Source organism: Colias eurytheme, chromosome 25 (genome assembly GCF_061535395.1).
Source record: "Colias eurytheme isolate Ceu_HAF_F1 chromosome 25, ilColEury1 Martin Lab GWU primary, whole genome shotgun sequence".
In the NCBI taxonomy this organism is placed as follows: Eukaryota; Metazoa; Arthropoda; class Insecta; order Lepidoptera; family Pieridae; genus Colias; species Colias eurytheme.
Window position 1 is genome coordinate 56,512 of NC_143004.1, and position 72,089 is coordinate 128,600.

General features: G+C 36.3%; 5 protein-coding genes across 7 annotated transcripts; 4 read left to right on the plus strand and 1 right to left on the minus strand.

Moving 5' to 3' along the window:
* Positions 1–6,596: 6,596 nt before the first annotated feature.
* LOC149897379 (influenza virus NS1A-binding protein homolog) lies at positions 6,597–19,131 on the plus strand. Of its 3 annotated transcripts, none has more exons than XM_090116449.1 (6): positions 6,597–6,829; positions 6,931–7,012; positions 10,052–10,572; positions 10,643–10,804; positions 11,486–12,112; positions 18,094–19,131. In XM_090116449.1, the coding sequence occupies exons 2-6, from the start codon at positions 6,979–6,981 to the stop codon at positions 18,847–18,849; spliced, it is 2,100 nt and encodes a 699-aa protein (XP_089972575.1). In that variant the 5' UTR covers positions 6,597–6,829; positions 6,931–6,978; the 3' UTR covers positions 18,850–19,131. The 3 variants fall into 3 exon arrangements, with proteins under 3 accessions (XP_089972575.1, XP_089972574.1, XP_089972576.1); XM_090116448.1 differs by having other exon boundaries at positions 6,599–6,752; XM_090116450.1 differs by lacking the exons at positions 6,597–6,829; positions 6,931–7,012 and adding an exon at positions 7,136–9,653.
* Positions 19,132–19,807: 676 nt separating this feature from the next.
* On the plus strand, positions 19,808–20,694 carry LOC149897380 (uncharacterized). Its single transcript, XM_090116499.1, has 2 exons — positions 19,808–19,851; positions 20,136–20,694. The coding sequence occupies exons 1-2, from the start codon at positions 19,808–19,810 to the stop codon at positions 20,473–20,475; spliced, it is 384 nt and encodes a 127-aa protein (XP_089972625.1). The 3' UTR covers positions 20,476–20,694.
* A 3,855-nt stretch (positions 20,695–24,549) lies between these two features.
* Chpf (Chondroitin polymerizing factor) lies at positions 24,550–36,063 on the minus strand. The gene is made up of 9 exons (XM_090116127.1): positions 35,619–36,063; positions 35,100–35,450; positions 31,725–31,876; positions 31,330–31,461; positions 30,971–31,119; positions 30,319–30,424; positions 27,739–28,029; positions 26,535–26,876; positions 24,550–25,066 (listed from the first exon to the last, which is right to left on the minus strand). Exons 1-9 carry the CDS (start codon positions 35,890–35,892, stop codon positions 24,617–24,619), a joined length of 2,247 nt encoding a protein of 748 aa, XP_089972253.1. The 5' UTR covers positions 35,893–36,063; the 3' UTR covers positions 24,550–24,616.
* A 7,391-nt stretch (positions 36,064–43,454) lies between these two features.
* LOC149897382 (solute carrier family 2, facilitated glucose transporter member 8-like) lies at positions 43,455–52,527 on the plus strand. Its single transcript, XM_090116356.1, has 10 exons — positions 43,455–43,770; positions 48,696–48,901; positions 49,391–49,513; positions 49,881–49,987; positions 50,130–50,232; positions 50,440–50,569; positions 50,855–50,995; positions 51,419–51,561; positions 51,640–51,843; positions 52,192–52,527. Exons 1-10 carry the CDS (start codon positions 43,707–43,709, stop codon positions 52,486–52,488), a joined length of 1,518 nt encoding a protein of 505 aa, XP_089972482.1. The 5' UTR covers positions 43,455–43,706; the 3' UTR covers positions 52,489–52,527.
* Positions 52,528–55,077: 2,550 nt separating this feature from the next.
* On the plus strand, positions 55,078–58,986 carry Arl6 (ADP ribosylation factor-like 6). Its single transcript, XM_090116358.1, has 5 exons — positions 55,078–55,248; positions 56,099–56,302; positions 57,409–57,537; positions 57,706–57,834; positions 58,502–58,986. Exons 2-5 carry the CDS (start codon positions 56,113–56,115, stop codon positions 58,624–58,626), a joined length of 573 nt encoding a protein of 190 aa, XP_089972484.1. The 5' UTR covers positions 55,078–55,248; positions 56,099–56,112; the 3' UTR covers positions 58,627–58,986.
* Positions 58,987–72,089: the final 13,103 nt, after the last annotated feature.

A 72,089-nucleotide genomic window follows, 5' to 3' on the forward strand; every position in this document is an offset into this window, starting at 1 on the left:
CAAAAAAAAACACATATAAAACAAGGTACTTGATAGAGTACTATCAGGAAATTGTTCAGTAACTTTTGTTTTAATTTGTTCAGTAACTTTTGTTTTAATGTTTTATATTGTTTTCACAACTGTCATCACATTTTTGCATTTATGCTACGAAATAAAAGAAAGTAAAAAAACTAAAGCCTCTAAGGTATCATTGTCATTTAAAAATTTGATAACGACGCGTGCGGTCCTGGTACATCACTATGCGAGATTGACACGCGGCGCGCTCGCAGTACAGTGCGGCATGAGGTGCTTGTCCATGGCAAAATATTTGACATGCCGCACACAAAAGAAACGGTTTCTTTTCTATGCGTGTGTCCAATATTTTGCCATACGATTTTTAAACGAAATTGAGTCCTACTTCAAACTGTGATCACAAAAATATATTTGTCTCTTTTCTAGTCATTGATTAACATATAAAAAACCTCGCCGCACCACGGTGAAAACTGCGATTTTGGGCGCCGCACTGTGGTGTAGTCGCTGATGGCCCGATACTGGACATGCCGCAGTGAACGTGTTAAGAACTGTATTAACGTAAATTTGACGGCTCATGATAAAATAATATTGTGTATTGGTGAAAATGATCAAAACCCTAATATGGTACTTTCATGTTTGCAGAGTGTTTTACAAAAATTTGATAAAAATTCTATTATTGTATTGAATGTCAAAAATAATAATTACTTGAATCTGTATAAATTAAATGATAGCATTGAGAAAATGTGTAGGTGGTATAAAAATTGTATTTTTATGAATTGTAATTATAACTTTAAAGGTTTTAAATTTTTTAATGTTTGTAAATCCATTAATTTCTATATCGATTCAATTGATTATGATGACGAATATGTTAAGCCGTCTAATCTAAAGAAATTAGTTAAAGACACTAATAACGGTAAACAAAGTAAAATATATTGTGAGCCTAAGAAAGGCACGCTGCCCTACTATTGGTCTAGAAATCGTAATTGCACTCATACCAAAGACATAGTTTCTAATTCCAACAATATTATAGATAAAGAAATAACAAATGTTAGAAATAAGTTTTTTCGCGTATAAAGACACTCCTACAAATTTTAAAATTTTACATCAAAATATTGCTAGCATTTTATCAAAAAAGGAAATTTTAGAATTAACGATAAATGAATTAAAACTTGTTGATTGCTATCCAGATGTTATTTGCCTTACTGAGACATTTTTAAAAAAAGGGTGTGAATGTTTTTTCAAAATAAATAATTATATTATGGCAACATGCTTCTGCCGTGAAAAGAAGCGCGGTGGATCTTGTATTTTACTAAGAAATAACTTACATTTTAAAGATCTATCATTTCTTAATCAATATGCTTCACAGAATGTATTTGAAGTATGTGGGGTAGAGATTCCAAGCATAAAATTAATTATTATTTGTATATATCGAACACCTTTATCAGATCCGTATTCGTTTTTAAATAGACTTGACCGACTGTTACATGACTTAAATTTAAAATATAACTCAAAAACAAAATTTGTTCTTACAGGAGACTTAAATATTAACACCTTAAGGAAAGGGAAAGTTACTGATGACTTTAAGCATTTGATGCGAAACTTTAATTTAAACATTCATATTAATGTTCCAACTAGAAATACTGCCTGTATAGATCACATATTAAGCAATATACCTAATGCCTCTGCATCCGTTTTGCCTCTTTATTTGTCAGATCACGAGACAGCACAATTGATAAGTTTTCCAACAAACATCATAAAACATCTCCCTACACCTCATTACATTTTTAAAAGAGATTATAATCAAACTAATATAAAAAAAATTAGGGAATGTCTGAGTAATCTCTCCTGGGCAAATGTTTGTGAAGAGTTGGATTTTAACGCATCATTTAATTCATTTCACGAACACTTCTGCCTTTTTTATAACCTGTGCTTTCCATATATTAAAATTAAATTGAAAAGTAGCTGCACAATACCTAAAAATTGGATCAGTAAGGGTCTAAGAAAAAGTTGCAAAACAAAGCGTTTACTACGATGCAATTATTATAAAGTAAAAAATGCAGCAAATAAAATTAGATACCTGAAATACTCGAATGTATTGAAAAAATGTATTTATAAATCAAAAAAATTAGCTAATATAAAATTTATACATAACAGTTCTAATACTACTAAAGCAGTTTGGAAAGTAATAAAAAATGAAGTTGCGGATCAAAATAACATAGATTTCATAGATACAATTACATACAACAATACTACAATTACAGACCCTACACATATTGCTAATACATTTAATACACATTATATAGATTCAATTACGACCCTGACAAATCGCAATGTTATGGTATATGAAAGTAATATTAGTTTAAATACAAACACTATGTTTCTTAATCCCATGACGACTAATGAAGTAAAGATGATAGTAAACTCTTTGAAGACGACTAGCTCTGTAGGTTATGATGGATTGACTACTAAAGTGATAAAGTCATGCTTAAAGTCATGTATCGATGAAATTCTAGATGTTCTTACCTATCTTATAAACGTCTCCTTTTCATTGGGGATTTTTCCAGAAGCGTTAAAGAAATCTATAGTAAAGCCGTTATTTAAAAAAGGCAACAAACATGACGTAAATAACTATCGACCTATTACTTTGGTACCCATTCTATCAAAAATCTTTGAAAAGTGTATGCATAAAAGACTAGTTAATTTTTGTGATAAATTTAATATTATTGCTAAAGATCAGTATGCGTTTCAGAAAAATAAATCAACCACATTGGCTATATATTCCCTGATGGATAAAGTTTTAGGCAGCATTAATCAAAACAAATTAACTACAGCTCTTTTCTTTGACCTTTCCAAAGCGTTCGACTTCGTGTCACACTATAAACTATTAAAAAAACTAGAATCGTACGGTATAAGAGGGCAAACGCTTCACTGGATAAGATCTTACCTTCAAAATAGGCAGCAGTGTGTAACAATTTCTGAAGTAAATAAAAACGATGAAATAACGCATTATTTTTCTGACTACGAAATAATAAAATATGGCGTACCGCAAGGCAGTGTACTTGGTCCAATTCTTTTTGTATTATATGTAAATGACATAGTTAATATAACAAATCACAAGTGCATCTTATTTGCTGACGACATTTCTTTAATTGTAACTTCTGACAAAAATAATATACATGACCACATAAATGACATTAATTATAGTATTGACAACATAATAAAATGGCTTGACATTAATGATTTGAAAATAAATTTGGACAAAACAAAATTTTTACAATTTAATAAATTTAACTTTGACATTCCTAAAATACAAGCAAAAAATGAAATAAAGTTTCTAGGTGTGACAATAGATACAAATATAGACTGGAAACTACATATAGAAAATGTGTGTAGTAGATTAAATAAATTTGTTTATGCATTAAGGCAAGTAAGAAGGGTTACAAACTTAAAAACCGCACTTACTTCTTATTACGCTTACGTGGAATCTGTTTTGCGTTATGGACTTGTTATCTGGGGCAATAGTACCTACCGATATAACAAGAGCATTTCTGGCTCAAAAGAGATGTATACGGGCCTTATGTGGTATGAGATCGGATCAGTCCTGTAAGCCGATATTTAAAAAACTTTGTCTGCTGCCATTGCCATCTCTTTACATTTATGATATGTGCGTGTTTGTGACTAAGCATATGTATCTTTATAAAAAGGCAAGTGATTTAAATAGCCGTAGTCGCAGAGATCCAAGTAAACTAATTTTAAAAGATAATCCTAGATTAAAAAAAATATAATAAAAACTGTCTTTGTATGAGTGTAATAATATATAATAAAGTGCCAACTAAATTAAAAAACTTAGATACTAAATTATTTTTTAAAGAACTTCATAAATGGCTTCAACAGAAATGTTTTTATAGTGTTAAAGAATATCTAAACTCGTAATTAACATTGTCTACTTGCGTCTTAATATTGATTTTGTAATAATGTATGTAATTTTTGTAATGAATATGAATGAATTGTGAAATATTAATTATAATAATGTGAATGAATAACAAATGAATTGATTTTAATAAAATAAAATTAAGAAGACATAATATAAAATGTATATCTAATGTAAAATGTATTTGCATGCCGTTGAATAACGGCTAAACATGCTGAAATAATGTATCTTATTCTTAACACCTATGTATACCATGTTTACTTGCAAATAAACGATTTATTTATTTATTTATTTAAAAAAAATATTTCGCCTAAAATAATTGTTCACATTAAATTACATCGTTGCGTTGTTGTAACAGAAGAGTAGTACCTGTGGTAGTACCACACCCCGGACACTCCATACAAAATGATCGTTTTGACAGTCACACTGTAGAGACTGCAAATGTGTGTGTTAACGCTTTATGGTTGGCACATTTGTGACTAGCGTAAAAAAAAATTCGCGTTTTTTCTGATGAAATACATCCGTAAACAGCACAATATCTAACCATTTTCTACGAAAAACGATAATCACAAATCCAAAATAATAAAATTGGGTCATTTTCAAAATATTTGTACATCACGAAATTGTCAGTAAACTGTTTCGTTAGGAAATGTCAGGAAGTTGTAAAAGTAAGGCTGTATTCAGAATAAGGTAATATTACATATAAAAAAGTAAGAAGTCACTAACTAGTTAAAAAAATATATATTTTTAGTTACAAAATAATCAAGAAACAATCAATTTTTATAATTCTCTGTTTGCTTTTCCTTTTCTTTTCTTCTATCATTAGCTTCTTTCCATTTTTGTCTTCGAGCTTCTTTTTCACTGTCATTAAGATCTGATATTTTTCTTTGTCTTTGTTTCACTTTCTCGAGGTGCTTTTTCCTTTTCTTTTCATATTTTTCAGGGTTTTGCTTTTTTAGTTTTTCAATGTATTTTTTTGCCGTTCGGCACCGGTTAGCGGCATTCTGAAACTAAAAAAAGCTGTTGGATATATGTATTTTGAATAAAAATAAAAACAAAAGTAAGCATCACTCGTGTGGGTGGAAAAGCGATCAACACTAAATGCAATAAGGCAAGCGTTATCCCATCAGAAACCACTTGTAAAATTGGAGGTCAAGACTCACTGATCCGCTTTCACTATAAAAAAGTTATCAGATCCCAGGAAAAGTCAAGTCCTAAGCCCGACTTTACTAACCCTACATCATGGTTTAAAAAAGTATGGCCTGTAGTTACAAAAAATAATCTTGAGAGATTTATTGTTTTTCTCCTTTATTTTTATTCGTTACATTAATTTAACACACATTTTAATATCTTATTTTCATACTTTACACATGAGACCACAGCTTTACCGTCTACAATTTACTGACGTCAGTAAATGTCAAGAAATTGTTCGTCAGTAACATGTAAAAAATAACCTAAGAAATACTTTTACACAAAACATAATCACATTTACCATTAGATTGAAAGTGTAATCTATTACTCTAGTCATAATTTAAGTATATTACAATTGCGGTAGGTGAATTCTTCAAAATGTACTTACTTTTGTTGAGAATACGTCGTTAGGAAATTGTAACTAAATTTTTTGCACAGCACACTACAGGACTTCTTCCATGTCTGGACGACGAACAAAATGGCGGCGCGTTAATGTGACCTTACTTTTCGTGACATGACCAGTTTTGCCAATGATTAGAGTTAGATTCCTCTTCTTTGTGATACAAGAAGTTGGTTAATTATGTCAATAAATCAGTGTCACGAAATTGTAACGATTGATAGGGACATTTTATAATATGTCATTCTTCGTTTATTTAAGGTAATTTAAATAGTTTAATCTATCAGATATAACACTTCAAACATTGCTTTTTAATTATGATACAAAAAAATAGGAAGTTTCATACAAAAATTCTGATAAAAATATTGGTTTTCATTGTCGTCCACATAGGGGACACTAAAAAAATGTATGGAGCTTTTTTTGTTACTTTATTTTCACATTAAATTTATGTAAGAATTTGAATCGCAATTCTTTTTATCAGAAATGATATGCAGTATGCTTAAGTTTAGTCTGTAAAACGTTAACAATGATTTATTTCAGTCGTAACCATATTTTTTTCGAAGATTTTTTAGGGGGACAAACATTTTGTAGTAATGTACAATTATTTTGAAAACGACTCAATTACTTTAAGTCAATTTGATTAATGTTGTCAATCTTCGTTGCGTATCGTCCTTGCAGAAAAATATGGCCCATTTTATGTCTGATCGCGCGGGGGTGAGGTAAGTTTAATTTTGGCGGGAGGCGGAGAGTGTCCGTTCTGTAGCGTTTAGCTACTATTATGTATTCTGTGGTAGTACTAAAAATTGATAATATGAATATGTATAGGTATGCGTAGGTATGTGAATAGTTTACACCCCAAAATCCAGAAGGCGCATTGTCGCCTGTCACAGTCAAAAAGATTTGCCATATTACCACATATTACCTATGCTTCAAGAGGGCTCTCTATTCTCTATTATACATTATACTCTTTGACTTGCTCTGCTCGACCATTTTGCTATCCTACAATATTTTATTCTGCCGTTTGCGTAGTCACATTTGACAAGTTGACACTTGACAAATGACACTTGACAGTCCGCTGCACGCTTCAAACAAAAGTCAAAACAAGGCGCGTGGTTGGTTTGCGATCTAGCTCTCCGTAGACCGTATGATCGAAGCTTGTAGTGGGTAGTTGGCACCTCTTGTACACCGAGACGTCAAAAGGCTGGTCTGCAGCATCGTCGTGTAAATAATTTAATCTAATTATGAGATAAGCGGGCGCGTCAGTTGTGTGTGTATGAGTGGAGGTCGCGCTGGGCCATGTGAGTCGCTATTGCGTCGCGGCCTTCAGCAGTGTAATCCGGTTAGCGAGCCCATGCGGCCGGTCGGGAGCCTGTGTTGAGCGCGGTGTGTGTGTGTGCAGGTCGCAGAGAGCGGGCAGCTGGCAGCCGAGCGCCGGCCCGCCGTCGACATGAAGCCTCTCGATGACTACAGGAACGGAGATGGTACGTTTATACTTGCCGAAAACTCACTTCTTGTGCATGCTTAATTGTTTTTTTTAACCAATACATCATTTTTCATTATTTAAAATAGGTAGTTAAAGAAGTCACAAATGTCTTTTATTTTTTTTTTTGTAATTAATGACACACTAAATTATATTAGCCGTAATGAACTTCAACTATTATTTAACAGTCTGAGGTAACTATAATTAAACAAAATACCTTTGTTCATTAGGTTTCTCCAACTGATTTGATTGATAATTAAAAAGCTGTTATTTTATGATAAGATAGTATATCTACTTACTTACATCATGCTCTCAAAAAAGGATTACATAAAAATAAATGAGATTTGTATATGCAAGGTCAGGAACACAGGATGGTGGAGCCAAAAGCTGGTAATTAACACAATATGATCTACCGGCAGTGCTCAGCTGCTAAATATTGAAATGCCTTGAAGATATGTATTTATATTATCTTAATTAGTGTACAGTGATACGATATCAGAGAGGTGTGATTACCGTTGCCAGTTTCATTGGATATTGGTCTTTGAGTACAAGTTGTGCATTAGTGAACAACTCAATACTCATAATGAAAAATTAACTTGTGCCTGTGTTTTTATCTATTTGTTTTAAAAGTCATAATCACCAGCATACTGGTATTTTATAAAGTTCATCTTAAAAATATTTAATCTCTATAACAGGTAAACAAACAGTTGATGATGGTTCTGTTTTCAATTGTGTTATAACCTTGTATTCAGGCTATGATAGTCATTTATGTTTTGTCATTTTTGTTTGAAAGCTATTTATCTAAAATTAAAGGTATGTTAAGTAGGTTGTATGTTCAATAGTTTCAGATAGAATTAACATATAATATATGTATACCACACACCACAGACAAAGCCAGGACCCCTACTAACCTATGAAACACTGATATTTCAAACAGTATTAATAATTATTGTTATTAAAACTGTTGCATACCAAAATTTTCTTTATATACCTTTTCACAGATTAACAATTGAAATATAATTTAAAATAAATATATTGCCATGTGTTACTGTCACATCTATCACTCACATGTTATTAATTGTTATGGATATGGTTACTATTGGTAGGGGCCAAACGCACAGAGAAGAAGAAGATTAATGGTTAATGTGTGATTGTTAATAAGACATACAAATTCCTTATTAATGGTTTGTTTATGTTTTATGAAAATGACATGGAAGTTACAATAACATTGCTTAAACTAAAATTGCTGTAGAGTTCACATATAGGTGACTACACAACACTAAGCTGGCAATTTGGTTCTCACATATCATTATTGTTTTGATAACTAGCTTTTCGCCCGCGGCTTCGCCTGCGTTTTCAAAGAAAAACCCGCATAGTTCCTGTTCCCTATGATTTCCAGGATAAAACCTATCCTATGTGTGAATCCAAGTTACCCTTTATATGTGTGCTTAATTTCATTGAAATCGGTTCAGTAGTATTTGTGTGAAAGAGTAACAAACACGCACACATCCTCACAAACTTTCGCATTTATAATATTATAGTAGGATACACATGAAATTTTGATAAGGATTTGCTATATCATAGACATATCTCTTTCTGTATGTATCCCATGTATATTTAATGCAGTTTTATTTCTTCTTAAAAACAAAGGAATATTTCCTTCCTGCAAAATATGGCATCTGCAGCATTTCAAGTTTCATGTCTTAGATTTTCCGTCAAGGCATATTGAATCTTTTAAAATAAATCCATTTTGTGGTCATACTTAATTTACTCTAAAACTGATCACAGGCTGGTAAAGTTCAATTTTAACATTCACCTCATAGAAAATTGGCACAATATGCACAATTGTTTTATGATAATTCCTATTTTCAATTTGCCAGCTAGAATGATGTGCTATGATATTAGAGTATTCTGTTTATACAAACAAACAGTGAGATGTACAATACAAGTGCAGGGCAGGTGGTACCGACTACCGACCGGGGCCGGGTCGGTGCCTGGCGCCGCGTTACACGCTTGCATTGTACATTAACCAACAGCTGCAATCAATGCCGAAATAAATATTCAAGGTTTTCTCTGAAACACTTATAAAAAGTTATAATTGTTGTAATGTTCTTATTTTAGTTTCCATATTCACAAGTAGTGTTAACACCAGGGTTTTAGAAATAACAGAACATGATACATATCTGACATACTGTAATTATACCTATTTCTTTAATATTATTACTTATTTTCAGTCATTGAAATTGTTTTAGGAGTAAGGAAATGCTTTTATTCATAAAATATTTTACTAAGTACCTAATAATCGAATTATCTAACTAAAAAGTTTTTCACTTTGAACAATGAACATACATTGTGAACATGGGATAAAGTGGGCCCGCACCAATGAGCTTGTAACTAGTGAGTGGCGGATTGCAATTAACTATTAAGGCAATTGGGAATCGTCGAAGTCTATCGCATTACGTAGCTACCTACATTACCTCGTGCGCTCCCCGCGCGACTCCTACGCGGGTGACGCGGGGCCGGCCACTTGTCTCTCACGGCTCACCATAAATTCATTCATATAATTCTAGTGGTGCTAGTGCCTAGTAGCGACTGGCGATACGTGAGCCTGATTCTCGTTAATGATATACGTTCACTTGAAAGTTAATAAGTAACATATTCAACCTGGTTCAACTTAGTATATATTTTAGATTATAGTATTATACATTTACTTTTCGCTAGAGAGGAAACAATGTTTACAAAAAATTATAGAAAAGTTGCTTTTTTCGGTTCGAAAAATCTTATTCGATCGGAGCAGATTAACGTAATAGGAAAATGGAAACTCGAATAAATATCATCGATCTATTGCCATGTTTAACAGTGGTAACCCACTCTTCTTTGCTGCGGCGTTCTACAATTGAAAAAGTTTCACTTCACCTGTATCTCAGGATTTCGCAGCAAAATGGCATAAGTGAGACAGTACGAACATTGACACATGCAGTTTTTGTTTCGGTGGGAAGGTTAATTAGTATCGAGTAGTAAAGTGAGACGTGTGTCGCAGTGGGCAGCGGCGCATCGACGGCGTCTCGGTCCGACGACAGCGAGGGCGAGGAGAGCGGCGCCCTGGAGCAGGAGCTGTCGCTGGAGGAGGCGGGCGCGCCCGCGCGCGTGCTGAGCGCGCTCAACGCGCTGCGCAAGGCGCGCCAGCACTTCGACGTGCTGCTGGCGGCGGGCGGCGACGAGGTGCCCGCGCACCGCGCCGTGCTGGCCGCCGTGGCGCCGCCGCTGCTGGCCGCGCTGCCGGCCGCCGGGCCCGTGCACACGCTGCGCCTGGACGCGCACCCCGACGCGCTGCGCGACCTGGTCGAGTTCGCGTACACGGGCCGGCTGCGCGTGCGCGACCCGCCCGCCGCGCGCCGCCTGTACGCCGCCGCGGCCGCGCTGCGCGTGGAGCCGGCGCGCGCGCACCTCGCCGAGCGGCTGCTGCGCCGCGTGTCGCCCGCCGACTGCCTGGCGCTGCGCGCGCTGCCCGACCTGTCGCCCGCGCACCGCGCGCAGCTGGACGCGTACATCGCGCAGCACGTGAGCACCGCGCCGTACGTTGCGAGTGTCCCCGAGCGCGCCGGCCGCTAACGCCCGTTTCTGTGCGCAGTTCGACGAGGTGTGCGCGTCGGGCGCGCTGGCGGCGCTGCCGCTGATCCGCATCGAGCTGCTGCGCGAGACGAGCGCGGAGGGCTGCGAGGAGACGCCGGCCACGCTCGCGGACGCCGCGCTCGCCTGGCTGCGCACCGTTCCCATCACCAGCGATGATGATGTGAGTCTTTGCCTTCAGCCTTGCCCTTCTTCTTTATGATAGCAGTGAAAAACTAATCTAGTCACTTATACTGATGATTTGTGTGGTATGATTGATAGAGGTCAAGAATTAGATGCAATATATATTTTATTTTTTATGTTTATATATACTTATTTATGTCAACTTTTTTCGGAAATAAAGGCTTTATTATTATTATTATAACTAATGCCAGCAGAAATAGTATCCATTTAAGTTTTTCTTAATTATGGCCTGAAAATAAGTTAGCTTGGATAGCTGTACTGCAACTATCCAAGCTATCGAAAGGAAGAAGTGATGTCGGACATACTCTAAAGTTACAATATTAATTCAAAGAATTCAATTAATTAAATTTATATTTATTAGGCCTATTCGCCCTGTAATTTATAGGAGCGTATTTGAGGCCATGGAATCTTTGTTTTGTTTACAGTTAAAATTCATTTATATTACATCAGATATTGTTAGGGCGCTCATCGAGGGTTACAGAATGATGAATGAAAATATTACATACCCGCATACTCGCAAATCAACAGTTTTCTTTTAATAAGTTTATGGTATGATTTCATAGTGAAGAAAGCGTTAAAAAATTATAACTCGAAAACTAGGAAAAATCGGATACCACACATGGGGTTTATTCTGATTGGAAATAAATAAAGAAATATCCAGGTGGAGGAGCTGTGCGCGCGCGTGCACCTGCTGTACGTGGACGCGGGCGGCGCGCTGCGCGACTGCAGCGAGCTGCCCGCCGCGTGCGGCGACGCGCCCGAGCTCGAGGAGTACAAGCGCGAGGCGCGCGAGCGCGGCGCGCGGCGGCGGGTGGGGGAGGGGGGCGGCGGCGACGACTGCGCCGTGGTGGCGGCGCGCGCGGGCGCGGGCGCGGGCGGCGTGACGCGCGCGCTCGTGGCGCTGCGCGGGCGGCTGGCGGCGGCGCGCGTGGGCTGGCGCGCCGCCAGCGCGTCCGACACGCCGCGCGGCGGGCGCCTGGGCGCGCTGGCGGACGGCGCGCCGCCCGAGCCGGCGGGCGGCGCCGCGTGCGCGCGCATGGCGGCGGGCCGCTGCGCGGTGGGCGCGGCGGCGCTGGGCGCGCGCCTGCTGGTGTGCGGCGGGTACGACCGCGCGCGCGCGCTGCGCTCGGCCGAGGCCTACGCGCCGGCGCTGAACCGCTGGGAGCCGCTGCCGGACATGCGGCGGGCGCGCGCGCGCTTCCCGGCGGCGCGCCTGCACGGCAAGCTGTACGTGCTGGGTGGCTCGGACGGCTACACAGACCTCGACTCCGTGGACGTCTTCGACCCGGTGAGTGCTCTGCGATCGCCTCGCCCTCTACGCCTTACTCTTTTACAATATTTTTGGCCTACGGCAAAGCAAAAGGAGAGTTATGATTTTGACGGGCTATATTATTGTATGTATGTATGTTCATCTGTTCCCTCTTAACTTCTAAACTGCTTATGAAAATTCGACAAATGACATATCATTAGAAGCGTCATAATAGGCATGACGACAGTATCCATAAATGATCGAATTAGTGTTTTTAAGGAAATTCTGCAGTCGGCCAATTTGACTGAAACACGCGTGACGTCACGCCTATGTATATATGTTGAGAATACGTATTTTTGTTTATTTTCTATTGTTTCACGTATGCTTTATCGACTCAGAACAGAAATATAATTGCGAATTCACGAATACGTGGTTCGGGTTTCGCCGCGCCAACTTTATACAATCCATAGAAATCTAAATAACAAGACACATAGAAGTGCTGTAATGTCATAATTCGTATGAAAACCGCTGTCGCCAAAATCAACACATTCAAACCGAAAGCTAAACAGTACACACAAGTAAACTATGCCTTTTATTGGACAGCTTGATTTTAGTGAAAACTAACTTAACTATTAAATTAAGCTTTTGAATATGTATCCTAACGCACGAATTTACGGTTTATTTTAGAATAACATCCCTAAGTATATGAGACTTTTTGCTCCAATACGAACAAACGTGATAATAAGAATGGTCGACTGTGTCATTCATTGTTATTTCGATTACTATGGTGACACTCGTAATACTTGTAAAAATTCTATAATTTTAAGGAAAAACGGCATTATTTCTAAAAAAAAATATTTTCCGATGAAATATTAATTCCTTTATAAGTATAATTACAACTTGTGGAAGAATTTCCGCAATGGGAATTGCTGAAACACACCATGTATACACTCATACGTCTCCAGAGCAACTGAACAGTGACGAATGCACTGGTGATGTGAACATCACCTGAGTGGCGACAAGGTCACGCACGCTTACGACTTCTAGTGTCTTGTTATTTAGATTTCTATGATACAATCATTTCTTATTATTTTCGCGCTTGAAACAATTTACTAACACTTTTTTGGGCATTATTTTTATGTGGATTCACACAGCAATACTGCACACCACTTGTAAACTATGTTATTGAACTTTGCAGATCATTTTTAGCAGATCAAAAAAAAATGTGAGTTCTTATCGCGTGCAGTTGACTTCTACAGTTCCTGATACTTTTTAGAAATAGTTCTGGCGTTTTTAACTTAACAAACGACATTTGAAAAAACCCGACCTGGACCCGGCTTAACGTGATGCTAAGACGTAATGCTACAACGTGATGCTACGACGTGATGCTACGACGTGATGCTACGCTGTGATGCTACGGCGTGATGCTACGGCGTAAAGCTACGGCATGTGTTACGGCGTGATGCTACGGCGTGATGCTACGGTGTGATGCTACGTAGTGATGCTACGGCGTGATGCTAGCGCATGATGCTACGGCGTGATGCTATGGCATGATGCTACGGCATGATGCTACGGAGCGATGCTACGGCATGATGCTACGGCATGATGCTACGGCATGATGCTACGGCATGATGCTACGGCATGATGTTACGGCATGATGCTACGGCATGAGCTACGGCATGACGCTACGGCATGATGCTACGGCATGAAGCTATGGCGTGATGCTACGGCGTGATGCTACGGAGCGTTGCTACGGCATGATGCTACGGCATGATGCTACGGCATGATGCTACGGCATGACGCTACGGCATGATGCTACGGCATGGAGCTACGGCGTGATGCTACGGCGTGATGCTACGGCATGATGCTACGGCATGGTGCTACGGCGTGATGAAATTTGGCATAAATAAATTTTCTAGTGTTTCATTTTACGCGAGTATTTCTAAAAAGTATCAGGAACTGTAGAACTCAACTGCACGCGATAAGAACTCACATTTTTTTTTGATCTGCTAAAAATGATCTGCTACGGGAAGTTGGCAGATTATTTTTTCCAATGTCGTTTTTTAAGGTAAAACGCCAGAACTATTTCTAAAAAGTATCAGGAACTGTAGAACTCAACTGCACGCGATAAGAACTCACATTTTTTTTGATCTGCTAAAAATTATCTACTACGGGAAGCTGGCAGATCATTTTTTCAAATGTCGTTTTTTAAGGTAAAACGCCAGAACTATTTCTAAAAAGTATCAGGAACTGTAGTACTCAACTGCACGCGATAAGAACTCACATTTTTTTTTGGTCTGCCAAAAATGATCTGCTAAGTTCACTAACATTTGTAAACTTTGAAATTTGTTTCATATTAATTAAATTTTTTTTTTATTTTCTTCGCTATGCGTACAGATAATTTTACGTATTTACTATAGAGTGACGTTACGCCTACGCCATGACACCTGTGAGCCGTTTTGGCACAGTTAATAAATATTTTTAAAGTGAAACTTTTATTACATCGTCTCAAACTTTTTGGTCTGTGTAGCGCATGTCGCGTGACGGTCGGCTGCCGAGTAGGTATAAAGCAGTATTCGGAGTTATTATCATACAAATACGATAATTTTGTGCCTAAGTTTCACTTTTACCGTGGTTTCATAAAACCACACAACATTTTTTGAAAAAATGGCTTTTAGCTTCATTAAATTTAACCGAAATATGGGGCTTTTCTTGTATCGTAAATGTATACACACGATTTCAAAATCTTTCGTCATGCCTATTGTCCGCTGGTTATACTTGGGCTATATCGACGCCCCCCGCGAATAATCCGGTAATCGTAAAAGTGTAAATGTTCAGGAAAAATAAAAAAAAAACATTTTTCCTTAATAACTCCATTAAACAACAAGTATCAGAGACTTTTAATATCGCATATGGAAGCTAATTTTTTCAGCTATCTGGTTATTTCAATAAAATTTAAGTAGTCCCAAGGGCTTCGTTATAATTTAGCTGGATGCATTTTACTATACTAGTGTAGGTCAAGCTCTGGTCAGTAAGGTCACTTACGATATTGTTCGTGTAAATTTATATTTTCGACGGCAACAGTAAAATCTTGTTGCGCTAATATTCGTGTTATTTGTTTTGTACATTTTTAAAAAATCTATTATTTGGTTATTCGATTGTTTAACAGTAACGTACATTTTATTGTTATAACTATTACTGTTTATTCGAATAGTACTGTTAGTACTGTTTATTCGAATAGTTTAGTTAAGTATTATTTGATGATTATTATAGTATATTTTATGAAATACAGGACATTTTAGTAAATGAAACAAGTTTGGATTGTTTCACAAAACACGATAGTTATTATTGTCATAAAAATTAGACACTGTACTGAAGACATGACTATTACACATGATTACACAATCATGAAAATTACTATGGTCCTAATTACAGTAAAATTTAAGCAGAATCCTCATTTTACAAACGAAGGCATGTTGGCAGAGTCTACTGTGTCCATTTACTTGCAACTACATTAGCAACTTTGTTCAATTCAGCATTCTGAAAATCTCGTTTTATACTTTTTCAGCGCCGTTTTTTGTCGTAGTTGGGTTTAAGTTTTTTTTACTTTTTATTATCTAGCGTTCGATTTTATGCAAGTATTATACATTTAAAAATCTTTAATTTCTAAACAATTTACCTTTACACGTCCGGTTAGTCTTCTATTCATCGTGATGTTCTATTATTGCACGCCTCATAAGCGAAGCGTTGAGGTGGGTACTACTGTCACTTCGCGCAAAACATCTGATTTTTCAAACTTAAAATGTCTTTATGTATCATACATTGCACTTGTAAGATAATACATACACACACATATTAAGAAAAAGCACTATTTTTAACGTTCATGATATTTTTGATGTCATTTTTGTTATTTAAACTAGTTAAAAAACAGTTTAAAAAAGTTCTGTCTTGGACGTCCGTGTGTCTGTATGTGCGGATCCTTTTTCTTGTTAACACGATAGCGACCGAAATACTTTACTAATCGAATCTTTTTTTTTCTCTTACGCTTGAGTATGCTCAGGAATAGAACCCTTTCATTTTTCAGGGTCTGATTCGATGTGGTTTAATTGTTATTAAATAAACAAAAATAATAATTAATAAATATTTATTAAAAAAAATTATGAGGCGTGCACTTTTGGATTTTCCAAATTATATAATAGTTCGCTCCGTTAATTTATTTATATTAATATAGTGTCTGGGGGTCTTCACCTCGGATTAGAGTTATAGTGAATGAATTAATATGATCGATGTGGGATATTGTTTTTTAAACTATAAATTGCAATGTTTACCCATTTTTTTTTTGTGCACTCCATTGTTTCATTGTTTAAACAAATTATTGTGAAAAATTCATGTTTGACCATAGAGGGTGTCCCAAGAAGTAGTGATATACTGAAGCTGGAAGGTAGAGGACACATCCATGTATGTTCTGCGATTTTTCGTATTTTCGGAGTTATGAAGTTTTTTTTTTTCAAATTTTCACCTATCGCCGAGTACGTAGAGATTTTGATTTATGGTGACGTGAATTATAGCGGTAAATGCATGATTTTTTTTGTGTGCTAAGCTGAAAGATAGGCCAATTCGGTATGGTAAAATTTAAATATCGTTAGATCTTTGAATGGAATAAAAATAAGAATTTAATGCCAAGAAAGATAAAATTACCCAGTATGTTCACAACTTCAAGGGCCCGTAAAAAATAAAATCGCATAAAAAAATATCCGTTTGGCTTTTTAAAAACTTACTCTATCTATGAGGTAGCTACCCTGAATATTTCATTTTATTATTCATAAGGCTTCATTCGAAAAATTGAAATCTAAAAGTGGTAAGAGCAAAATTTTAATGCAAACAAAATAAAACCAATTACAAGGTGTTTAATTACAATAAATTTTCAAAATGGCCCCCCCTGTTGCTCACTGCAAGTGCGACATCACCGGAAAAAGTTGTCTTTTAAACGTCTGAATGCCCTTTTATTATTTTAATGGTTCCTTCTGCAACTCTTAATTTCCGGGTTAATTCGTCCAAATTTCTCCCAGCGGCATTCTCTCGAGTAGATGAGGTCTTTGTAGTATCTCCAATCTCCATACAAAAAAATGCCGGCTGAGTCAGATTTCATACATCAACACTTCAACTTTGAATGAATCCATCACGAATTTATTATCGAGATATCCAGAAAAGGATTTCTGGTATAACCGACTTAAGAGACACTTGCAGCAAAATATCATTCGGATTGTTATAATTTGCTGAAAAATTCAATTCACCTCAGTAATGTTGAAAAGAAAATAAATCTAAGAATGGTAGTTGCAGCAATGGAGCAAATATACAAGTACCTACATAGAAGAGAATGATGATTGCCAATTTACCATGCAAGAGTTGAAAAACGTCATCACTACAGAACATATCCCGGTAGAAAAAACTATTAAAAAACGACTAATAGAACGCTTTCACGATGTTATTATCATTTCAACTAAATATTTTATGTAGACAACAATGTAATTGTAATGTATTTAAATAAACAGATTTTGTACTAATAATTTTTTTCTTTTCATTAGTCGTAAATAATTACCTTATATTTTAAATGCACTCAATGGAGTACCTACGTTTAATTTATAATTAAACTGGCCGAGAAATTCCATCGTACATAGCAGTCGTGGCTCCGCTCTCCCCTCCACGTTTTTCTATCTGTTCGAGATCCCTACTGCTATTTTTATACACGGGTATCTTTGAAAAATATTCCTATAATATGTCTACTCGAATAAAAAAAAGAAATACAGTTTAAAGTGAAAATATATGGTCAAACATTAATTTTTCATAACATTTTTTTTTAAACAACGAAACAATGGAGTGCATAAAAAAAATTTGGGTAAACATTGCAATTTATAGTTTAAAAAACAATATCCCACATCGATCATATCAATTCATTCACTATAACTCTAATCCGAGGATATACAGTTTTATACGTTGACCGGGACGGGCACTCTGTGCAGGAGGCGGCGGGCGGGCGCGGCGCGTGGAGCGGCGCGGCGCGGCTGCCCGTGGCGCGCCAGCACGCGGCCGCGGCGGCGGACGAGGCGCGCGGCCTGCTGTACGTGGCGGGCGGCGCGGCCGACGGGCGCCCGCTGCGCGCCGCGCACCGCTACGCGCCCGCCGCCGACGCGTGGAGCGACGCGCCGCCGCTGCGCGCCGCGCGCTCGCAGGCCGCCGCCGCCGTGTGGCGCGACGCGCTGTGGCTGCTCGGCGGCTGCGACGAGTGGCGCTGCCTGGCCGCCACCGAGACGCTGCCGCTGGCCGAGCCCGCCGCCTGGGCGGCCGGCCCGCCGCTGCCCACGGCGCGCCGCTCGGTGGGCGCGGCCGTGTGGCGCGGCGCGCTCGTGGCGGCCGGCGGGTCGGCGGGCGCCGCGTCGCTGCGCGCCACCGAGCTGCTGGAGCCGGGCGCGGCGGGCTGGCGGGCCGGCCCGCCGCTGCGCCGCGCGCGCGCCGCGCCCGCGCTGGCCGAACTGGGCGGCGCGCTGTACGCGGCGGGCGGCTACTCGGGCAAGGACTTCCTGTCGTGCGTCGAGTGCCTGCTGGAGCCGGACGGCGCGTGGACGCAGCTGGTGCCGGCGCGCGACCCGGCCGACCTGGCGCGCCTGCCCGCGCCCCACGCGCCCGAGCGGAGCGAGCGGAGCGAGCAGAGCGGCGAGCAGAGCGAGCAGAGCGGCGAGCAGAGCGAGCAGAGCGGCGAGCAGAGCGCGCCCGTGTGACGCAGCATTACATTCCATTTTACACGATATCGACCACGCTACGAACATTGACCATTTATCTATATTTTCCTCTGTTCTTTTGAATAGTGATGATTGAAAAATGTATCATCAGATGAGCATTTCTCAAGATTATGACGTATTTATATTTTTTATAAAGTCGTTCACTCCTTTTGTACTAGTTGCTGAGCACCAATTCGCCAGTATGTATTTAGAATAATAATCTATAATCCTTCGCTCGAAATTTGTTTAATCTGGCTCGTCTGTATACTATGTATTATAAAATTGAAAAAAAATTATGAAGAAATAAATATACATGTTTTTCTTAGAAAATATATAAATTATTAATGTTGGAGTCGATGAAGTAGATTATTAAATGTTACGACGCTTGGTTGAGCGCGAGGGCCTGTCCTCTCGCAGCGCGCACTTATAATTATATTCTAAATTAAATTTGTCTACCTCAGCCGCTTGTCGGCGCGCGGTGTGTGACGTCACTGCCGCTAGTGTGACGTCACTGCCGATAGTGTGACGTCACTGCCGCTAGTGTGTCGTCACTGCCGCTAGTGTGACGTCACTGCCGCTAGTGTGACGTCACTGCCGCTAGTGTGACGTCACTGCCGCTAGTGTAAACAGTGACGTCACTGCCGGCACACCGCGCGGCGCGGCGCCATGCACCGTGACGTCACGACACAACAAATAAACGACCCTATAGCGCCCGTATTGCTGGCCCCGAGACACAGAATACATAATAGTAGCTAAATACCCGAGCATAAAATTAATGTGTTTTCAAATTTTTATCGACTTGACATATAACTTAATTTTAAGTTTTACATTATATAATTCTATAATTTTATATACAATATAATTCTATATTAAATACCTACATTTGTATTGTGAAAACGTGCATCGGTTGTGGTATCGTTATTGTTTGTCCTTATTACAAGCGACACTTAGGTATATTATGGCATATCACACCATCGGCGGCGACACGGGCGCTAGAGACGCGTCACGCGACACTTGCCTTAACGAGACACCGACTCGCATACACTAGCGGGTCTCGTGGATATTTTAGAGTATCATTTACTGACGTCCGCCGATCCCGCTCGACGGTATACTTTGTACGTTCCATTTTTAATGCATTTTAACATTTTACATAATATTGTATACTTATTACTTGCGTGTCGAATGCGATCCGGACGTTTCGCCGTTCGGCTTATAGTTCGACACACGGAAAGTTTATAGGGTTTTGTACGGTCGGGGTGTTGAAGTATTGTTAGCTATTAACCTAGATTAGTTCGCAGGAGGGGTGAGGCGCCGCGCGGGCCGTGCTGTGCCGTGCGGGCCGTGCTGTGCCGTGCGGGCCGTGCTGTGCCGTGCGGGCCGTGCTGTGCCGTGCGGGCCGTGCTGTGCCGTGCGGGCCGTGCTGTGCCGTGCGGGCCGTGCTGTGCCGTGCGGGCCGTGCTGTGCCGTGCGGGCCGTGCTGTGCCGTGCGGGCCGTGCTGTGCCGTGCGGGCCGTGCTGTGCCGTGCGGGCCGTGCTGTGCCGTGCGGGCCGTGCTGTGCCGTGCGGTTAGGTCGCTCGCGTCGCGCCTCGCCTCGTAGACCCTGCGCGTTTAATATTATTAAGTAATCATTTCCCCGAGGCCCGTCTCGGTAATGTTATAAGAATATTTTGTTCTTTTGTATTAATTTCGTCACAAAAGACACTATTTTAGTTAGGTTACGCGCCCCTTCCCCGCGGCGGCCCCGCGATGTCAGACATTGGGGCTCCCGGGGGCGGCCGCGAGAGCTCTTCCATCTGATATGTTTCCTATTGTTTGTTTTATTGAAATAAAGTTATGTCATCTTTTATGCGTTGATTATTTCATAACCTCCAAACTCATTTGAATTCCCCTCCTTACTTGTACTAATTATAACGATACAATATTTTTACTAATTCCTTTATTAGGTACATGTCCATAATGTAAACTGTTTATCTATTTAGTTAACTATATCGTGCACCTGCCTTACATAAATGTTAGTCGTTCGCAATTGACCATATATAAAGTTCACATGAAAATAAGTAGGCAAATAAATTATTACCTAATAGGGTTTCGAACGTACTTGGTTACAAATGATTAATAGTGGCGTATGTCAGGATTTCTGTAAATCCAGCCACTTAGGAAGTGAAGTGTCCATTTTTCTGTATTCCCGAAGTCGCGGACAGAAATCTAATAATAATTAAAGGAAGAGAAAATCCTTCTGCAGGCTTCTCTCTATACATATAATATAATATTTAATTTTATGTTTAAATACCTAATTTTAGATCTATTAAGGGGAATAGAAGAACTAAACGCGAGTTTTATAATGCTTTAAAGTACATATATGATTAACTGCAGTAAAAAATTCCAGACAAATATATGATATTCTTCAGGAGATATACTTACTAGCTAGATAGTGTGTTGAAAACACAATACAACTTATTTTACTCGATAGAAAAAATCACGAAGGTACCTCTAAAAAAATCTTTTGATGCTTAAAAAATAAAAACCATACTAAACTAAGTACTTGCAATCATTGTTTTTTCAGCAAATAATTCTACAAGCAACATAATGGACCAATGATAACAACAAATGATGATAATATAGTGGACCAATGATGTTGCAATAAATAAAATGAATTATTATTTTAAGTACTAGAATGATAGTGTTTTATTTTTTTAATCCAAATCAAACCAAAAACGTACGCATATTATAAATATGTGCGTGAACGCCTGTGCACTGACAGTACCGGCCGTTGCCTATGCCTGTTGCTAGACGGACGTGTCGCTTGTTTCGCTGATTTTTTTCCACCAGAATTGTTTGTTTTTGTTGTAGAATCCATTTTACTTACTTTAAAACTGATAAATTATTTGTAATTTTCTAAATTTTTGTAAATATTATAACTATATGGGAAATAAAACAAAACCCGTCAAGAGGACTAAAATCTGTCTAAAATCTAAAATCGTGATCTCCATCAACCGTCGTCGATTGTGTTAATTATGTGTGCGCGAGTCACTCAAGTTCAGCCAGCTCTTGTAGTCCTCTTAACGAGCCGGTCAGTCGAGTCTCAGTCAATGATTGTTCCATGTATCGTGCAGGTAATTAGAATTACTTTGTAGTTATGAATTATGATGTATTAACAACACGTTTCACTAACACGTGTATTGCCAACGCATTGCATCGCAACAACTATAAAATATTTTACACAATTAGGTACTTATTGAGTTGCCAACCGCAATGAATATTCGGTGTTTTTAAAATGGTTAATATTACCTTCTACTAATATCAATTTCTTCAGTCCATAACATTGCGCTATCTATGGTATCTAATCAAGTATTAAATGAAAAATGAAAATATATAAGATAATAATTTAGTACCTTAGGTACTTAATTATTATCTCATATTCAGTTTTATTACTGTTTATTGCTTCTTCTTTATTTTTTTTACGACTGCGACTATAGTTGTAGTTTAAAGAGTTTAGTAGTTCTAAATTTAAAACTTATAAAAAAAATGTACTAGTTCAAGCCTATTACCCTGAGTATACAGGGTCTAATCGTTAAGTGTGTACAAGCGATTATTCCGTAACAATTGCAGATATCAAAAAACTTTAACCTGATATCGAAAGTACTTAACCTAATGAGTAAAATGGCCATAATAAATTTTTAAAAATAAATGAGAAAAATGCAAAAATGTTACATTAAACGCTCCCATACATTTTATTTCCCATACATTTTGTATTCATAGCAGATTTTCGAAGTGATGTCCTGATTGTGTAATACAATAAGGAGCTCTATTTACAGTTTCTAAATGAACTTCCCTTCAAATTTGCGAAGTAATTAAAGCAGTACTTAAACTAAAAAGAAGAAAGAAAAAGCTAAAATCTTTCATATTAAATGTACATGGGATATTCGTATCTCATACTAAATGTATGGGAGGGTTTCAAGTAAATTTTTTAGATATTTCTCGTTTTATTTTTAAAAATTTATTATGGCCATTTTACTCATTAGGTTAAGTACTTTCGATATCAGTTTAAAAGTTTTTGATATCTGCAATAGTTACGGAATAATCGCTTGTGCACACTTAACGATTACACCCTGTATAATATGTCTATGAGTCAGTCAGTCTTAAAAAATGCGAATTTTGGATATTAATATACACGCAACTGTTTAATCTGTATTTATGAAATTAACCCCAAAATAAGACCCATAAACAAGAACCTTATCTTGTTTATGGGTCTTGGGGTGCTCTTTATATGTACCAAATTTGGTTTGTTTAAGTTAAATAGTTTTCGAGTTATAAGGGGGTGAAAAGTGGCTCCTAATGGTTCGTGTAAAATTACACACGGCTGCTGCTCGCCAGTTCTCTTCGCTTGAACTCGGCTTGACACGCTGCCGCGTGTCTAGATATCTCCTGAAGGATATCATATATTTGTCTGAGATTTTTACTGCAGTTAATGATATACTTTAAAGCATAAATAAATAAATTATAAAACTCGCGTTTAGCTCTTCTAGTCCCCTTAAAAATTTTTCAAATAAAATAACACCTTACAGTAATCCAAAAGTAAGAATGCGCATAGAAATCTTCGTCACTGTTCGGAAGCTGATCGGCAACTGTCATATTCCCGGAGCATCCGAAGATGATATGTATATAGAGTGGTTAAATGCATTTTCTTCATGCATAATTTAGTTAAATTATGTGTTTTGTGCTAAAAGAGGTTAATATTTATTTTTAAGTAACGATTTTGTTGCGATAATTCCTTGTAAGTAAATAGCGAGGATAACCCCACGATTGCGAATATATCTTTGTTGGATTGATTTACTTGGAAATTTTTATAGTACTTTTGAAGTGTCTTACTGAAGCTGGTGTAATGATGGAAGAAAAGAAGGTTAAAATAACACAAAATTAATATTGTATAAAATATGGTTTTCAAACACAGGTTTACATTTAAACCATATAAATCTAATCATTAAAATCTCAGTTCAAAATTATTTACAGTACTGATCATTACAAAAAAATAAAAATAAAAACAATCAAAACCAGGGATTATCTTTATTTCTGACATTTTAGATACATCGGAACTTTCATTATTCTCTTCTTCATTTTCACTTTCCCTACTGCCATCACCTGTGTAAATCATTTCATCGATTAATTCAATTCACCTTTAAAAACAAAACCAAGAAGGGTATGTAATAGCAGCTCTATATAATTCCACACAGAGAGAACATGTGCAGTCACCACCAATATTTAAAGACGACTGACGGATTTTTGAGTTTTTTGACTGACAGGCTACCGTCACCTACCGCCCGATTTGTTTTTGATTGTGTATGACCGTGAATTGACTTCTATTTCTTTTGAACAAGGTGTAAAATGCAAGTGCGTTGTTTAGGGCTCCTACGATTCAATGATTCGAGTGTTTTCGGAAATACGACAATTAGCGAAGATTTGCATGCGCATTATTAATTTTGGATTACTGTACTTAATTGTTTGAAATGCTGTATAACTGAACTCTTTCATTTGATGTTTATGTTTTGACACACAATGGGCACATAAAATAGTACAGCTGTAAATTAAAATGATTACATTTAGTTGTAAAATGAAACTGGGCAGTCTGTTTCTGTATTTATATTGAGTATTTTTGTTTGTAAATGACCAGGAATGAAAAAAGAAAAATAAAATATCGGAACTATTAAAACTTCGTTTATTAATCTTTGTCATGAAAGTCGAGCGATTCTCTCGGTTTCGGGAGGAAGTCTAGGCGAGCATCGCCTGCTCGTGCAGCAGCAGCTTGGCGAGCGTGTGGCGCGCGCCCAGGTTCAGCCGTGAGAAGTTGGCGTCGCGCTCGCGCTGCAGGCACGCGAGCCGCGCGGGGCCGCGCGGGGCCAGCTCGGGGCCGCACGGCGCGGCGCGCGGCGGCCGCAGCAGCGCGGGGTCGGGCGCGCGCAGGCAGCGCAGCGGCGCGGCCGCCAGCACCTCCGCCGGCGCCGCGCTGTCCGCGCCGCCCGCCGCCAGCCACTTCTCGCGCGCCCGCTCGAGGTCGGCGCGGTGCACGGCCAGCGCGGCGGCGCGCGGCGCGAAGCGGCCGGTGCCGCGCGCGGGCCGGCTGCCGTCCGGCTCCACGAAGTGCGGGTGCGAGAAGTGCGCGAACCGGGCGAACCCACTCGCCAGGAACCACTGCTCGCCCGCGATCGTGTTCATGCGCACCTGCGGCACGATTTACGAACTTTAAATCACTACATAGTATAAAACAAAGTCCAGCCAAACAGCTGATTCAGGCTAACTCACGCTCACTCACGCTAACTCACTCTCACTCACGCTAACTTACGCTCACTCACGCTAAATCAGGCTAACTCACGCTAACTCAGGTTAACTCACACTCACTCAGGATCACTCACGCTCACTCACAATAACTCAGGCGAACTCACGCTAACTCACGCTCACTCAGTCTAACTCAGGCTAACTCAGGATCACTCACGCTAACTCAGGATCACTCACGCTCACTCAGGCTAACTCACGCTTACTCACGCTAACTCACACTCACTCAGGATCACTCACGCTCACTCACGATCACTCACGCTCACTCACGCTAACTCACGCTCACTCAGGCTAACTCACGCTAACACAGGATCACTCAGGCTCACTCACGCTAACTCAGGATCACTCGGGCTAACTCACGCTCACTCACGCTAACTCAGGATCACTCACGCTAACTCAGGCTACCTCACGCTCACTCACGCTAACTCAGGATCACTCACGCTCACTCACGCTATCTCAGGCTCACTCACGCTAACTCACGCTCACTCACGCTAAGACAGGATCACTCACGCTCACTCAGGCTCACTCACGCTAACACAGGATCACTCACGTTCACTCACGCTAACTCAGGATCACTCACGCTCACTCACGTCACGAACGTCCAGTTAGCGGACCAAAAAAAAAAATGTGTAACACCATTTCACATTTGGCGCTGACTACATTTTTATCGTACGGCGAGACGCGTGGCAAGCAGCCCGGCAAGTAGCTCGGGAAGTAGCCCGTGCGCTCACGGTACAAACAAATAAACACGGGCGCATGCACAAACAACATGTTTACATGCTTGTGCTCGTTGAATGTCACTTTGAACGCAAGCGTTTGAACCTAACATTAGAATGCGATTTTTAAATCGAAAAGATAAATGAAAACCTAAAAATTTTGAAAAATTGCTATACATATCACAAAATAAAAGGCCCGATTGATTTGATATTTAGCTTCGTGACGTAACTAGTTATGTAACGATACTACTCGGTACTCGATACTCGCGATAAATCGATCGAAGTTTACAGTAGGTATAGAGTATTTTATCGATTTTAATATGTATTGTAAAGTGCATTGGAACAAAGTTCTGATTGAAAATAAACTTAATCTTTGACATTGTAGATATTTTGAAATGATATAATGTTGCGAAAGGTCCATTTTCTTTTATTTATTAACGTCATGAACTGTCAAAACGGGCCTTTTATTTGATGATAAAAGGCCCGTATATATAAAACGTATAAGTATTTAATAAATAATACTATGGTTATCGGGATCGGACAACGAAACGGCTCGACGAGATGGGGGCGTATATATAAAATATAACAAATAAAGTTAGCGAATAGGAACGCATCCCGCTCCACTGGAACGTGGCACTCACCCTATTCAAGAAGTCCTCGGTGAACTCGGCGTCGGGCGGCAGCAGCAGGATGAGCGTGTCCTTGGCGAGTCTCGCGGCCGCCAGCCACAGCGCGGCGCGCTCGGCCTCGTCCCAGCGGGCCTCCCCCTGCCCCTCGCCCTCCCCCGCGTGCCCCTCCCCCGCGCTCGCCTCCAGCAGCTCGGCGCGGTGGCGGCGGGCGAGCGCGGCAACAGCGTCGCGCAGCGCGGTGACGTCAGCGGTGACGTCAGCGGTGACGTCAGCGCCGCGCGTCACCAGCACCACCACCAGCGCCGTGTTCGCGTCGCGCTGCACGCACACCGTCTCGTAGCGACGCAGGAAACCCTGCCCGGATATATTGTATTTCCGTTTGAAAATTAATGTGCAACGCGTGCACGTTAGCGTAAAAGAAATATGCTACCTACTCGTATATAAAAACGATCACTTCGATTATAATTGGAGCGATAATTCTTCACGATGCGTAAGTGTACAATATATTTTTAATCAGTGTAGAATATAATGTTTGGCATACATAATAGTGATGGTGTGTTGTAATCGCTACGACTAGTTAAAAAATGAAAGTATAGGTCCATTTATGTATTTTGATTGTGTATATGACTGTTTTACTATAAGATCCCACCGCAGGATTAGTGCGTTCATAATTTTTTGCTAAAACCAAAATTTTATGTATATTTGTAATTAGGAGAATATGTCGATCGACTGGGTTGGCAGTCAGAATTTGGCTGCAAGCATTAATACTTACATTTTTTTCGAATTGATTTTTCGGAAAACCTTTCGTTCACTTGTTATTTATATAAAATTTAGTCTACATCACGGCAAATCAAAAAAAATCTCGGTTGCCGTTTTTCATCCGGCCGCAACATCTGCGCAGCCTGGTGCAAACAGATTTATGATTTCGATCCATTTATACGTTCATAACGCAAATTTATGAATTACTAGCTGTGCCCTGCGGTTTCACCCGCATTGCTCAGCTCCTGTTGGTCTTAGATGATATACAGCCTATAACCTTACTCGATAAATGAGCTATCTAACACCGAAAGAATTTTTGAAATCGGACCAGTAGTTCCCGAGATTAGTGCATTCAAACAGGAAAACAAAAAATATTTAAATTCATTCAAATGATAGCGAATACAATAGATGTAGGAAGACACTCATAATACGATCGACGATTGGAAGTGATACTGACCAGTGCGAGAGCGGCGTCGGTGTGCGGCACGGGCAGCAGCAGCGTGACGCGGCCCGTCTCGGTGACGTAGCGCGCGGGCGCCAGGCGCGCGGCGCCCAGCGGCCGCACCGCCTCGAGCTGGCGCAGCTCGGCGCCGCTCGCACCCCGCGCGCCCCCCCCGCCCCGCACCGCCAGCAGCACGCGGTAGCGCAGCGCGTGCGGCGGCTCCCAGCACCACGCGCCCTCCACCAGCCGCGCCTCGCTCGCGCCCCACCGGTGCTTCGCCCACGCCACGCTCTCCTCCAGTATCATCTGACGCATGCAATGTTAAGTTACGCCGTAACCGATATTATACATGAGTTTACAATTACATACAACTTTCATAAAATATAAAATAAGTAGTTTCTAAAATAAATGAGAATATTTTTAAAAAATCAGCAAAGAATACGCAATAATGAGTATGTTCGAATTAACTCGACCCGCAAGCTTTATCATAGACGTGTCTGCGTTTTAAGTTCGCATTAGAATGATATAATAAGTACACAGAACAGTAAAAACAAATAGAAGTGCTATAATGTCATAATTAGTATGAAAACCAGTATCGCCAAAACCACACATTTAAACCGATAGTTATACAGTACACTACGAATAAACTATGCCTTTGATTGGACAGCTTAATTTGAGTAAAAACAGACTTAGGTTATAAATTCAGCATTACAATATGTACCCTAACGCACCATGTTACGGTTTATTTTAGTATAACATCCCTAGGTATATTAGCTGGTTTGTTTCTCATTGCTCAGAAATTCCAAATTCGAAAACATTTAGCTATTCCACAACAGAGGGCGTTAGTTTTCGATAGATATAACTTTGAACCTCAACACATAGAGATAAGGTTGAAATTTGTGTCACTCCACATTAATGACATTAACTTGATATTACATATTTACCTGATGCTATTCCCTAAGGGAAGTCAGCCTTGTTATCGATAATAATTCACAAATAAATATTTTTTTGTGCATTTTTTTTTCTTTCTATAATATGAGTATAGTATAATGTGTCACATTTTGGAGTATGTTTATTACTACTAAGTACGTCTTCATATTATTATTATTAAATAAAAAACGGAATAGAATAGTATAAATCTATATTTACAAAATACAAACAGAAAAAAAAAATGTTGTGTGGTTTTATGAAACCACGGTAAAAGTGAAACTGTTCGAACGGTTCCGAACACTGCTTTGTGTAGCGCATGTCGCGTGTCGGTCGGCTGCCGAGTAGGTATACCTACTCGGCAGCCGCGATACACGCGACATGCGCTACACAGACCAAAAAGTTTGAGACGATGTAATAAAAGTTTCACTTTAATATGCATTATTTTAAATCTTGGAACTGCCATAGGTTTGATGTATCGGTGGCCTTTGTAAGACTGCTTAGTGCTGTTTGGCATCCAGTTAACTCGTCACGTTGCATTTATCCATTTCTCTTTTAAATTAGCCTCTTTGGGAAATCTATAAATCCCACCAAAAACATAAATGTAAAAATTGGAGCCGAGTTCAATCGTTGACTTAATTTGCCAAAAAAAGAAATGAGATCTAAATGTGTGCCAAGTTCTGTAGACAGTCCAGAAATTTATTTACAAAGATGTATTAAGTTCTTAGGTGAACTGAAAACTCAATTGTTTTATTTTGCCTTAGAGAACAACGTTTATTCCAAAATATGACTTTTTTAATTTGAATAATATAATTATTTTCACATTGGTTAGGTTTTGTATATATCTATGAGTCAGTCAGTCTTAAAAATTGCGATATTTGGATATTAATATCTACGCAACTGTTTAATCTGTATTTATGAAATTTAAGGTTCTTGTTTATCTTGAGGTCTTCTTTATATGTACCAAATTTGGTTTGTTTAAGTTAAATAGTTTTAGAGTTATAAGCGGCGGCTTGAGACGCTGCCGCGTGTCTAGATAAATTGGACAAATGAAAGGAAAAATAAAATTTAATATTTATAATGTTTGTCTTTTCTAAAGTATTGATTCTGTCGATATGCGCCACAAGCATCACTAAACCGACATTCGTTTGTTTATTGCAATAATATTCCAGAAAATCTTGTTTGCTGTTCAATCTATAATAGTACTAATTTCTTACGAATTAAGGTTCATTTTGACTAGATATTTGTATACAATTTTGACAAATTACGACAAGCGAAGTTATAACATAAAATGTAATATGTAAAATAAATAAAAATAAGACTTACCGATGCACGATGGTATGAAATGCCTCTTTGCTGATATTATTTCGTCTGCTATCTAAATATTTTTGCACTCTAATACCGAACATTACGTCCAAATTAATGAATAAATATGGAAAAAAGGTTTGACAGCTGACAACTGACTCGAATATTTTTCTGCGCACAACTGAGAGCAAGTAAGGTGATCTTACCTCACTAGTGACACGTGGGCCACGCCCACATCACACTTCTATTTGTTTTTACTGTTCTGTGAATAAGTATGTATCTGTAGTAAAATTTCAAAATTACAATTCCTTCACTGCACAAAATAATAATAAAAATAAATAAATAACAAGAGATAGCAGTTACATCGACGGCCTGTCGGTAGGCGCTGGCGAGCGGCTCGGCGGCGTGCAGGTCGTCCGGCAGGAACGCGTGCGAGCCGTTGAACCGCGTCCAGCGGAGCGCGTCGAACCTGCACACCACGGTGCACTTAGCGGGCAACCACTGTAGCCTTACATTGTGTAGTGTATCCTTACATTATGTAGTGTATCCTTACATTATGTAGTGTATCCTTACATTATGTAGTGTATCGTTACGTTAAAATATTTAGAGAAGCAGGTGTGCATGAACAGAGATGTAAAAAAAAAATGTGGAATACCCGTTGACGTATAATTATATCAGCAACCATTTAGTTTTAAATTTTGCAATACTGTGTGCGTATTTAAATACATAGATAGTAATCATTTTTCTGAATCGAAAATCTTAAAAATAATAAAGTTACAAATTGCATTCATAAAACCTTGTGCTTTTGTACCATGCTCTGCGTTTGTATGTGTGCGTGTGTAGCATGCACTGTGTGCGTGTGTAGCATGCACTGTGTGCGTGTGTAGCATGCACTGTGTGTGTGTGTAGCATGCACTGTGCGCGTGTGTAGCATGCACTGTGTGCGTGTGTAGCATGCACTGTGTGTGTGTGTAGCATGCACTGTGCGCGTGTGTAGCATGCACTGTGTGCGCACCGCGTGGGCGGGAGGGCGGCGAGGCCGGCGTCGTGGCGCAGCGCGGGCGGCCACGTGGCGTTGCGGAAGCCGCGCGGGTGCCGCCGCGAGCTGCGCGCCGCCGCGCCGCGCGACACGCGGATCTCCGTGCGGACGTTCTCCAGGTGCACCTGGAACGTACATTTTACATATTACTACATTTTACACCTTATATAAAGTATATTCAAACGTGAAAAAGTTGTGGTGAATGTCCTTGGCCGATTTATTAATTTTAATTTTAGCCATGTTTTTTTTAAGTTGTGCACGAACAACATTTTTTTACAATTATTAAAAATGATCAATTTATTAATTCTCCGAAAAGTAAATGCTATAACAATAACCCGTGAGACGTATGCGTGTATCTGGTAGAAGTGTTCGGGCAGCGCGAGCGGCGCGGCGGTGACGGCGCGGGCCAGCGCGGGCGTCAGGCCCGACGCGCCGTCCGACAGACGCACCGACACGTACTCCTCGCCCTACAGATATAATTCTTATTAATATTTACATAAAATTATCACACATCTAAACAACACACAACTATCAACAGTCTCTCAAAGAATTGAATAGTTTGTAAACCAATGACATTATAAATAAATTCGATCTTAAAAAATGGCACAGTTACACACAAGATTGAATGTCAAATGATGGCATGCTTCAATTATTGTGAGTGAATAAGTATTTAATGTTAATTCAATGGAACAAAACGTTGTTGCAAATTTGGAGTTGTATATAGCGAGACCTGCAAGCGGTCGGTGCAGGGCAGGTGCTTGGCGTGCAGCACGCAGCGGCCGAGGTTCTCGTGGTGGTGCGCCGAGTACGAGTTGCGCACGCACCAGTCCAGCTCGCCGTGCACCGCGCGCAGCACCGAGTTCGACAGCAGGATGCCACCCTCTGTCAACGCAATATTATTATATACCTATATATATTATATTTCTTTTGTAATTTGGTAACAATGCACTTTTCGCATTGTAAATTATTGTTTTCTAGGTCAAGAAGTTTTCAAGTCACAAATATTGAAAAACAAAATTATAATTATAATAAAATTTAAGTAATATTATGTTAAGTATCAGATTATAAAATAATAAATATAGAATAATAAATATATTATATATTAAAAAATAATAAATACAGTTGAACCTCGATAACTTAAACCTCGGTAACATAAAAACCTCTGTAACTTCAAAAAATAATATGTTCCCTTCCCATCAGAGCCCAAAACCTCTTTAACTTAAAATACGCAACCTCTATAACTTAAATAAATAATCTCTGTATTGGCCCTCAGTAACTTAAATAAATGTTTCCACAACCTCTATAACCTTAGATCATTAAGTAATGGATGGAGCACGCTGGCAAATGTTCTAACTAAACTTTCTGCCGGTTTTGGTGCGGGGAGGGTAACTCACACTTTGAAACACAATCACACATTCACAAAAATAATTTGTGTCTTTACAAACTCAAACTATTACAAAATGGACAGACTAGCATGTTTTTGCACACATACATCGATTACACAGAAAAATCTCTATACATATACGTAATAATACAATCGCTCTAAAGGGATGTAACCATATCGATATTACAAAAATAATAATTTTGTTGAAATTAGAAATAACATTAATATTATATTCATAAAATTAATTTGGAAAATCCAAAAGTGCACGCCTCATAATTTTTTTTTAATAAATAATTTATTTTTGTTTATTTAATAACAATTAAACCACATCGAATCAGACCCTGAAAAATGAAAGGGTTCTATTCCTGAGCATACTCAAGCGTAAGAGAAAAAAAAAGACTCGATTAGTAAAGTATTTCGGTCGCTATCGTGTTAACAAGAAAAAGGATCCGCACATACAGACACACGGACGTCCAAGACAGAACTTTTTTAAACTGTTTTTTAACTAGTTTAAATAACAAAAATGACATTAAAAATATCATGAACGTTAAAAATAGTGTTTTTTCTTAATATGTGTGTGTATGTATTATCTTACAAGTGCAATGTATGATACATAAAGACATTTTAAGTTTGAAAAATCAGATGTTTTGCGCGAAGTGACAGTAGTACCCACCTCAACGCTTCGCTTATGAGGCGTGCAAAATACTACACAGGTCATTTGTAACGTTTTCATCATTATTATATGCATACGAAAAAACAATAAAACGCCATTTTATTTGTATTTGAATATGTATTTATTCAACACATCACATATTATATTCAATAAAATAAATATCGGTCCAGAAATTTTTATTATTTCTGTACCGAGGTGTCCATTCTGATTTTCTCCCACAGCATTCAATCCACCTTAGCCTTAAAGCAGGATTTTTTGTAAATCTGAAATATACGCAATATTCGTACATACATATAAATAAAGTAGGCTCCGTGGCTCCACTCCTGTTGGTCGTAGCGTGATGATATATACCTTACTCGATAAATGGGCTATCTAACACCGAAAGAATTTTTCAAATCGGACCAGTAGTTCCCGAGAATAGCGCGTTCAAACAAACAAACTCTTCAGCTTTATAATATTAGTATGGATTACATAATAGAAAGGTTACAAGATTAACATTACAAAAAAAACGGCTAAATGCGAGTCGGACTCGCGCACGAAGGGTTCCGTACCATTAAAATGTTCTGCCAGTTAAAAGTAACCGAGCGTAAATTTTAATAAATATATACAAGACTTACAAAATAAACATTATACTCCTTTTTATGCAGTTGTGTAAAATTTTAATATAATAAAGATTAATTCTCATCTCATTTCAAATTATACTTAGAAAAATATTTTTTTATCGACGTTCAAGTTAAAAGCAGTCCGTCACTAAGAAAGTCGTAAAAATTAACGACCTTTTAAGCGACGAGTTTTTAAATTCAACTCTATCACTAAGTTCATAAAGATTAAATTTGAATTTCTCTTCAAGATAGTCTCGCTACATCACTTTATAGTCTCGTGGGGAGTGCGGTTCAATATCGCGTTCTAAATTCAACTTTATCGCTTAGTTCATAAAGATTAAATTTGTATATTTTCTCTTCAAGATAGTCTCGCTACATCACTTTATAGTCTCGTGGGGAGTGCGGTTCAATATCGCGTTCTAAATTCAACTTTATCGCTTAGTTCATAAAGATTAAATTTGTATATTTTCTTTCCATGATAGTCTCGTGAGGCCGCATCAATGATCGAGTACACACATGACTCGATTATTTGTCTTGATCATATCGCTAAACGATACATCGACGATTATTAGAAATTGCATTTAATTAGAAATGTACGTTAAAAAAATAAAAAAATATACACAAATGAAAGGTTATTCCATCTTTTTTAATATTCGACATGTTTGAATTGCTTCTGCAAGACTTGACAGTGCAAAACGGCATTTTTAGCGGAGCACTCGCAGACGTCCTTTCGATGTTTTACGAATACGCAGAGTGTTCGTAATCGATTACGCAAGTAGTTTTTATGAAAGCATAAGATTTTTCGATTCGAATAATCTTATACCTCGGCAAAAGGGGAAACGCCTGCGTGTGTTATCCATTACTTAATGATCTAAGTCTATAACATAAAATTGTTTGTCAATGAGTCATTTTGAAAGAGTTTCAAAACAAAAGGTTTCGGTATTTATTGCTTGCACGTGTTTACTATGTATTGTTAACGTAAACAATACATTACCTATTGTTTGCTTTATCGAAATTCTTCAAAGCTTTGCGGCGGTTAGCTTTATGACAACTTACTTGCATCATAAGTTTTTGATTGTTGTCCTGGAAACATCACTTTACTTACTGTGTGATAAAACTGGCTTAAAATGAGTCCAAAAAGAAAACTAACAACCCTCACCTACGCTGATAAATTAAAAGCTATAGAAGCAGTGAAAAATGGATAGACCCTTGATAACTTAAAACCTCTATAACTTAAAATATTTTGTGTTTCCCTTGGAATTTAACTTATCGAGGTTCTACTGTATAAATAATATTCTCTATCTCTAGAATAATAGCTTTTTTATGAAATGAAAATTTATTCATTATATGCATTCTTATCTATTCAACATCTACAATTTTCTCTCAACATCTAAACTCATTGAAAAAAAAACACCTATCATTAGTTTTAGATACTTTATAACTTACCTAACGTACAATAATGTGTATCATCTTCAGCCACTGTTCCCATGTAAACATCCTGACTAACGCTGATCCTTGATACAAGCTCATTCAAACGCCTGGCATTCACATATGAAGTATCTGATACTAGAAAGAAGAAGTCATATTCCTCCAAATAGTTATCAGCAAGATATTTTAGTGCGTGGAAAGGTTTCAACATCTCTCTTGTATCAGTGAAGCCTACGACATTGGCTTTGCCTGGCGCTGCCTGCAGAGCACTGGCTGTTATAAAGAACCTCAGCGCAGGCTGCAGTTGTGATGCTGTCTTATTTAAAGCAGCTGCACGGGTTTCTAATGCCGATTCAGAACTGAGTGCACCTGTAAGTTTATACATAATTATTTTATATGAATAGCGATTTAATTATCAGTTACAGTTAGGGTCAATGCACTTGAAACACAAAGTTCCTTTGTTTGTTATGTAACAACAAACATATCAATGAATAAGCATGAGTTTCTACTGAAAAAATAAAAATTGTGTACTTATACCTGCCAGCAAGCGGCCCCGAATGCCGAGCTCAGTGCTATAGTACCGCGGGCGCTGCACGCTCCGGCCCGGCTGGCCCGCGGACCGCAGCGGCTTCTCTTCTCTGTGCGGCTCGTAGTCATCAGCCACCGGCTCCGCCCTCACACTCTCTGCTACACACGCTTCCATATCCTCCTCCAAGGGCACCATCGCGAGGGCCACCCATAGTCCCAGCGCTAACCCCACAAGAAAGTAAGAATTGTGCTTCACTTGCGATACCACGTAACGGGACAACATTGCGATTTTTATATTTATCTTATAGATGATGCATTTGTTATATGGATAGTGGTCATCGGATAAATATTTTAACAACACACTTCCGTTGTATTCTTTTTATAGTATGCAACAGTATGCAATGTTATTCCACAATTATTCCACATATGATCTGTCAGACTGTCAAGTGTCAACGCCGACAACGGACATCACGTAGAGGGAGAATGGATCGGACTTGTCAAAATCTAATGTCATAGTTTGACATTTCACAGCTGTTTACATTTCAAACAGTTGCAAATATTAAAAAATAATAAAAATAAAGCAGTATGGTATTATGGGTATTATCTGTGGGTATTATAATAACCTCAGAGCAATAAAATTGCTCTGAGATAATAACTGTGATGAAACCACAGATGACTCGGAGCAATTTAATTGCTCCGAGACAGATGAAAATATGCAATACCGGTAAAACCTGCTAGCTTTGCCAACGGTTGCAGACTTTGCCATAGCCAACTTCTGAGGGAAAAAGTGTAGTCACATCTTAATATCAGTTTTTTGTAATGTATGCATGCCTGTATAGTAAAATTTATGAGTTAAATGGCACCACCGAATGAGATGTGGCAACCCAGCTTGTTTTTGAGATGTCATTTTCGGCGGTTACTTTTTTCGAATGTTGGCGGTATGAAACTTAGTGCTCCGGAACTTTTACAAAAACAAACGGGAAAAACATTGCCTACGTAAGTATTTTTTTGATATTATGTTAACATAATGTTCTTTAGCTAAATAAAAGCTGATTTACTGTGCTACAAGCTACCTTTACTTCGCAATTGGTATTGGTAAATTCAACAACCCCAATCACAACGTCTGTGATGGTGACTTTGCCATGTTTTGTTGGAGGTTAGGGCTGCCACAAAATTTCTGATGAATATTTTAATTAAACTGTTATTGTAAGTACCTACTGACTGGTGAAAAAAAAATATAAATAGTTAGGTAGCCAGGTATGAAATACAAAGTGCATGTGCTTAAATGAAGGTTGTTTTACAAAAGGTAGGTATTTATTTATTTAATTATTTATTGCACACACAAAAGAAATAGAGACACATAAAGTACAGCTAATAGGAAATAATGTGTACAAACGGATTTTAAAACTTGATTGGATTGGTTCCTATCAAGTTTAAAATAACAACAATTTTTATATTCAATCAAGATCATATAAATAAGAATTTGTCATTGTTTAAATCTTTTAGGAATGTCGTGTAATGTGTGATATTAAAAAAAAAGTTAGTTTAATGAATACTATTTTTTTTTGTTTTATTATGTAAAACAATTCAAAGTTAAGAAACTAACTAGAAGTAATTGATTATGTTTTTTTTTTTTACTTTTACTAAATTGTTCCTACTACGAAAACATTTTTATTTGACAACCCTAACCCTAACTTCTTCTTGACTTATATAGGAAATATTTTGGAAAGGTTGGTGAATTTGCCACCTTCTTAGAGAGTTAAATTACCAGTGCTAAATAATATAAAGTTTTTACTTTATTTTACGGGATATAGGAAGAGTGCAAATATATAATTATTACTTTTTAACCTCATAAACTCCAAAAATTTCATTTTTTCTTTCATATGGCAAATTTACCAGAAGTGACAGCTAACTTTGCCATAATTGTTTTTATGCTTAAAATATTATAATTTACAAAAATGAAATAGATATTTAGCAATAATGTAAATTTTCATGAAATTTACTACGTCTAGGTGCAGGTTACTCATTACGTTTTCATACAATTATATTTTTTTAAAGCGAATCAAACTTTTTGACACATGAAAAAGTGGCAAAGTAAGCAGGTTTCACAGGACATATTAATATTATTATGTGATTATTTATCTATGAATACGTAAAATTATATTATCTAATTATATAGATTTAAGCCTTACGGTACTTAATATTTATCAAAGAACTTGAGTAGGTACCTATTGCTAATCATTACCCATGGCCATGTCACATTAAAACGAAAAAACACACTTTCGCATTTATAATAATACTAGAGGTCCGCCCCGGCTTCGCCCGTGGTACATATTTCGCAATAAAAGGTAGCCTATGTCCTTTCTCGGGTATCAAAATATCTCCATACCAAATTACATGCAAATTGGTTCAGAAGTTTAGGCGTGATTGAGTAACAGACAGACAGACAGAGTTACTTTCGCATTTATAATATTAGTATGGATTATAATCGATAATATTATCTTATATATAAAATTTTCGTGTCACAATGTTAGTCTGCATACTCCTCCGAAACGGGTGGACCGATTCTCATGAAATTTTCTGTGCATATATCGGGTAAGTCTGAGATTCGGCCAACATCTATTTTTCATATGTACCACGGGCGAAGCCGGGGCGGACCGCTAGTAATTTATAATATTAAGAGTAGGTATACTCTTAATAGTATCGGTGGTAAATGTTAAAAATACTATGTAATGACGATTCGAAAGTGCTACTAAATAGTAGTCTAATTGAATAAATGAATGTTTGAGTTTTGAGTTTTTTTTTTTAATTATAATATTATCGATTCGAAAAAGGATAAAAGATTTAATTGATTGGTACATCCTGTATTGATGCATCATTTATTATAACAAAATACTTTTACGTAATTAATGATCTAAGGTGCCTTGGCATAAGTATTCGTATTCAGCGCTTTTACACACATTTGATTTTTTTTTCGTTATTTTTATTTTCATCGTTACCTAACTAAGTAGGTATATAATTTACAAATGGAATGATAAATAAATCTTCAATTAACTTTACTTAGATATAATGCAATTGCACGCCTCATAAGCGAAGCGTTGAGGTGGGTACTACTGTCACTTCGCGCAAAACATCTGATTTTTCAAACTTATTTACTTACCTACTTTTAACGTAGGTAGGTATTACTAAATTAGATTTATCAGTTGCGAAATAATATAAAGATAAAGGAAAATTAACAATAAAGTCGTAAGTACTTATCTTCCTCATCTGGGGAAAACGTGGCATCGATATATTTTACCTACTCCCACCTACTACGCAGTAATGTTTCTGTCCCATTGCTTTGCATATTATATTACTTACCTGTGTTACTTACTTTAGATTATCGCATCGATATTAGGTATAATAAATATTAAGTATCTTGGATAATTAATTCTTTTCCTCTACTAACTATGTGTTTTGTTATAAATGCAGTTCAAACCTAGATTAAAACAATAATAGAATATAATTCTAGAAAAATTGAATTAGACATCCTGAAGATGGGTGACCCCTAGAACACTTTAATAGTAGCTGAACGCTAGTTTAGGTTAGGTATTCACTATTAATAATCCATGGTTTAGAAAATATTTAAAATATCTTTCAGACGAAGCCTACTAGTTTTTATTCTGTGATGAAGCTTAAAATAAATATTGACCAAAAGGACCCAATGCCGAGGCCCGATTTCGAATGTACTATAATATAATGTAATAATATAGAGATATTAATAAACTTTAAAAATGATCGCGTGAACAGTTACACCGATATCGATAATTATTTTTATTTCTTATTTTGATGTGTTCATTTGTGTTCGTTATTGTCCGGCTTGCGGAAAAGGGCGAAAATTTAACTTTTATTTAAACTTCACGGGTTTGACAACTTCCGCGAAGACATGAAAACGTCTGTACCACAGTATTACCATGGACTAATAGAATATCTATTAGTCCATGGTATTACAATGTGTCTGTACTCTGTCGGGACGCTAGTTAGAAATTTAATCCACTAGCAGTCCCCCATGCTTCGCCTGTGGTAAGAACATAATATTTTCGCCGTAGTTTGTAAAATTTACATGCCCAACGGCATAACGGTGAAAGAATTTTTGAAGTCAGTCCAGTGATTCCTGAGAATAGCGCGTTCAAACATACAACGATTTTATGTTTTTAGTACTTATGTTTAGACAAACAGTTCCCTATGTATAAGAGATCCATTTAGAACTAGAAAATGAAAAAAAATAGAAAAATATACGCGTCTTATAGTCGTGCAAAAACTATTTAAAATATGTTATGTGCTCAGCCATCAACCTACACAGATGAATGGAAAATCTCCAAACGCGTAACTTGTGAGACGGTATCGTAAGGCTAAATATATTTTTTCAAAATTAGAAATTTAAAGCATCAATAATTACTTATGAAAAAATAAATTAATATGCTAGTAAGGAAAATTTGGGAACAGTTTTCGGTAATAGAGTAACGTAACGTAGGATACGTTACAAGCTACAGCGAATGTCAAATTGTAAACATAGGTAAAAAATAGACGGGGTCACGGAAGAATTCTACCATACCCGTGGCCCCGTCGTTGATGTGGCTTGACGGAACACAGTGGGGTTTTGGTCGGTAGGAATCCGACATAACCCACGGCCCCTTCCCCGGAGGCCGTGGGTATCTATGCAAGATTTCCCCACTTAAAAAAAAGGGTCAGACATTTAGTTTGTATTTGGTTCAAAATATATATTACTACTAGCGGTCCGCCCCGGCTTCACCCGTGGTACATATGAAAAATAGATGTTGGCCGATTCTCAGACTTACCCGATATGCACAGAAAATTTCATGAGAATCGGTCCACCCGTTTCGGAGGAATATGCAGACTAACATTGTGACACGAGAATTTTATATATAAGAAGATCTATTAATTATCATAGAAATGTTATAACACTTTTTATTACCAACGTAAATAGGGATAAAGCGATATAACATTTGTGTTGGGCCCATTAGAGTTTGGGTTGTCGGAAAATTAAAAGCACTCTATTGAAGCTCATTCTTATGCGAGACACGAAGCGAGTCGCACGCTACACGTTTTCCTCTTCACGGGAATTTTTTGAAGTTCTATATTATGAGGATAACCGTATAAGGGAAATTTTTAGAATATAATATTATTTACACTGTGTTTTTGAGAGCTATTTTTAAATTGTGTTAAACATTGTTATATTGTTTACATCCGAAGAATTGTCGTAGGATTATGAGACAGCTACATAATAATTCAAAACGTGAATTCTATAACACAAACAAAATAAAACACTTGATCTTCTCGTAACTAACTGTAGGGGTCAAGGAATGGTAATCTTAACATCGCATATTCTTTTTTTTGTAATTATAATGTTTTGTTTATTTTGTTTTTATTATCTCTTGTAAGTAAGAATACTTATTACCTACGTGTCTTCTAAGTAAATGTTATCTTCTTATATATAAAAATGAATCGCAAAATGTGTTGGTAAGCGCATAACTCGAGAACGACTGAACCGATTTCGATAATTCTTTTTTTATTATATTCCTTGAAGTACGAGTATGGTTCTTATGTAGAGAAAACGTAAATATGTACCACGGGCGAAGCCGGGGCGGACCGCTAGTTTTTAATACATTTGTCATTAACTAGAGTCTTTATTAATCTATTACAGGGTCTTTGCAACACGACCACTACCAAATATAGTTAAATAAATATATATTAAACGCCCCAACAATGACTAATAACTGAGATCGATACTTGTTTAGGTACTACCTAAGTAGATAAAGAAATAACCAGATAATTAGATAATGTTAAAGCAAAACAATGGATTACAATTCCTGTCAGTCTTTTTGTTAGTACTTAAAAAATCTGTAGAGCACGCGAGCGAAGCCGGGGCCGGAAAGCTAGGTAGAAATTAACATTTTCCTTATCAATTACGATGTTAAATGAATGTAAAATTTTTCTATGTTTTACTGTGCCTGTAAATAGTCTGTCTCAAGCATAGAAATCTAAATAACAAGACACATAGAAGTGCTGTAATGTCATAATTCGTATGAAAACCGCTGTCGCCAAAATTAACACATTCAAACCGAAAGCTAAACAGTACACACAAGTAAACTATGCCTTTTATTGGACAGCTTGATTTTAGTGAAAACTAACTTATCTATTAAATTAAGCTTTTGAATATGTATCCTAACGCACGAATTTACGGTTTATTTTAGAATAACATCTCTAAGTATATGAGACTTTTTGGTCCAATACGAACAAACGTGATAATAAGAATGGTCGACTGTGTCATTCATTGTTATTTCGATTACTATGGTGACACTCGTAATACTTGTAAATCTTTATATATAAAAATGAATCGCAAAATGTGTTGGTAAGCGCATAACTCGAGAACGGCTGAACCGATTTCGATAATTCTTTTTTTATTATATTCCTTGAAGTACGAGGATGGTTTTTATGTAGAGAAAACGTAAATATGTACCACGGGCGAAGCCGGGGCGGACCGCTAGTCTTATATATAAAAATGAATCGCAAAATGTGTTGGTAAGCGCATAACTCGAAAACGGCTGAACCGATTTCGATAATTCTTTTTTTATTATATTCCTTGAAGTACGAGGATGGTTTTTATGTAGAGAAAACGTAAATATGTACCACGGGCGAAGCCGGGGCGGACCGCTAGTATTCTATAATTTTAAGGAAAAACGGCATTATTTCTAAAAAAAAATATTTTCCGATGAAATATTATTCCTTTATAAGTATAATTACAACTTGTGGAAGAATATCCGCAATGGGAATTGCTGAAACACACCATGTATACTTACACTCATACGTCTCCAGAGCAACTGAACAGTGACGAATGCACTGGTGATGTGCAAATCACCTGAGTGGCGACAAGGTCACGCACGCTTACGACTTCTAGTGTCTTGTTATTTAGATTTCTATGGTCTCAAGTCTGTATATTCTTGCAATGTGTTACTGTGGAGTGTGGAGTGGTAGCGAATAGCGATTATGAATTCAGCAAACCGCGGAGGGTTCTTGCTAAAATGTAAATTAAATTTCTATGCCTCATGAAACTAACGTCGTCCTCTCAAGTTGTCATTTATGAAGCAATTTAAATAATGAAGTAAAAATCAAAGCTTTTCCCTTAGAAGTGAAGTAACGAAGAAAAGAGAGAGCTGCGGCAAAAAATAACGCACTATACTACTAATTTTTTTGATATATTTTAGCGCTGTAAATTTTCGATCCATTGGTATTGGTATATTAGGCATTATAAATAATTAATCGCGTTTTAAATAGGATATTAAAAAATCTTTAAATTCTGAATATAGGTGTGATATCGGTAGCTAGGTAGTTATATACTACGTTTTCACGTCTTTACGTCAGATACTCATTAATTATGAAATGTTAGTACCTAACACGAAGTTATTACATGGAAATGGAGCTCTAACCAATAAAAATATTATATTAATTTTTTCTTATACAATGAAATATTATATACCTATTAAAAATGAATCGTTCCATATTCCTTATAAGGTTAAAGAACTACAGCGCTACAGAAGAAGGTTAACGAACTACAGAGCTGAATTTGTAGAGAACAGTTACCTATTTAATTTCGAACTACCGCCAAAAAAAATAAAAAGATCATTCATTCACTATACATGAATACTATCTAAAAAAGAACTAAACATTAGTATCTTTGAACACAAATTATAGAAGCTTTCTGTGTTTACCCGTACGAGTGGCACGGCCAGTGCGCGGGCGCTCTTATACCGGCGCGCCGGCCGCCGCGCCGCAGTGACCGCTCTCTGCTCTCGCCGACCGTGGCGCGTGGAAAACATGCCTTTTTCGCTTTTCTTACCCGTATCTATTATTTTTAGACTTAAACATAGGTCACACAATTGATAGAGTATAAAGTTTATTCAATTTCAATACAATTCTATACCAAAAATATCCTAATTACATCGTGTTAGGTGGTCAAAAGTGAGGTGGTTTAAGGAGTAAACACCCCGACTGGATAAGCAATAACAATAGTGCGAAGAAAGCGCTTGAGGCTGAGCGATGAGGGCGGCTACATCCACACAGATCAGGGGCGCCGTTCATCAAACAATCGTAGTGATTCTCAGTAAGTCAGCTTTTTATCACTAAAGATGTAGTTTTCATGAAATACAAAATTAATTGAACTTTCTTTTGCAAATGATTAGCACTTGTGATGTGAGCGCTCAGTATGAGTAAAAATTTTATTCTTAGTTATATTATCAAGAAATACATAATATTAGTGATATTATCACAATCGTAGAATCAAATATTTTTTTAGGCATTTTAGATTGAAAGAACTATGTTTTAATTTAATTAATAATTGGTCGCACATCAAAAAAAAATAATTATCAATACCCATATTCAACAAAATATGCATTCGCAAGCAATATAAATAGCAAATAATAAGTAAACTAATATTATATAGGTATATTAATTTATAATGTATATTACTACAGAACCATAAATAATAAATAGAATAAGGCGTAAGTAGCGTCGTAAAATTATCAGTATTATGTTTATGCTATTATGTTTTATGTATTATTCTGAGAAGGAGATTAATCAATACAAATATAAATTAAATATTGGCTACATTGTTTATTGAAATTGGAAATTGAAAAGCAATTTGCCGCATTTGTTCTAAAATGTTACGATTACATCGCGACTGCTTGAGTTAATGTGAGTTGCATCATGCCACGGGTTTGTTGATAATTAAAATGATTTATGTTATGTATGAAAGTTCAGGATTAGGGTTTTTAAATATCATACGGAAGAGATAATATTCCGTAGAAATTCTCTATATATCAGTTTGAATACTCGAAATTAAAAATAATGTTTGGACGTAAATATATTTCAGAAAAAAAATGTATAAAAAGTAGTTGTGTAAAAATGAGCAGAACCTAAATTGACTAACTACTAAAAATGCGATGATATTATATTGTTGCGGTGAACCTGTTCTTCTTACTCTCAAAAATGATAGAGTCTAGACATATTATATTGTTGCGGTGAACCTGTTCTTCTTACTCTCAAAAATGATAGAGTCTAGACATATTATATTGTTGCGGTGAACCTGTTCTTCTTACTCTCAAAAATGATAGAGTCTAGACATATTATATTGTTGCGGTGAACCTGTTCTTCTTACTCTCAAAAATGATAGAGTCTAGACATATTAATATATTGTTGCGGTGAACCTGTTCTTCTTACTCTCAAAAATGATAGAGTCTAGACATATTAATATATTGTTGCGGTGAACCTGTTCTTCTTACTCTCAAAAATGATAGAGTCTAGACATATTATATTGTTGCGGTGAACCTGTTCTTCTTACTCTCAAAAATGATAGAGTCTATACATATTATATTGTTGCGGTGAACCTGTTCTTCTTACTCTCAAAAATGATAGAGTCTAGACTTAGCTACATATAAGTCTATTTATTGTGACTACATGCGTATCTACAAAGGTTTTTACGGAAACGAGTATAAGCAGAAACGTTAATTATGATTATAGCGTACCTGCACAATATCCCATCGGATTTGTCAGCCATTGTGCGACCAAACAATCTTGATGATGGGTCAATCAGATGACGGGTAGCTCTTATTAACTGGGTTTTCCGGGAAATTCATGAACAATAGATAAATTGACCAAGTACATATAAGTTTAGGCCACTCCTACAAATTACGTTGTAGTTTGTGTTTATGGGAACTCGTTTATGGGAATAATAATATATTATGACTTTAATAAGAAGGTTTTTTTTTGTTTAATAATTGAATCATTGTTTATTTCTCGATAGTAAGTAGTACCTATATGTATTTTTTGAAGTGAAACTTCTTTAGGCGCATTGAGAGTAAAATTTCAAGGTCGACGATTTTGGTATCTTTGAATCTTGCCAAAGAAGTTTCACTTCTGACACGTGCTTCTGCTCGGCACACACGCTCTTTATTATTTAATTATTGTTAAGTTGAGGAAACGTTTTCATTTCGAGAGGCATTCTTTACACTAGAGCCTTAATGTGTAGTGTTTTTATTTGATCACTTATTTTGGTCTCTCGTATGATGAGATGCTGGACTCGTATAGCACCGGTCCAATGACCTAAACATTTCTTTTTGTACGCAGTATAATATGTGCTCATGATATTTTATTTTTTACGACGGTTTTTGGTTGATGATGACGAATTGTTTTTAAATTTAAATTTGTAGAGATGGTAACTTAAAAATATTTGTGGTATCAGAGGTATGGATATTTCCATACTTGAATTGCATGCACTTTGTTATGACAACAGCATTAGGCAAATAATAATCAAGTGTGTTTAGAATGATGCGGTTTCGTCGATGTGTTGCAGGGGTCGGAGGGTACGGGGGGGGGGTATTACTGGGAAATACCGAAAGCAATGAATATGATAATTTTTAATAGCACTTCTTATAAGAAAATGATCCTATATTTAGTATTTTTATGGAATTACAAATTCATCATGTTTATTAACAGTGGACACGGAACAACAACAAGCATTTTATTTTAAGTAATTTAAATGTTAATAACGAGGAAGCTATTTACAAATAGTAACACAAAACTAATTGAGTCCATACTTTTTTTATTTCCATAATTATTTTAAGGACTATTTCTTAATATTCAGATGAAACAAACAGTACTAATAAGTAAAACAATGCTATAGTTTACAAGGTAATAAACTAAAAAATAAAAGAGTTTTACACGTACTGTAATAAATATTAAGATAAATTCAAGTAAATTATCAAGTTACTTACGACTTACGTAAATTGCTTAAAACTTATCTTATTGAAATCATTTTTATCTTATTATACAAGGAGATAGGTTTAAATGTACTATTATATTTTTAGTTCATTCTAAATAAGCCATTATCGACTATTATTTTATGAATTATTTTAAAAATAATTGTTGTTTCTAACCTTTCTTTATTGTTTGAAGAGCAAGTGCCTCTGAAGTCCAAAGCAAAGTTACAAGCAAAAGGAAATTATAATAAACTAATATTATAAACGCGAAAGTTTGTAGAATGTATGGAGGAGCGAAAACCACCGAACGGATGAGCCAGAATAACTGCTATATATAGCATTGCTATCATCATTTTTACCATTTTATAAACATTAAATCGATAAATCAAATGGAACTGAAAATCTAAAATAGAAAGAGTACCTATAGAGAACATATTGGTTCATAGCAATGGGTGTTTAAATTTATTTTATTGCATTAACATGCTTATCAATAATATATTTTGGAATGTTTAACAGAAGGGTTAAGCGTCGATAATGAGAATAATGTAAACGTTATAGACCCACGTGGTTGCATGAGCTTTGGATCTCTGTCATCTAATTGTTTAAATAAACAAATATATAAAATTTATGCTTAATACAATTATTGTGCTTATACGTAAAGCAATAATAAAAATAGTTTGGAAAATCCAAAAGTGCACGCCTCATAATTTTTTTTAATAATTATTTATTAATTATTAGTTTTGTTTATTTAATAACAATTAAACCACATCGAATCAGACCCTGAAAAATGAAAGGGTTCTATTCCTGAGCATACTCAAGCGTAAGAGAAAAAAAAAGACTCGATTAGTAAAGTATTTCGGTCGCTATCGTGTTAACAAGAAAATCCTCCGCACATACAGACACACGGACGTCCAAGACAGAACTTTTTTAAACTGTTTTTTAACTAGTTTAAATAACAAAAATGACATCAAAAATATCATGAATGTTAAAAATAGTGTTTTTTCTTAATATGTGTGTGTATGTATTATCTTACAAGTGCAATGTATGATACATAAAGACATTTTAAGTTTGAAAAATCAGATGTTTTGTGCGAAGTGACAGTAGTACCCACCTCAACGCTTCGCTTATGAGGCGTGCAAAAGTAATTGTATGTAGAGCATAATATAATAAAGAGGTATAAATAGAATTGTTTAAGTAATTGTATTGTAATTGTAATATACCTACCAATAGTATACTAGTTTTGTGTTTAAATTTGGTTCAAATATGTCACTAATTCGATACAGGTCTTCAATTTTAAGAAACACGATGTGACTAATGTTATTGACGTGTATGAAAAATACATGCTTAAGTTTACTTTTCTTTTTGAATAATAAGTTATGAGGTTAGACTGGTTTCCCACCTGTCCAGTTTGAAAATAATTGAATTAAAATATAATTTGTTACGTTACGCTATTATGAAAAAAAGATAATATATAAGAAATTTAAAAATTTATCATGAATGTAACTACATTTAAGTATCGATATATTTTTTTTGTAAAAACATTGAACGATTAATCAATGACCAGACATTACTATGGACGCAATTGGTAAGGTCCGGGTGACGAAATTTCCCATCTCAAATATTATAGTTTAGTTAGTTATGTTCCGATCGTCAATATTTGCTGTTTAGTTCCGAGGTCACCGGGTCTGCTCAGTACTAAGTTTTTACATATTGGCATAAGATGGTCAGGGGCGCGATCGTGGCCGTTGGACACCTCGTGTACATAATACATACATGTTTTGTAATGGGTATAGGTACATTTGTAATGGGCATACAGCACGTATTGTTATTGGTTATAATAAATGATGTTTGCTACGATTGTATTTGCTACTTGCTAGTTATGTTTTAATGCACCAGAAAAAGACGCTGGTGTAAAGATTCATTCAACAGTACTGTTATTTGCTTTGTGTTTTGTGGTGTTCTAATAATATTATATACCATGGTAGTTGATATTTTTATTCGTAGTTGTAAAAAATATATTATTTTATTTGATACTTTATTTGTATAAAATTAATTTTAATAACAACAAATAAACGATTGTGTCCATACTCGAGTCTAGTACCTACATGGTATTATCTGTGGTATTATGATGGCTTATTCAGTTAAATTAATTGTAGAATCAGACAAAAAATAGAATTATACAAGTTACTACGTTGTTAAAATTATTTTATGTTATTTTCTATTCTATACTGTTTAGTCCTGTTCTGTACTATTCCATTGTATTATATTCCAGTAAACGTGCCAACAATCTCGTTCGGGCTGGCGCTGGGCTGGGTGTCGCTGGCGAGCGGCGAGGCGGGCGGCGCGGAGGGCGCGGGGGGAGCGGTGGCAGCGGCCGTCGTCACCTTCGCGGCGTCCTTCGTGGGCGTGCCGCTCAGTGCCAAGGCTATCACTTATGGGAGGAAGTTCGCAGTCATCGCAGCTTCCGCTGGCTTCGTGGTGAGGATATTATCATTAATTAAAATTATTTAAAACATTTCTCAAGATCAATTAAGGCACCTTTAACCTATTACGCTTAGATATGTTGTCTTCTTTCTTGTTTCTGTGTACACTATCTTCCCAATTTTGTAATTGTATTAACTTTCTGCTTTTATTTTTTGGTTGTTTGGAAGAAATTGCTGTTAAGCAATAAAGCCGCCAATTGCTTAATATAATATCCTGATTTTGTCAAACTTTGTGTGTGCAATAAAGAGTAACTATATAAAAAAAATTAAATAAATAAATAAGGCATCATGTTTTGTTTTTAAGTTCAATTTTGAATTTAGAACAACTCTTTTTATAAATACCCTCAAAATGTTACCTACTTGTCGAACAGTTGCTAGAAAACATGTTCACTTGAAAGTGATTGTGCAGCAAGACGTAAGTTCTACTATTTCTTCACCGGCTCTTAGGCAAGAAGGAATATCTAAATGCATTTGTATATGGCAGATATGCTGGTCACTGAAGTTGGTGGCGACATGGGGAGGGCAGTGGTGGATAGTGGGCGGACGCGTGACGGCCGGGCTCGGCGGCGCGGCTGCCTGGGCGCTCGCCCCGCTTCTGGCTAGAGAGGTGTGTAGTGGTAGTAGAAAAACTTGTAATAGAAGTAGAAGCAGTGGTAGTAGCAGTAGAAGAAATAGTGTAAGAAGCCGTTGAAGAAACAGAGATTGTAGCAGTAGTTGAAGAATTAGTAGGTATTAGTAGTAGAAGTAGTAGTATTAGTTGGTTCTTTTGCAATTTGGAACATTGCTTTCCAACCTAATGATTCGGCAAATAATAAGAAAGAGGGAGCCAATTTAACCCAACACATAATAATGGCAAGAGTAAGGGTCAGAAAGTGATTTTCAAATTAAGATTTTATAATATAATTTCAATAGCGTGTTTTTCGCTTAGTATATAGATATTTCATGATGAAAGTATAAGTGTTAAAATGGTGTAGATGTGCAGCGATCGCTGGCGAGGCGCGGCAGTGTCAGCCCTCCCGCTGGCGCATAACCTGGGAGTGCTCCTCATGTACCTCGCTGCTGACGCCAGAATTCCACAAAGGTAGGGTAGAATTTAAAATTGCACTGGAAGATCTTAAAGTTTTTGTTGACAGTGAAGATTTGCATCAAAATGGCTTATCCTCCAGTGAAACAAAGGGAAAATTTAGTTGGTGATCAAAATATTATAAAAAGAACTGTTTCAGGACAGTTCTGTGGTGGTGTCTCGGTCTGTCCGTGTGTCACTGCTTCGTGTTCCTGTTGATGCCGGAGTCGCCGTCGTTCCTTGCGGCTAAAGGAAAAGATGAGGTAACTTTCAATTTTAATTCTGTGTTTAATTCCTTATTTCGTATAGATTCTACACTATACTATACTATAGAAGGTTGAAATTTATATTATAATGAAGATTATAATTATAAAAAAAGTGATAGTTATTATATGTATAACATGGGAGAAAGCGAATTCTTATTTTTAAGTGTTTAATATCGGGAATATACTGAAATATGCACCATTCAGGAAGCCCGCACGGCGCTGGCGTGGCTGCGCGGCCGCTCACCGCTCGACCCTCACCTGGAAACAGAACTGAAGACCCTGCCTCCACTGGATGATGAGCAGCAGTCTTCCTTTAAACTGGCTAAAGAAATGCGTAAGTTATTGAAAATTAACCGTTAACAAAAATACAAACACAAATTAATATTAATTTGAAATTGCAGAGCCGTTTCTGCATTGCCTTTCCTGTAACATCCATAAAGCATCTTTAATGTTTTCTTGTTTACGTTACATTACAGAACCTTGCGATACTAAACCCCATGGAGAATAATAAACATATTCTTTAGTAAGTTTTTGCCAAATACTCGCATTAGATTCTTTGTCTTCCAGTCCCAGTCTTTCCTTCTATGTTATAGTCATTTGTGTGTTGTATGCCTTTCAGTGGCAGATAGACAACGACGAGTGGCGTTTATAATAGGTGGTCTAGCGGTGGTGGGGCAGGAGGCGTGCGGCGTGCTGGCCATCCTGCAGTACGCGGAGCGCATGTTCGTGCTCGCGCGGGACGAGGCCAGCCCTATACTGGGTAATGTTACTTATTTCTAAAATATGGACACAAATGTAGACAGTGACGTGGAATACCGTAAGAAGGAACCTCTTTTTTGCCAAAATTAAAAAAAAATATGAACATTATACAGTAGACAGATAATATTGATGAAATAAAATGGGGAACTGAGATAATTAATTAATATGTTGAATGACAAACATCTGGTTAATTTGTCAAATGTTAATGATACTTTCTATATCGTATTTTGAACATCATTTTCATCATTTGACCGGATCATTTCGACCATGACAATTTCTAAAACGGTGTTAGCACACACGATCAATAAAAAGGAGCTGATCAACTTAGCTCGATTCATAGACTTGTCAGACAGACAGACAGTCACTGTAACTGAACAGGGCTGTGATGCTATTTTTGATAAATGTAAATGTTGTTTATAAACAGTGAACAGCACATCACCGGTGGCAGCGAGCGAGCTGGCCCCGCTGGAGCTGGCCACGCCGTCGCGCCACGCGCTGCTGCTGGGCGCGGTGCAGCTCGCCGCCTCCGCGCTCTCGCTGTACCTGGTCGAGCGGCTCGGCCGCAGAGTGAGCACATACACATATATACGTGATATGTGTCCGCTAGAAATAAATAAAAATAATTTTTCATGCATTATGTTTCAGTTGTTGATAGTATGGTGTGCTTGGGGCGTGGGAGGCGCTCTAGCCACGGCGGCAGTGCTGCTGGGCGTGGGCGGTGTGGAGGGCGCGGGGGGCGCGGGGGGAGTGCAGGGCGCCGCGCTGGCCATCGCCGTCGCGGTCGCGATCGACGCCGCGGGGCTCCAGCCGGCGCCCTACGCTCTGCTCGCCGATATGTTCCACTATCAGGTGTTGTATGCCGACTGAGAGGCTGTTGAAGAACGTTTGACATTATTGTTCTCATGCGTGTTGCTATCCTGCTTTTTTTTTAGTCAAGTTATTAAGATTTAAAATTTTGCAATTTAAAATTTTCTGTAGGTTATTTAACGAAGTAATAGCATGTGTTTGAGCAAATGAGATAAAAATGTATACCATTGAAGTTTTAAAACGATACATTCATACATTATATAATTATATTTGTTTTAATACCATTTTTGATAAGGTAATCCTAAAAAAATGAGTAAACCATAGTTTACTTCCATCTAGTGTTACCCATATGACATCATATCATTGAATAGTCTGTTATTATTCTTCTAGTATCGTGGCTGTGCCCTGATGCTTGTCACAGCGGCTGCGTGTCTCGGCAACGCAGTAGAAGTAGGTATCTTCCCCATCGTAGCGTCGTACGGCGGGCTCAAAGCGGCGCTCGCTCTAGCCGCCTCCCTCACGCTCGCGTACGCGGTGTTCACCACCGTCGCGGTCCCGGAGACCAGGCTCAAGACTCCAGAGGAAATATACGATGCTCTCGCGCCGAGGGAACAGCCGTGTGACAGTGTTAAAGTGAAGGATTGTGGGACTAGTGAAAGTAAAGAAACAGTGTGCACTAGGTTTTAAGTTAGGTAGTAAGCTTAATAAATGTTGTTGTTGACTGAAGTTGTTTTTTTATTAAACAATCAGTAGGGCTCGGACGGTCGGACCCATACATAATATTAAATAATACATAATATTTGATGTGTAACTTGGAATTTTTATAAAACGTACCGACGTTATCATTTTGAATCTTAAAATATTCTTGAGCTTGGATAACGCCATAAAGTAAATATGTCTAAATGTTCATAAAATTTACATTCTTGTAAAGAAAACTTCATTTCAGCTGAAAATTTTTGATTGGCTATTTCATGCAGGGCCAAAGTTTGGCCATTGAGCGAGTGTGGGCACTTTCACAGCATGCGATACGACATGTTTCCGACAGTGAAAAATGTATTTATTTAAAAACATAATACATATTATTATGTTTGTGAACAACTTATTAATACTGTATTCTAGTTAACATTGAACGTTTTGCATACATTTGGCTTAAACGAGATTATGAGATAATATGCAATGAATTAATAGACTATGTAACTTAAACCGAACGGATGGATTATTGTGAATACGATGATAAAGGGTTGCCCGTAAAAAGTCTGTCCTGAATTACGGTTGCCGAATTTCTAGAAATTATAGCCTGGCCAAGATTTTATCAGATAACCCCTATTTTTTTATCATTTTTAATATACTAAATTACCAATCAAATAATTTTTATCCATTGAACAGATCGGTGAAGGTCGATGTTATATCGGATCATTACGCTAAAGTATCGAATGTAGTAAAGGCTCTACTTCCCTTAAATTTTTATTTGCAGGCTTCTAGCGAAATCGATTTATTGAATGAGTAGAGAACTCATTCAGTTTGATATTTAAAAAAGTTCAAATAATTTTATTGAACTTTCTACTAATTTTATTTATATAATAATTTTATTTGTTTCTTATTTAGGACTATTAGAGTTGGTATGTTTAATAACTTTTGGTGCAATGACCTACCTTGTGTGAAAATGTAAAAATCTTTATATACAACTAGTGGTCCCCCCGGCTTCGCGCGTGGTACATATTTCGCAATAAAAGATAGCCTATGTCCTTTCTCGGGTATCAAAATATCTCCATACAAAATTTCATGCAAATTGGTTCTGTAGTTTAAGCGTGATTGAGTAACAGACAGACAGACAGAGTTACTTTCGCATTTATAATATTAGTATGGATACATAATGCGGCGATTACACCTAACGAGTACAGTGGCGAGTCAGTGTCCTCGGCCGAGTGCTCGGTTGGTATAAACACTTCAACGAGTGCTCGGCCGAGTACTCGGCCGAGAAGAGTGGCGAGACAGTCACTAGAATCCCAATTTGTTTACTCGGCCGAGTACCCACTCGCTATCCCGCTCGGCAGGTATAAACACGCACTCGTCGCGTCACTCGGCCACTCGCCACTCGTTCGTTTCGTCATTGTATTTTTTCAAAGAATTATTATTTTTATTTATTATTTCTAATAAATCCTACAATTCGTTAATAATATCTGGTAACAGCCGATTTAAAACCCGTTTAAATTCTTTTTTTTTTCGATCCATTGCAGACGTCCGCGTCGTGATCAAAACTGAACTGACTCGCCACTAGTGAAATACGTGTAAACACCCACTCGGTTCGGCAACTGTCTCGGCCGAGAGCGTATTTACTGACTCGCCACTGTACTCGTTAGGTGTAATCAGCGCATAATATATCAAAGTCGAGTTTGTTACAACACTAGTTTTAACTCGAGATCTGCTGGATCAATTTTCATGGTTTTTGATTCGTTGCCCATTGGATTTGTCTCCGCCCCGAATAGCAGAATACAAAATAAAAAATCCACGAATATTATAATTTTAAGAAAAATGTGCAACGTGTGAACCAAATCAAGAAGGTAATGTTAATTTTTTGCTCAGAAAATTACATGGGCATCTAATTCTCATCATTTAATTTAAACTTTAATTTAAGTAAGTACATATTATGTCATCAGTACATTTCTGCATTTTTACATTATTACCTAATTATGCTTTCAAACTTAGACTTTCAAAACTTACGTAGTTACCTACAATCTGTTCTTAAAATATGAGCTTTATCATTTTAATTTTCTGGAAATAAAATGGTATAATAATGTACTACTGTACTGTACGGAATGTAGGAATATGCGAAAATATTGGAAGCATTGGTTTTATAAGGGTTTTTATTTTTAATCCTACTAATATTATAAATGCGAAAGTTTGTGAGGATGTGTATGTGTGTGTTTGTAACTCTTTCACGCAAATACTACTGAACCGATTACCATGAAATTTAGCACACATATAGAGGGTAACTTGGATTAACACATAGGATAGGTTTTATCTCGGAAATCCCACGGGGAAAGGGAACTATGCGGGTTTTTCTTTGAAAACGCGGGCGGAAAGGTAATTTATAAGATGCCAAACTACAAAGAACAAAGTCTAGGTACTAATATATATATTTCAGGATACTGTTATACTTATTTCAGACAGTTAGCACTATTTGAACGATAGATTTTGTGGAAAAATAACGCAATAAATTTGATAAACGCTGTGTTTGCAGCGCTGTTGCCATGACAACGGTCGGTATGTTGTACTTGCTCAATGCTCTGTTAAGTTGATATTGTGCAAATTGTTATGAATTTTATTCTGATTTGTATAAAACTTATTGATAATTGCAATTAATATCTAAAGAGCGAAGAGAAAACATATGAGATTGAATGGATAAGGCAAAAATGAATTTTTGCACGCTTCACCAAAGAAGTTAAAGTAAGTAGACAGATATATTGTTTATTTATAATCATTTTTAAACTCATTTGTTTCTTATTAAAAGCACCTTAAACCTTTTGTTTGAATAAAAAAAAAACGTTTAATTGACGAATATAATAAAATTAAAGTAATAATCAAAATTGTAAGATTGGGTTATGGCTCTTATTACATAACTGCAGCTGCTATCTGTGTTGACTGCAAAACACAAAATTTATTTATTATTTATTTATTTATTTAACTCTTTAATAGTTGTACAGAAACAGTTGTACAGAAGCCTTAGAACTACTTACACATAATCAGAGGACAACTATTTTGGCGGCCTTATCACTTAATAGTGATCTCTTCCAGGCAACCACGGTAAAAGGTAAACAAGCAAAATGATCACTAATTGGCGGGACGAGAACAGAAAAAGAATAATTAATAGCAAGAAAACAAAAAAATTATAATATATTTCTATAGAACCCGTAGTATATTGTGCGTTTACCTTTTTGTTTATGTAAATTAATGGCCCTTTTCAAAACATTGATTTTCAAAGCAAAAACATCAATTATTTTTTAATTTGTTTACTACTGCGCAATTGTAAATAGTACATTATAATAAGGTGTCCAGGAATAAATAAATAAAAATTATAAAATAGATATCTTTTTTAATAAATATTAATTATGAAATACATGTTTCCTTTATTAAATTTGTGAATAGCAAAATTCTTAGTTAACAATTATAAAATCCAATATAGGATACAGCAATACAATTTTCGAGCTCTTCTATGAATCTCGTTTATTATTTCAATCATATTCAGTTGATTCCGACGGTCTGCTTCAATCCAGTCTTTTTATTACTATTTTTCCAGTTATTCAGTTAGCCATGGGTCTGCTGGACAAGCTGTCGGTGTGGCTGGGCGGCGGCAGCGGGTCGGCGGTGACGGTGCTCGTGCTGGGGCTGGACAACAGCGGCAAGAGCACGCTGCTGGCCGCTCTGCGCCCGCCCGAGCCGCGCGGCGAGCCAGCTGCCGCGCCCGTGCCCACCGTCGGACACGCGCAAGGGACCTTTCAAAGCGAGTATATTCCAGCGTTTCTGCCATTTGTCTAGAGGCTCTGCTATGGATTATGGCAAATTGAAGTGCGTTTATTGTTAAAAGAAAAAGAATAAAGAAACACAATTTACTTAACCTTAACCCTAATAAGTTAAAAATAAACCTGTGGTAGGAAAGTTGTTGGAATGTCCCTCTTCCTTCTTCAAATTATATAAAGCAAAGCAGTCAGTTGATAGTTGAATTGTTTCAATAGTTTTAGATTTAATTTCTATTACTTGGTTTTATTTTTAAACTAGCTTACCGCCCGCGGCTTCGCCCACTTTGTCTAAAACCTAATAAATTATATACTAAAACCTTCCTCTTGAATCACTCTATCTATTAAAAAAAAACCCGCATCAAAATCCGTTGCGTAGTTTTAAAGATTTAAGCATACAAAGGGACATAGGGACAGAGAAAGCGACTTTGTTTTATACTATGTAGTGATATTTATGTTTTAATAATATACAGTAGAACCTCGATAAGTTAAAGTCCAAGGGAAACACAAAATATTTTAAGTTATAGAGGTTTTAAGTTATCAAGGGTCTATCCATTTTTCACTGCTTCTATAGCTTTTAATTTATAAGCGTAGGTGAGGGTTGTTAGTTTTCTTTTTGGACTCATTTTAAGCCAGTTTTATCACACAGTAAGTAAAGTGATGTTTCCAGGACAACAATCAAAAACTTATGATGCAAGTAAGTCGTTGTCATATACTATATATAAAGCTAACCGCCGCAAAGCTTTGAAGAATTTCGATAAAGCAAACAATAGGTAATGTATTGTTTACGTTAACAATACATAGTAAACACGTGCAAGCAATAAATACCGAAACCTTTTGTTTTGACACTCTTTCAAAATGACTCATTGACAAACAATTTTATGTTACAGAGGTTGTGGAAACATTTCTTTAAGTTACTGAGGGCCCATACAGAGATTATTTATTTAAGTTATAGAGGTTGCGTATTTTAAGTTAAAGAGGTTTTGGGCTCTGATGGGAAGGGGACATATTATTTTTTGAAGTTAGAGAGATTTTTATGTTACCGAGGTTTAAGTTATCGAGGTTCTACTGTATATAATATGGTGTTTTCCAGGTGGTGGTATATCATTCAGCGCGTGGGACGTGTCGGGAGCGGCGCGGATGCGCGCGCTGTGGGAGCGGCACTATCGCAACGCTGATGCTGTCATCTTCGTGGTCGACGCTGCTGACCATCTGCGGTTGGGTATGATTAATAATCAATAACGTTTCAATAGATGCGTGTTACACAGTATGTACACGCATGTGGTGAGTTTGAAGACATACCCTGGTTCAGGATGAGGTTTCAGATCTCTACAAGGCAATTCTATTTTCTACATACTCAGCAGTATCTATACAAGTTTCTGTTTGACAGTGGTGGCCCGCGAGGAGCTGCAGCTAATGCTGGCGCACCCGGACATGTGCGGGCGGCGCGTGCCGCTGCTGCTCTTCGCCAACAAGAGCGATGCGCCGCACGCGCTGCCCGCCACGCAGGTCGCCGCCGGTTAGTTACTGTCAACAGAATATTATGTGTTTTATTATTACTATGCGGTCCAAGGATAACGTGTTATGATTGATGTGTGCAGTGTGATGGTCATAATATGTGACATGTGACGTGTATAGTCGAGCCAATTTAATAGGCAACATTTGACGTCTATCAATTTTATCTTCGAAGAGAGGTAACCTGCTTAAAAACATCGATTAAAGTGAATTAATCGATACGGACTTGAAACATTTGTTAATCGAACTTGAAACACATTTATTAATTTATGATAGTTTTTATTCACAAGTAATCAATGCATTCGATTCTAGATGTCAGATTTCGATTTTTAGAGTAACGTCACTGGTATTTAAAAAGAAAAAAAGTTTATTGACACAAAATTGTAGCGACGTCAGTTCTTTAATTAAGAAATTGTTTATTATGTTTAGAATGGTCAATCAGTAAAATGAAATCTTAAAATTACTTGTTTACATAATTATTATTATAAGTAATCGTAATTGAAAAAAGTTAAGCAAATGTGCAGTTCTAACAAAACGAAATATCATGTTATTCTATGTCGTCGTTACTATTAGGTTACATTGTTGAATTTTGTTGAACTGTCAAATGTTGCCTATTAAAATGGCTCTACTATAATGTGTCTTAACTGTAGCTAATCAAGTAACTCTTACAGCGTTGGGTCTGGAGCGGATCGTGGACAAGCCGTGGCACGTGTGTGCGTCGAGCGCGCTGTCGGGCGCCGGCGTGGCGGACGGTGTGGCCTGGCTCGCGCGGCAGCTGCGCGAACAGAAACACTAGCGACATCTTTTGCTCTTATAATCCTATAAGAAGTATCCATCTTATACGGGGAAGCATCTTGAAACACGTTTCACAAATATACAAACTACGATACGAATTGAGAAAAAAGATCCTATGACGTCGATAAATATATTACTCTCTCTATCTACTTTGTAGTCATATTGAGTTCTAATTTTCTCAAATGTAGTTCACTAGATCTCATCCCTAGAGAGGTATTCAATTATCATACTAGTGCTATAATTGACGGATTATATTAATAGACAAGTAGGTGATCAGAGTTTTATGTGTGCAATATCCATGCCACAGTTATAAACATCAATATCATCAAAATATTAATTATTAATCTCCATTTGGCCTGACTATAGTCGTGAAAACCGCCTCTACATAGAGGTACAAGGAACATAATATTATATTTCCAGACAATCCATATTAAAGATTGTAGATAGTAACTATTCATTTGGTCATTATTATGTTACCTACATATTATGTTTGTAATAAAAGTATTTGAATTGCACACCGCGTTTTATTTAATTGGGATGCTGATTTACTTCATTTTAGAAGAAAATATAGTATCCAAGTTTTTAGTAACTAGGTAATGTAAGTCTGATAAATTTATTAGAGTAGCAGCGAGCATAAAACACGCATAAACACTAAACAGGCCCTAAGTAAAATGTCGGCTTAATTTAATTGTAATGCAATGATCTGACAGACTCTCCGCATGAAGAAATGATGAGCCGCGCAAACCTTTTTTTCTTTTTACTATTATTGAATCCTTATATTTATCGCAATGCTTTTATTTTAATTTAGTTAATGCAAATGTAAATATCTAAATTTACTTGTGTATTTAGATATCTTTAAAATATTTGTACAGCATAATAATCCATGGGGTTAACAAATGTTTACGAGGGCTTTATATTCGTAACCATCAGGTGTGAGATGACGCGACTCCTCGTTAAATTGACGATTATAAAGAAGGCGTTTAAAAAACGTCACCTAGGTACAGTAACAAACAGAGAGTTAATTCAATTCTAAGATTCAAGGGACAAAAGAGTCCAAGTAATATTCTAAATGCTTAAAATTGTGAGGATAGATGTGTATAGGTTTGTAACTCTATCACGAAAAAACTACTGACGGATTTGAATGAAAATTTACAGTAAAATTGGTTACCTATACGTCCGAATAATACGTAAGCTATAGAAATACTTAATTTTCTCAGCCAACTAACTATAAACTCCGCATATTTATAAGGTCGGTCTACGAATGTTTATTATGGTCCCTGTCCCCGGGGACGCAGCGCTGCAATCACATCTATTTGTTACAATAATGAGCAAACCGAACGTACTTCCTTATTGCTTTCGTTTTATGTTTATTTTCTCTTTTATATTGAATATAAACAACCACACTATGTATGGATTCATAGCTATAGTGAGATAGAGGTACAATCAATCAGATATGTAATAAAATAATTTAATGAGAGATTGGTGTTATATACAATATATTATGTACTATGTACTATAGTTGTTATATTAATAATATACAATTGAACATAAATTGTGAATTATCTTATCTAAGCAAAATGTCACTGATCATTTTACCGATTTCACAGAATAATAACTAGTAGCTACCGATTTCTCGAACCTTGTATTCGAAATATTCATTTTCATTCCTTTAAAAAAAATATCCTATTGAAACAATTTAAATGACCAGCCTAACAATAAATTTTACACAAAACCGACTATAAACAAAATGTTAAATGTAAGCTTGGCCATAAGCTGAGAATTAATTACGATAAATACGGGCAAGATTAGCAGTTTGTTGTAATCGCCGTCACATTGTGACTGTGAGCGGAACGGCTGTGGGTTAGGACATGTCGTCATTAGCCTTGTAATGTGCCCTTGTGGGGACGGTCAGCAACGGACGTCAATTAACAATTTTAATGGTACATTTTATATCTCAAAACAACCGAAATAGTGTATGGGCAGAAAACGTGTTTTCATTTGGCCTGGGGTAAATAACAACTTCGCGAATTGGTGATTTTTTAGCTGCAAGGCAAACTAGGACCACCTAAATAACATCCCTATAAAAGTTTATGTCTACAATCTCGTAACTGCTGAAAACATCTCGGGTAGATACCTAGTAGATATTTCAAAATCTCCACTGTAGGTCTCCTGTACTCCATAGGAAGCTCAAGTATATTTCAGTATGTTATATATTTGAGTACGGAATAAGGACGGAGTCTCTTATCTAAATTTCCTTCCGCTTTCCAAACAGGAATGACAAACCTGACGTGCATATTATGTATGGGGCTAAATAGAATTTAATGGCGCTGTTGGTTGCCCCAAGTTTGTTAACATATTATGTAGGTAATAATATCGACTCGTAAATGATTTATTGCTGCTAATCAAATAATGCTCAAAATCAATCACACAAGTCATCTATCTTCACATGTATATGCTTTGTGTTGACATTAATTTAGTGACCAAATCATCCATCTCAGTTTTTATGTGTTATGAACAATAATTATTGAATAAGGACGTACGGATTTATCTTGCTTAACAGAAAATTTACGTAGAGTTTTGGGAAATAAACTCATTTATTATTTAAATTAAACGTGTTTGTTTGTTGACCTTACGTGTATATGGCAGACTGACGCACTGAGGCTTTATTACAAATATCATTCCGGGATCACATCTCCATGTTACCTGACACCTTATCAATATTCAGTGATTACTTTTATATGCTTTCGTAGGATACAGAAACATTTCTCTTCTCTTATAATATCTTTTATATTTTTAGAATAATAAAAAGAGTTAGCGGGAGACTTTGGTTTAGTTGTAGATTTATATTAATATTGATAATATAGGTTATTGATATTGATAACATACTGTTCAATGGTTACAAACGAACATATACATATTTTTTAAGCTGGTGAATAAATGGGGGTAAGTACGCTTTAGAATTACCTTTTCTCATTAATTGATTATTCTCCTTAATTCTGTTTGTTTCCCTTGTTCGTAATATTCTATGTAGAATATCAAACCTTGACAGCAGTCAGCAATGTAGACTAGAGTAGATAATTTTTGAAAAAAAATAAAATCGCAGTCGGATGAAACCCATTAGAAAAGGAGGGGATTATGATGAAAATAAAAGGAAAAATAAATTACGGTCAATCCGAGTTCGGGAAGTGGGAGGGGGGAGATTTTAAGAGAAAAAAAATGGTTTTTCTCGATTTCCGACAAAACTACAAGTCCTACGGAAAAAAGTTCAATGGCAAAGTTGTAGCTAATAAAAAGTTCTACAACTTTTGTATTCACAATTTTTTCACATAACCTCAAAATTTAGGTGAAAAATTCAAAAAACCAAGTTTTTGGTCTTTTATTTTTATCTACTTCAAAATTTATTTTTTTTCTACGAAATTTGGTGGATACTTACTTTATTATGTCCCAAATACACTGTAATTTATTTGATTGAAAATATTTATTTTTTCGCCTTATTTTGAATTAATACCAAAAAAACAACCTAATTTTCAATCGAAAAGTCACCCGTCATAATATCAGCTTTTTTCAAAAACTTGGGGAGCCTTTTGTTCATTGAAATCTCTACTTTTATATGGTGTAAAAAAAATAAACATTACCATAGTAAATGTTCTCAGGAAACGCATACAAACAGTGTGATAATGAGCTTTTACTAAATCAGGCACACTTCTCGAACTCTATATTATTTTCTCTTGTATCGGCTTTTCGGTAATATTTCAAAAGAAAAAAAATCATCTGTTGTAAGTTACGATACAACTAATATTTTACAGCATATTCAAAAGCAAAATGATGTCGATAAAAACATTTCAGGTCGTTCGAGAAGTGTGCCTGATTTAGTAAAAGCTCATTATCACACTGTTTGTATGCGTTTCCTGAGAACATTTACTATGGTAATGTTTATTTTTTTTACACCATATGAAAGTAGAGATTTCAATGAACAAAAGGCTCCCCAAGTTTTTGAAAAAAGCTGATATTTTGACGGGTGACTTTTCGATTGAAAATTAGGTTGTTTTTTTGGTATTAATTCAAAATAAGGCGAAAAAATAAATATTTTCAATCAAATAAATTACAGTGTATTTGGGACATAATAAAGTAAGTATCCACCAAATTTCGTAGAAAAAAAATAAATTTTTAAGTAGATAAAATTAAAGGCCAAAAACTTGGTTTTTTGAATTTTTCACCTAAATTTTGAGGTTATGTGAAAAAATTGTGAATACAAAAGTTGTAGAACTTTTTATTACCTACAACTTTGCCATGGAACTTTTTTCCGTAGGACTTGTAGTTTTGTCGGAAATCGAGAGAAACCATTTTTTTCTCTTAAAAGCTCCCCCCTCCCACTTCCCGAACTCGGATTGACCGTAATTTATTTTTCCTTTTATTTTAATCATATTCCCCTCCTTTTCTAATGGGTTTCATCTGACTGCGATTTTTTTTATCTTTTTATTATTTTTAAAGGCTTCTACCCCAGTCTAATGTTTGAAAATAAAATATAAATGAATAGCACGACGAAAATAATGTGAGACTCTAGACTCTACTAATTGATTTCTCCATAAATGTTGTTGGCAATTGCCATAAGGTTTCAATAAAGCAATTTCTTATGAAATAATGGTTTAACGTATTTTTCGTACAAACGATGAACTCGTTTTGGCAAATCACGGCCTCGTGGAGAGTTCCTTTGGCAAGTAATTTATGTTCGGACATGAACCGGAACTCTTCAAGACTTGAAGAAAAACCTCGTTTATACTAGAATATAACGATATGTCTTCATGTTTTATAATATGAAGAATCTAATAATAAAAAGGAAAAAAATACATACAAAATACATGCAAATACATGTCAGCTTTTGTTGATTTTCCCCTTTTCTTCTTGTTGATAAGTGAAATAATTTTACGCTGTTTTCAAAATGTATTTTAATTTTTATATTTTAAAACTTTATTCACATAGTTAGTTACCGATAATATAATAATTTATGAAAAAACTATTTCTAATTACTTACTACAAATTCACATACCAAAAATCTTCCCATCGACATTAATCAAAACCACAAACGACACGAACATTGAACATTGAATAAGTAAGAAGTATGAACTATGAGCAGCTAGATGACTATCCTGAAGCGAGTAACAATTAATAGTGTTTGAAGTCTCCACAATGGGCGAGCGAAGTGAACAATGCCGCCGTCGTGCCGCGTCTGCTGCGGTAAGGCTGGGTGTGCAATGGGCTACTAATTACAATATGAAAAAAATGAAAAATTATTTAATTCAGCAAAAAACAGAACAATAATACAAATTTAACAATATAAGAATTTGCTGTAGCTTATTACACATTATACTTAAGTATGTATTAACTATAGCTCCCACACAATTACAATATATTATTATAATAAACTAGCTGTACTGCGGTTGAACCTGCGAAAAAAAGCAAGTATTTCTATAGCTTGTTAAGGGAAATTCGTTCAGTGGTTTTCCCGTGAAAGAGAAACAAACATACATACTAAAAAGCATCCATTCTGCCAAACTTTCATGTTAATAATAATATTAGTAAAATGCTAATATAAAATAGTGCATACTTCGCTACATATTATAAAACAAAGTTCTCCACCGCGTCAGCTCTCTGTCTGTCTGTTCACAATATGGCCAAAACCTACGGCACCGAATTTAATTCTGTTTTAACCAATGGTTGGCGTGGTTTTTGAGGATGGTATATAATTTGTTAAGTTTTAAACAAACGACTGAACGAGAACGATTTGTTTGTGTTTGTTTAATTATTTTATTTTATCTATTTATATTCGGATAAGGTAAACCTTATTTTAAGTAGAATACAAACTTAATGTAAATGGTAGTAGTGAAATCTAAGTTCTGTAGCAATTGCAGTCTCAGTGTGCCCCCAGCACGATATCTCGATTGTATCGCAAATATACGTCTCATAAAACAGGCATTTAATTGGTTGTGATATCTAACGCAAATATATCACCTTCAATACGCTATAAATATGTTGTATACAAGCTATATCGAGCGTTTGATTGCTGGTGACAATTATGGCTTCATCAATTTTACAATAACGTGAAAAAAAAAAGCATTTCGATGAAGTTCTCAATATTTAGAGTTCAATATAACTCTAATAATTGATTGAAGGAAAACGAAATTCACTTTAATCTCAGAAAACATAAATCGTTTAAAGTTATAATTACAAAAAGTACCTAAATTTACCTATTGCATGACTATTGTTAATTTTTAATACATTGTAAATCTGAAACTGCTATAATATAAGGTCAAAGCAAAAATAATTCTAAATAATCACGTGTATTTTAAAATTATTTTCGACATTAAAATATTTGAATTGTGAAAAGTAGCCTATAAATAATTTTGAACATTAAATATCGAGCTTGCAAGAAAACATTATTACTGTTAATTGCTTTTTGTAAATTTCTCATGAAATGAACTTTTCGGACACAAATTGTAATTTCCCGGGCGTGGGGAGAGCGGGGTGGAAAAGTTGTAAACAAGTTTACAAGATTTGTTTACTAAGTGTCCGACTGTATCGAAGTAGGCCTTAATTAAAGCTTTTATATATTTTGATATTATAGAGTTTAGCTGTTTTCTTTGAAATTTAATAATCATTGTTAATAAATAATGGAGAAAACGCTCGCTTTGTTTATGTTTTCAATCACTGGCATTCAGAATATCTATCCGTAAACAATCTAGTATTATCTAAATATCCAAATTGTGAATTGTGGTAGGAACTTTTAGGCCGTCAAATATTTATTAAAAGCAGTTTATAATGAATAGATTGTATTACACCAATAACCAATAAATGGCTTTGTTGAATTTCTTCATCATCCTTATAATAAGATAAATATAATATAGCTGCAGATAAGCTACATAGCTGCAGTTACCTCACGTCACTAGGTAATTTTCGTATGAAATTCTCAAAAATACAACTCTAGTAATCCAGATTTAGTCTAGATTTTCTAGTACTGTTCAATACTATAGTATATGTATTATAATACAGACATGTATTTGAAGATGTATGGCAGGATCTATAGTTGAATATTTCAAACAGTTTTCACAGAAGTGTCGCCGCACCCCGCTCCTCGCTCACCGGACACCACAGCGACGTCTCGCTGAAAAATTGACGTCGCCTGAGTAAACTTACACACTTTATTGTGTTTATTTAGTTTTAGGAGAGAGAAATAAACCTTGTTACTTAATGTACTATTTTAGGTACACGTAGTTGGTACAAAAGGTGGTAAAGTCACGGTTTTATTTTCATAATGAAAGTAAGAATACTTATTGGATCTTAAAAGTGAGGTAATTTCCTTAATTTAGTTTAAATCATATCCTTTTTATTGAAACCCCACATATATTTTGGCCCTAAAACTTTTAAAAGCGTATAAGTAACATTTTTATGAACTACTGCCACATTTTCGCTCATAATTAATGTAGTGTTAAAATGCAACAATATCAAATTCTAGTTTTATAGGATACTAGCAGTCCGCCCCGGCTTCGCCCGTGGTACATAATTATGAAAAATAGATGTTGGCCGATTCTCAGACTTACCCGATATGCACAGAAAATTTCATGAGAATCGGTCCACGCGTTTCGGAGGAGTATGCAGACTAACATTGTGACACGAGAATTTTATATATAAGAAGATAACGCAACGATAAACGCAATTTAAATATAAATGTTTTTTTTTAATATCACTTGATACTGGTTTTTACCTTGGTTCTTTCGTTCCTATGATAGGAAAGCTTATAAACAGTACTGAGTTGCATGTAAATTATTTAAATAAATAACTGGATCCGAATAACTTTATTTAGAAGAATACTGGATTACAATTAGAAAACAGAGGAATAATTACACCTTGCAATCTCGTTTCAACGAAAGACCTAATTATTTTAATTTCCTTGTTTTGATGTTAGAGGTATGGCTTTTTATTCGTCTGCTCTACATTTCGCAACTTAATATTTGATTACTAAAAATGCTACAATTTTTTATGATATAGTCATAATATGTTTATGAACACGTAATTTGGCAAGTAAATATTTTGGGATAGGCTTAGGTTAAATTGCGTGTAGTCACGCGCGATTGACTTATGGTACTTAACTATTTTAAAACTATTTTAAGCAGATATTAGGCGCTCGAAGGGGTTGTATTATACACGAAACTGTCAATATTACATTGAATGTTCGCAAAAAATAATACATTTATAAAAATTACATTTATCACAGCACTATAACTGCTGCAAACAGTATGTAACAGACATCTGCCAACCTGCACTTGGCCAGTGGTTGGTTATGGTCAATCATAATCAGCATAGGGTCATTTATGAAAAATTGTTATGAAAGAGATATAATTTATAACCTCCATGAATTAAATTTAAGTTATATAATAGTAGAGCATTTCCAATAAACTGGTAAACAGTTTGACGAAAACTTGTTTTTGTTAACAGGTACTTTACCTATTAATATATATAATTACTAGTGATTTGCAATAACACCGTAGTCCGTAAACAAACAGTATCCAATTGTACGTTTCTGTTTACATTTGTTATTGTTAATTACTTGTGAATCCTTTGAACTGCTTTGAACTGGATTAAGCGCTAATTAATTCCTATTGTCGTGTCAGCCTCGACACGACAAATTTGAGAAGAAATAACTAACTTATTACCTAAGCATTTAAATGCATTTAAATATCAAACACAATTTTATTCTATAGTATTTCTCAATTAGAGGCATGTAGAGCAAAAAATAATTTTAATATATAAAAAGATACAAAATTTGTGAAGTTCTCTAAAATCCAAAGTAAAGCAAAGTATTATTATATTTAGTAGCCACAGTATTTGCTATTAAGTATACTATAATATCTCATAAACTATCTCTATTGAAACTATCTGCTGTGGCCCAAATTCTGTACATGATTATTTCGTTTCATATAATAGGGAGTGAGCGTCACTTTGTCGGTTCAATTCGTAACTCCGATGATATTGGAACAATCTATGAAAAGACCGAATAACGGAAAAGCCCAGTTGTTAATGTTTTTCTATCAAAAGCTTCGATTGTAATTTGTACCGAATTGATAGAGTTCGCAATGATTTTGTTATCTTAATTACTTGTGGTGGCAATTACGAATTACGTGACTGTTTTATAAATATATTTAATATGGTTCGTGATTTGGCTTTTGAATATTTAATAAATTATTGCAACGACGATTTTTGGGATAAATTGATATTTAATAATTTTAATTTGAGAAGCATCATCAACGTCATTAGAAGCTGTTTAATTATACCTACTATAAAACAAAAAATATATTTTACTGATGTATAAGTGAATGTTGTCGTTAAGAAATAAAAGTTTCGCTCCAAATAGATGATTTAAACAGAAATCGAGCTCGCAAACAGCTGCTGTTAAAATGTAAAATGCATTCCTCTTTTCTTTCACATTAAAATATATTATGTTGTTGAGAAAGGTTGTAGTTAGCATGTAATTGCATCAGTAGAAAAAAGCTAAACCAATTTGGCTACATTTATCATAAAATCGCTGGATACAAAGTTCATGAGGTCCCACGGCTGAAACGACGACGACGAGGTTTGGGAAAAATATAGAAAAAATGTTTGTTGTTTCATATTATGTGAATAAACAGGGAAAATGTCACAGAATTTTTACACTTGATAAAAATATTATGTGTATTGTTCATGAGTGAGTTTTATGTACTCGTATGATAAGGTAGCATACATTATAGCCGCTTACCCTGTCTTCTCCTGTGTTGAATTGGCATAAAAAATACCTCCATGTTAGTAGTGTATCATTTTGTGAGTGAAATATTTTTCATAGTAATATATGACTTCTTATTACTAATTGAAGGTTTAAAATTGTATAATATTGCTCTAACAGACATAAATGTACGAAGCAAACAGAAAATAGCAAAAGAAGCAAAAAGAACAACCCAAGTAAGTGCAACCTATTTTTATTAGGTAAATGATTTCTATTTTAAAATATATTTTAGTCGGAAATTTAAATATAGTTCTATCTTATATATAAAATTCTCGTGTCACAATGTTAGTCTGCATACTCCTCCGAAACGGGTGGACCGATTCTCATGAAATTTTCTGTGCATATCGGGTAAGTCTGAGAATCGGCCAACATCTATTTTTCATATGTACCACGGGCGAAGCCGGGGCGGACCGCTAGTATAATATAAATATATAAATTCATGATATTATTCGTTCACCAAAAGTCACGTCTTAAAGCTATGTGAGCGGGGCTGACATGTCGCCGGAAATTTCGAAGAGGACTCCTACAAGCAAACTAACTCTTAAGAACTTGCTCTAGTTATCCACTTTATTTACTTTTCCTTATTCCTCTATGAGAATTTAAAGTAGAAAATGGTTTGAAATTCAAGTGGTGTTTACTTTTTCGAAATGAGTAAGAGAAGAAACTCTACAAAAATCTAGCGTTATAGGATTTATGAATAAGATAATTAATAATATTTAATTTTAATGGACTAGATAGTTAAAACTCAACACACTTATCAATTAAACTAACTTATTCACATTAATATAGATCTCCAATTTATGCGATTGACATATCCAATTTCTTACGTATAACTAAGTTGAACCGAGCAAAAACTTCCGATAACTTTTCAATACCAAACCACGACCGGAACTCAAATGTACGACCTTGTGAAAAAATGTTATGAGCCCTCTTCACAATGGGTAGCGTTGGGCGAGTAGAGGCAATCACGAATTGTGTCTCTACACCTATGACGGCCGTGATTAGATGTTTTTTCAAAATCGCAGTAATTGCGATAAACATCGACGGTCATTTGTTGGGCCAACGCTGCCCATTGTAAAGAGGACCCATTATATGATAAAAGCATAGCTCTACAGGAACAAGGAATAAGGATATTATCAGCTCAGTAGTGACTGGACCGTCGCGCGGGACGCAAGTGCCGCGTCCCCGTGTGTTGTGTATTCATGAAATAAAATTACGGTTGCTTACATCGTATGGAACTGTGCTTTGTGAAGGAAATGTCTTGGAGGTAATGATATTGTGAGTTTTCTTGGTGTGAAAATTTTCGTTAATATTAAATTTGTTTGGGGTGTGTTTTTCTATTTTTAAGTTGGCTATTTTTGTTTGATATCTAAAATTATAAATGTGATAGAAATTTTTTTTAAACTCTATCATGATGAACTATGCATTTTTATTTTGCCATATATAAATACGAAACATTTAAGGAATCATTAAGGAATGAAAACGTATTATAAATCTTAAAACCGGTAATAAATCCGTAAAGTTAATCCAGCGGATGATTATGGTTGGCTTTGTTTCCTTATCCTTACTGTTTGATGTTAATTCCAAATGTGTTTCAAAAACTTCATTTAAATAATGATACCACAATTTTAAATTATGCATATTTTGAAACAATTTTTAATTTTATTTAAGGTTATTTAACTATGGACGTCTTAAATTAATAATATCACCTCCTTGATGATATAATCCAAAACAAACAATAATAATTTTGAATGAATGAATGAAACTTAACAACTTATTTTTAAAGGATCTCTCTGCTTGCTTCTTGGCACGAAACATAAATAAAGTACAAATAAATATATAGAGTGCCATTTATCTGTTAGGTGTTATGTAGTATCTAATATCATAATATGAGAATCGGCATTTATTTAAAGTTACAAAAATTAATAAGAAAAAAAATCAATGCTTAAAGGTTTTGTAGGGAAATAATCTTATAAAAAGCTTTTCCTTTTTAGCCAATCGTAGCTGAGAATCTTAACATTACTTCCTATAAAAAGTCGTATTTATATGAATGTGAAATCATTTGTCAAGCCTTAGATCCGTGGGTATTGATAAATGACTGTAGACTGTACAGCGAAGGCTTCTAAATCACTTCTGTGACGTGACTGCGAATCCCGCTGAAAATCAGCGCCGTGACGTCAACAGGTGGCCTTATACTGTAACGGCGGGGGCACACGATGCGTTGCGGCGCCGCACCGCAAAGATTTCACCGTGTCAGTGGGCACACGAGCGGTGCGGTGCCGTAACGTTGTTATGTCGCAGCGGCGTCGTAGCAGGGTTGCACAGCGTGTCCTTCCTTGTGATGCAAAACAACTGAGCGGTGCCGCTCCGACGTCGCACCGCATTCACCCCTCCCCGCCTCGTCTTGGTGGTTACAAGTCCGGTGCGGCGCCGGAGCGCATCGTGTGACATGCCACAGATATTTCTATGTAAGACGACGCAGCGACACCGCTCCGGAGCCGCACCGCCGCCGCAACGCATCGTGTGCCCCCGCCGTATCGGAAGATCAAGTTTGACAGCATTTATACACAGTTGCAATTATAAGAACTCTGATAAAAATATTGTTTATTTTATAGTATAATATTTTGTAATTCATCAATAGTCGTTTTACGAGTGTTTTTTTTTAATTTTGTATAAATATATAACGCATCTTAGAGACATATTTTCCCTGCGATGGATTAATAAAAAATATTAAATAGATACCTAAATATAACATTTGCATGTTAAACAAAATATAATTGTTTGCTATAGGTAGTTTTCTTGATAGAGTTTTTAATAGAGTTTGGTTTTTTCTGTACCAAAGTTTAAATTACAAATAAAATGACAAATTTAACAATGTTACTTTCGGTGTCATTCTACAATACCGTTAACCATCAAAATCTCCAGATATGATATCAAAAGCTCTCGTCGTCGATCCGGCAGTAATGTTCAGAAGTTACCCCACGCGAGTGTTCCCACTCGTTCATATTTCATGAGATAACTTTAAAATTATGTACTGAAGTTGAGTCGAGCTTGCGTGCGTTATGGAAGAATGGTTTAACTGAATTCCTGGATTTTCACTGAACAACACGTAATCCTGTAGGAAATAAAGCTATTACAGACATATTTTTATTAAAAGTTAAAATTTATTATCCACTTACTACTATTATGTATTATGCAATTATAAAAAAAATCATCACATGTTTTTTTTAATTTTAATGAATAAAAGAAAATGTAATCATGAGATGGCATAGCGTGGCGATAGAGAAAGCGTATGAATGATCTAATTTTTATTTAGATTAAAAGCAACACTTAAACATTTTATTGCCATAAAAATTTCAAATAAAAACCACATAATTCAATGATGCAATTACTTGAGACTACCTACATAGTTTACGATTTTAAAGTAATTATCTAGAGTGTAGACTATACAAAACATGCACTTATTATAAATCGGAAATAAAGATTGGCTTAAACGCTACAAATTGATATTATTTCAATTTCCTCTTGCGTGGAAGCTGTGCAAATAAACGTACCGGTTAAAACATTTATATCATCCTGCATTCTATTTGATGATTACTAAATAACGTAATGTTCAATTTTATTAATAACATGAGATGCAATAAGTAGAAATT

Excerpts from the sequence above, each read along its gene's own strand:
- LOC149897379 (XM_090116449.1), top strand. The coding sequence starts at position 6,979 with ATGAAGCCTCTCGATGACTACAGGAACGGAGATG. Across the intron at positions 7,013-10,051 it reads TGACTACAGGAACGGAGATG|TGGGCAGCGGCGCATCGACG; the intron begins GTACGTTTATAC and ends CGTGTGTCGCAG. Across the intron at positions 10,573-10,642 it reads ACGCGTACATCGCGCAGCAC|TTCGACGAGGTGTGCGCGTC; the intron begins GTGAGCACCGCG and ends TTCTGTGCGCAG.
- LOC149897380 (XM_090116499.1), top strand. The coding sequence starts at position 19,808 with ATGGCATATCACACCATCGGCGGCGACACGGGCGCTAGAGACGC. Across the intron at positions 19,852-20,135 it reads GACACGGGCGCTAGAGACGC|ATTAGTTCGCAGGAGGGGTG; the intron begins GTCACGCGACAC and ends CTATTAACCTAG.
- Chpf (XM_090116127.1), bottom strand. The coding sequence starts at position 35,892 with ATGTTGTCCCGTTACGTGGTATCGCAAGTGAAGCACAATTCTTACTTT. Across the intron at positions 30,425-30,970 it reads GCCGCCCTCCCGCCCACGCG|GTTCGACGCGCTCCGCTGGA; the intron begins GTGCGCACACAG and ends CGTGGTGTGCAG. Across the intron at positions 25,067-26,534 it reads CCGAGGACTTCTTGAATAGG|GTGCGCATGAACACGATCGC; the intron begins GTGAGTGCCACG and ends ATCGTGCCGCAG.
- LOC149897382 (XM_090116356.1), top strand. The coding sequence starts at position 43,707 with ATGAGGGCGGCTACATCCACACAGATCAGGGGCGCCGTTCATCAAACA. Across the intron at positions 48,902-49,390 it reads CAGCTTCCGCTGGCTTCGTG|ATATGCTGGTCACTGAAGTT; the intron begins GTGAGGATATTA and ends TGTATATGGCAG. Across the intron at positions 50,233-50,439 it reads CGGCTAAAGGAAAAGATGAG|GAAGCCCGCACGGCGCTGGC; the intron begins GTAACTTTCAAT and ends TGCACCATTCAG.
- Arl6 (XM_090116358.1), top strand. The coding sequence starts at position 56,113 with ATGGGTCTGCTGGACAAGCTGTCGGTGTGGCTGGGCGGCGGCAGCGGG. Across the intron at positions 57,538-57,705 it reads TGCTGACCATCTGCGGTTGG|TGGTGGCCCGCGAGGAGCTG; the intron begins GTATGATTAATA and ends TCTGTTTGACAG. Across the intron at positions 57,835-58,501 it reads CGCCACGCAGGTCGCCGCCG|CGTTGGGTCTGGAGCGGATC; the intron begins GTTAGTTACTGT and ends TAACTCTTACAG.